Source organism: Dipteris shenzhenensis, chromosome 27, assembly GCF_047967505.1.
Source record: "Dipteris shenzhenensis isolate YYH24624 ecotype China chromosome 27, Dip_SZ_1.0, whole genome shotgun sequence".
Taxonomy (NCBI): domain Eukaryota; kingdom Viridiplantae; phylum Streptophyta; class Polypodiopsida; order Gleicheniales; family Dipteridaceae; genus Dipteris; species Dipteris shenzhenensis.
The window spans coordinates 30,686,778-30,758,866 of NC_141622.1; the positions used below are offsets into that span (position 1 = coordinate 30,686,778).

Genomic DNA, 72,089 nt, shown 5'->3' on the forward strand with positions numbered 1-72,089 from the left:
TGAGAGGAAGAAGTACTTTGTTATTTTGAAGAGCAAGTGACTTAGAACCTTTACTATTCATGAGAGGAAGGAGTACTTTGCTATTTGAAGAGCAACTGACATTAGCCCCTTGAGGTTCTTATACACATGAGCTTGGAAACTTGGAGGCAAAGCATGCAAATCCATCTTGAGAAGGACAAGGAGAGTTATTTGTGCACATAAAAATACCATCTGATCAAAGATTGAAAGGAGCTTGTCCGAAAGCTCCTCAGCAATGTCCATAAGGGCACACACTTAAGGGTGAGCACCTCCTATTTCTCAACGATTATCACCTTACCTAAACTCGAGCAAAGTTTCTCTAACTCACTACAAAATACTAGGGGGAGATTGGGCAACTCTACCCAAATTGGAGCCTTGGAAGCTCTGGGGGCTTCAGCATTGTAAGAAGCATAATATCAATTAAGATACGAGGGCTTATTTCTCACAAACCAAAGGGAATGCATCCTGGCTATGTTAATGCCATGTTTGGCTTTTCAAAAAGAAAAGCAAGGTATCCTTTTTAGAGATCCTTGATAGTTTTGACTACCCAACAATCTTTTAAACCGATCCTCTTTGATCTAGTTATCTAGAAAATAAGACTATGGGCATGGACCATGTAAAAATCCAATAATAGCATGAGATTCTAGTCATAGCAAAGAATCACATAAAGTTTCCTCATCACCAAAAACAATTGATGTCTTACTTCATTATTTCCCCCTTTGTTGGAAGATAGGTAGTGATCAAGGCCCTTGTATCTTAGTGCTTGGAAGCCACTATAGCACTAGCTCCAACAACTAAGAACCCTTGTTTTCTGAGAAGTGATGGGCTCTTGAAAATAAATTGGGCAACAAGGAGAAGCAACAAGTGAAGGACTAAAAAAGCCCTTGCATGATTGGATCATGCCTAGGTAAGAAATTTGTCTATTAATGTCCACCAAAGTAGCATTTTGCAACTAGGGAAAGGAGAAGGTATGTAAAGTAGGTTTAGAAGGAAGGGTTGGACCCTGAACAAAAAATCCAATGAAAAAAGGGGAGCGGGAGGGCGGGCGAAGGAGGAAAGAGCTACGTTTGAAGGCATCGGCCTAGGGGAAGGGGGCAAAGAGGAAAAGGAAAAAGAAGGAGAGTTAAGGTACTAGCCCTGGTAAATTTTCCATTTTCTCCATGTGAAGGGGTAGTTGTAACCTATCTTCTTAATATCTAGCAATATTTGTTGATTGTCTCCTCTAAGTCGTCATGTTACTTGCTAACTCTTACTCGATTTCTTGCACTTTTGATGAGTGATGAGGCTCATTGTGCCAAAGGCTTACAACTATTGCACATTTTTGAGTGGTTGGTTGATGCTTGTTTTGGCTTGAACATTTGTTTACGCAATCGCTTTTGGCGTTTGGCACCTCTATTCTTTTTTGTTGGGTTGATTTATCTTTTATGCCTTGCCCTATCTTGCACCTTATCTACTTATTGTATATGGTCAAAGAAGTGGTCACTTCCATTGTCTTGGTCTATTGAGAGTTTTCTTGGCCTTTGCCTTGCTAATAATATGTGCCATCTAGTTGCTATGAGCCTACAATAAGCCATTGCTACATGAATTGAGCTTTCACTATTTACTTGTCTGTTGCTTTGTGATTTTGCCGACCTTAGTTACTTTTTCCCACCTTAGTTGGGTTGGGAAATCTCTTGGTCCCCTTGAATATAAGCACTTGCATCTGCTTTGATTTGCCATGAACATTTCCAAATCCCTCTAGCACATATTTATTTTGGGTGAATGGTCCCCTTGAACACAAGCAGTTGCATTTTTTTTAACTCTCCATTAACATTTGCAAGCCACTTTGGGCTATGCCTATAGTACTGCTATTTTCCTATCTGTGGGACTCCTTTGGTTTCCTACTCTAATGTTGACTTTGTGACCTTGTTACCATGCTCTATAGGACTCATCAATTGCGGTATAGAAGAAAGTGTTTCTAGTGACAATACTTGCTATAGTAGTTCTCCGCTATTATATTTTGTTTTAAAGTGGATGCGCTTTCCTCCTCTTACTTATCTTAATATTGTTGGCTCAACATTGGAACCTTTGTAAGGGATTTGGACTACATATTCACCATTAGTTGAGAGTTTATTGGATTATTTGCATTCTATAAGAAGCATGATACCCTCTTGGATTTCTTCTCCAATATGAGATTTAGCGTCAAGGATTTATAAGCCACATTCCTTTCTCTATGCCTCTCAAACTTGCTTTTACATTAAGGGTTTCTTGCCAAGGCTAAAACCCTTACCACTTCATAGTCAAAGCGATGAGGGAAGATATTGACATAAGTTTGAGAAAACTCACCAAGTATGTTGGACTCTTACAAAGTTAGGAGATAAGGGGCAAGAGAATGGTTTGACATCAGTTTGAAAGAATGGACAATCTATAACTAGAGTCTTTTACTTTACACTCAAATTGATGAGAGAAGGGATTGACGGATGAAAAAGCAAGCAAAATACAATTGGATATGACAAAGTGATGAGTGAAGAGATTGGCATAAGTTTGAAAAAATGGACAAAGTATAATTGGAGTCTTTCGCTTTACACTCAAAATGACAGGTGAAGGGATGAATATAAGTTTGAGAAAATAGACAAAGTATAATTGGAGTCTTTTGCTTTACACTCAAAATGACGAGAGAAGGGATTGACATAAGTATGAAAAATACTAACAAAGTATCTCGTGATATGCCATGTAGTAGGCTAGAGTCTAGGCTCATGGTCCAAACCAAACCTTGCAATGGTGTCAACACACTGAATGCCAACCTAATAGCCTTGGCCACTCTTAAATATAGCAAATTGTCTCTATACTATTATTCTAAGTCCTCTATCCTAGATTAGTCTACTAATTCGAGGATTAGCATCTAGATACATAACATCCTTCCCCTCCTTTAAGCATTTACTCTTAAACAAAATTGGGAAAGTCCATTTGCAAACTAACAATAGATTCTCAAGTCGTGTCTTCCTGAAACCTATCCTTCCACTTAACTTTGAACTAGTCACCTTTCCCTAAAATCAATACCTCTTTTAGGTTCATGTGGAACATAGGTAAAATCCTCTACTTTGATAAGTACTTGGGTTGAGACAAGGCATTCTGCAATCCCCAACACCTCTTTAGTCCATTGACATCAAAGACTAAGTGAACTTCTACATGGGGAGGAAATTTTTGTATGCAGCCTCATTAATATATTTCAAGATTAAGAAGGGTCCACAATTCCTAGGGGATAAATTATATATCAACCCCATCCATAAACGTATGTAAATCCTTTTGTATTTGCAATTATGTATGCATTCCCTTAGAAAAATCTACAGGCAAATGTAATTTATGAGCATCAAATCATGCTCTATCCTGAGCTCTATTCATAGATTCCCATGCAGTCACTAACATCATTTGCATATTTTGCAATAAATCTTTACCTACATGAAATATCCTTTAATCCAACCATCACAAGAGGCTTGGTTTGATATCCATACATAAGCGTAAATGGGCTAAAACCAATGGCCTTATGCTTAACGCTATTTTAGGCAAATTCAACCCTCAAATGTACTTCTCTTAATTAGATGGCCTCTTGGAGACTATGCTCAAAGCATACCTTCCAACACCTAAATCACCCTTTCTGTTTACCCATTGGACTCAAGATGATCCAAGAAACTCATACGTAAAGTGGTTGTTAACTTTATAAGCACTTCCTACTAAAAGTACACAAAGGACTTTGGATCTTTGTGACTATATCACAAGGCAACTTATAGCTTGAACAACTACTAAAAAAAATAATGAACCAATTATGTAGCCCTTACAATTGTATTTGTGGGTAAATTATAGCGATCTTCATCATTCTATCCATCACAACCCAAATAGCATCATGCCCTAACTGGGTTCTTGGTAGTCCCATAATGTAGTCCTAGGAAGTATGCTCTCATTTACCTCTAGAGATTTTTACATCCTAACCTTTCTAGTAGCCATTCTGAATGTAGAATTGACCACCCACCAAACAAACGATATGACCCCTAAGTCTTGGTCTATTTGCATGCCATCAATACTGATCAAAATGATTGTTGGTCCTACATATCCCCCTCAAGGAATCATAAAGGCCAAATACTATCTCCGTAAAGCTTAAAGAGTTTACCTCACCAATGTGACTCAAGACACTAGCAATCTTATTCAAACTACCCTTTTGATATCGAGTTTTGATATCAAACTCATGCATAAGTTTAGCCCAATGTGCCTTCTTCCCCTTGACTCAAACCTATTACACATGTATCTGAGGGGATGGGCAAGAAGCGAGTTTTTTGAGCAAGTTGAGAAGCGAGTTTTTGTTTGCAACCACCATTTTTTGGTCCACCTATTCCACTTGTGACCTCTCTCTCTCTCTCTCTCTCTCTCTCTCTCTCTCTACATCTCTTACCAATGCATTATCATTCTCCCTCTCCATGACCTCTCTCTCTCTCTCTCTCTCTCTCTCTCTGAGCATAATTCCTCTCCTCATGACATTTCTTGCTCTCTTTCTTTCTCTACATCTCTTACCAACGAATTATCATTCTCCCTCTCCATGACCTCTCTCTCTCTATATAATATATATATATATATATATATATACGTTTATTTTAATAATCCCCTACACGATGTGTATGTACTACTTTTTCCAACACATTTCATTCTCACGAATGCAGACGAAAAAATCATGTGCATGCCCATTTTGAAGCAACTAGCAAGCACTAGACAAAAGTCCATGCTACTTGCTTTTAAACAATATTGTAGTACTTGGAGGTGCATACAAAAAAAATTTTAGTCATGGTTCCAAACAACATTGCAATTTCGGGTTCTTCTTCCATGGGTTTGCACATGGAAGGGATTTTTGGATACAAAATCCTAGACTGTTCCAACATAGGTTGCTAAGTCTCGTAGATAGGGCAATAGGCTTGATTGGGGAACTGTATCCATGGGGTCCCCCATAAAAGTGGGGGGACTATGTACATGTTTGTGGCATTTTGATCCATCTTCTCCACACTGTCATCCACAAACAATGTTGCTGAAGAGTCGATTATTCGAGCTCCTGCTCACGTCCAAATGTAGAGAGTGCAGTCTTCTCTCGTGCCTTTGGGTATGGGATTGTCCAAGTGTATTAGATCGCCCTCACCCCCCAACTATGATTTCTGCCCCATCATGTTGCTAGTTGCTTTCTCACCCACTCTAGTAGATGCATGTGCCCCCATCGTGCTCGCTTCACTTTCCTGTAGCGTAGTTCAGTACATGAAATTCCTTGGGAGATGCAACATGATGGGGGAGAATGTACACGTACTGTCATTGCAGGCTTTTATGGTTTCGTGGGCCCCTGCAGTGTATTGTAAGTCGTGAATTTGTTTCTCCTTGCATGGGTGCTCCCCTTCAGGGTAGTTCAAGAATAACGGGCATTTCTTGTAGACTTCCTCCGACCACTTTTGCAACAACTAGAAGTCTTCGTGCATTGAAGTGCCCAGATCATGTATCATGGACCACTCCTCACACACACCCTACAACTCGCTCAAAGCCCCCTTTGCCACTTGTGCGAACATGAAGTTGTTGCATTCAAAAGGACAAGTGCGCTAGGTTAGACTCTCCACTATGAAATGCAGACAATTCATCTCTCTAAAAGTGTGCGCCATCAAAGCAAAAAAATACACATGTCTCCAGCATGTGAGTTTGGCATTCCTCTAGCCTATCAAGGCAGTATCGACCTTGGATTTTTTGTGCAGGTGCATGAAGAGGCACCCTCTATGTTTGTGCTTGGTTTCATGCATGTGTATGTAGAACTTATTCTCATCGAGTTCGATCGAGTAGAATGAACTCCAACAACACAATAAGTCAAGTCCTACTTCATGTAGACCACAGTGTCTCCTGCTTCAGCCAGCCCCTAAAACCTGCATTCCCATCTGTAGACGAGCGATAAACACATGTGCAAAAGCAAAAGAGTTCATCAAGGGAGAAATGATCACATCATTCAGAAGCAAAGGAGACTATACATCTTGGGATGTTAGGGTGCTAAAGCCTGGGCTCAGGAATGCCCAACATGGCACGTATCCTCTTTGTCGTTGCTCGCCAAAGCTTCCATAGACTGCATTTTATCATCCTCACTAAACCTTATTGATGCGAGGCTATACAACCTCTCCTCATTGATCATGCCCAGGGGCTTTATCCCCCACTCTAGAGTGGTGATAGCCCTATGTCCAAAAAACACTTACAATAAGCAATCACTTCGTACGATTGCATTTTATCATATCATTTCCATACCAAGCATTATCCACACACTTCACTTACTTGTACCATCTTGGCCCTAGGGCAGGGTTGTACAACTTCAGGAGTCAACGTGTTTGCTTCACGAACTTGTCGTTAACACTGTAATATGCTTTGCTCCACTTTCTTCGAAAGTCAGAGTCCGAGAACTCATTGCGCTTTTGCATGATTGTGTCATGCACATGCATTCAAAGCCATGTGATCAAACTTAATATGAAAAAAGAAAAGGCAATGGAAAAGGGTCCCCTTCTCGCTCCTTACCTTCCACATCACTTGTGCGATGACTAGAAAAAGGGACTTCTACCAATGCGGGAATGTAGACACCTTCTTCTTATGGACGTCCAACCACTCTTTTTGCTCGGGTGACAATCTTTGGTAGATTGACACCTCAGGTGCGTTGCTTAGCACTTTGGCCTCACAAATAAGGTATGCATAAGTGGTGATGGCCACTCCTTCCTGCGCATGCTCCTTCAGCAAGGGCGAGTGCTTCTAAAGAAATAGTGTGTTGGACCGTTAATCATCAAATTCACCTATTTTTCCTTGATAATGCAAACAAAAACTCTCCATCTTTTGAGGGCACTTCTACTGAATGACATTGGACATGAATATGTTGTCTCTCGTCCATGAGAAAAAGCTGCCAGGCAATAGTCAAGACAGAATGCATGAGTTGCAAAAAAATGTAATGTGGCTACTAATTTAGAGTCACCCAAATCAATAGACTATTATACTTACTGTTTTTTATCTCAGTAATCCACCTTGCATGGCGATGGTTCCCATCCCAGATGTAGAATATGGAATTCAACAAGAACGGCCACTTTGTGTTCTTGATGTCCTCCTCGAATTCTTCATGCTTCCTGAGCCATTGCAAGTTCCACTCCTTTTTCACATCCTCATCCACTAGCCTGGAAACTTTAGCATGCTTCTACTGCAAAAGGTCTCCCATTCTACATAAACAATGCAATTGTTTAGCATACTATGTGATGTCAGTCTTGAAATGACGAGGATCTTTATCCACGTGGGCATGCACAAGCACGATGTGCAGCTCAGGGGCACGGTGGAAGAGATGGTGAAGGACTTTAGTGCAGCAGGTCCACGGCACCTCCACAATTGCCCCAAGAAACTAGTAACGAGTGCCCTCATGCGCGACCAAGGCATCTCTCTCACATGCATCGAGTTGTCGACAATGCTTGAGGAGCTAGAGCCTCTCATCCACAAGAGCAAGTAATACATTGAGGGCAAAAAAGTGGCAGATACAAGTGTGTTTTATATCCCATCTCACAAGCATTGTGACACATGCTAAAATGCATTTTCTCCCACAAGTTCAAGCATATGGTTTGAGGTGCTCGTGCTGAAAGTAAGCAGGGCATGAAGTCCAAACTCCTAAAATTGAAGCAAAGATGCGCTTACCATTTTTTCATGGGAGCCTCTTCCCCGACCAAGCTGTTGATGATGAAAGTAGGTGTTTCATCTTCAAGATGTCAACGACAGGGCCTATTTTAGGAATTGATGTAGTGAACCGCATGCAATGCGATTGAGGCGGAGATCTACACAGTAGTTGGATCTATTTTGACCACGTGCAATGTGTATGTGGGTGGATAACCATGGCTGCACACGTATATGATCTAAGATAAGGAAATGATGGTTTTTATCTAGCACTTTTGGCAACGAAAGGAGGATGGTTATGCCTCACTTTACTTGTATGTATGATGCAGTGTCCCAGAGCTGATGATGGCGGTAGCCATATGCGAGATGAAGGAAGAAGAAACTAAGGCTCAAATCCTATTTTGTTTGAAGCTAAATGACATCATGGTGAATTTCGGGCACCCCCTTGCAAATTTCAAAGGCTTCATGGTAGATGAGGTTGGCGCAAATTAGAGGGTGAATCATACGGTGTTCAATGGTGGACCAGAGAATGTGATGCAAGGTAGAGAATGGTCTTGCCTTTTTCAGTGGGAGCAATGCCTGCAGGTACACGCAACTCAGTACATGCATAGAAACTTCCAAGAGGAGCACAAATGCTTGTGCCAGTTGTGGACGTGTGCATCAACAGACGAGGACACAACTACACAGCACAGGTTCATTTGAGCGTGGTGGGCCACAGGTTGCTGATTCAAATATCCCTGCTGTAATGGATTACTGGCTCAGTTGATGGCATGTTCAATATCCACGATGGCAAATGCACTTTGTTGGTGTGAGCTACGATGCATTCGTATAAAATATTTTATTTCTGTACACAATTGTGGATTGGCAACTTGCTTTGCTTGCTTCTTGATAGGACATGGATGTATCGCACTTGCCTATAACAAACGTGGCAGAGCTTGCACATGTAAGTTGGTTGGCAGCATAAGGCTTCAAGGGGGGTGCTAAATCTATATGATGCATGTGCCAATGACTTGGCAAATGCCCTGCTGCAAAGCACTAAGAGACACGCATTCATTGGAGGAAAGTACCATGGTGGAGGGCCTAATGCAGAGACTCTTGCAAGGTGAGCTAACCAAGGGAACAAGCCAACCCCTATGGCAACATCCAGGATGGTGGAGGAGGTCATAAGTGGCACCCCATTGCATCAAGAGCCTGAAAGGGGTGACAACATAACAATGGCTTGCAAGTGGAAGAGCAATAGGTAGGTGAATGCCACTCACATGCCTAAATTTGTGGCAATGAACCAGCCCCGGAGAAAAGTAAGGCATCTAAATTTCGAGGGTGCAACACATCAAGTAGAAACGGAGCCCACGTCAACTGAGATGCCACTTGAGAAGGTGGTAGAGAGTGATGTTCATAGTACCGTGTGGGTGATCAGAAGGATATTGCCACGCACATTAGAGTACATTGCAAGAGATGGCTAGGGGCATGATAGGGGAAGTGCAAAAAGTGATTAAAAACACAACACTAGGAGTGCTAGCTCCATCATTTTGGGGGGCGATGGAGTGGTCCACCTCACAAGGGGAATCTGGCAACCCAGCTGGCACATGAGGCAATACATGTGGTTTTGCAATGACAATGTGGCTCACACAACTCTGTCCTTAAATCTTTTGCATATAGGTTCTCACATCTTAGTGTTGTTGGCTATATACCATTATCCATAGTATCGTTTAGGAATACCACTACAAATTTTCCTATATATTCACAAAAGATATTGGTCATCATGTACTCCTATGGAAGGTCGCATGAGCATCATGAGTCCTAAAGGAAGTAGTGAAAATTGATAATGGCCATATCTAGAGCTTGTAGACGTCTTTTCAAGCTAAATGTCCAGTGGCATCCACTAAAATGAAGATCAGTCTTCATAAAGTAGATAGCTCCCAGAGAGTTTATAGGAGGGTGGAGTTGGACAACAAAATCACCTTGTAATACATATGGTACTCCTCGCTTTCACAAAATTTAGTATTGATATTAAACTTGTACAACCATCCTTTCCCTATAACTACATCCATTTATCTAAATACGTAAGCATGAAACCTATATCTTCATAGTAATTTTGGATAGTGAGGAAAATCTACGTCACATGTCAATCCCATATTTTCTTTCTCGCTGCCATGTTCACCTCGTAGACATTGTCACTCAGCACAACCATGGTTGTAAGGACCTTGACTTAAGACTGTGGTATGAACCGAATACTTAGTGTTACCTTTCACTTCAGTCAAAGTAGCCTTGTGTGCCTTGCCCTTCAAGTTCGGACAATGCCCTTGTATATGCCCCTTTTGTCTGCAAAGGAAGCAATGGCCTTCTTTACATATTAAGGTGGTTTTTTGGACTTTTTATTGAGTTTTGTGGTCTCCTCAACTAAGTCTGTGAAGGTCTCATGGCTTGAGTTTGCTTTGCACTAGGAGGTTGAAAGTTATAAGCCTTTGGCTTCAAACACATGGTAGCTTGTGGTTCTCTATAAAGAACTCCCCTTCACCATAATATCATCATAGATCTTGGCATATTTAATCACATCCTTGAGGCTCTTAATTTGGTTGTTTGTCACCTAGTGTTTGTGTTTTTTGCCAATCCATTTATGAAAAGTCCACACAAGGTGGTAAAATCCATGTATGAGGTTTTGGACAATAGTTCTCTCAATTTCTACATATAGATGTAGAATGGTATCTTGTCCTTCTTAAAAATTGTGAGCTTCACGAGGAGATCAAATTCATACTTAAGTTGAAGGAACTCCTCTCTAAACACTTGTTTAAATTTAGCCCGTGTCTTTGGCTTCTCTTTCAATTCCCTCCACCAGGCCAACGTCTTCCCTTTGGAAAATGCTTGTGCGATTTGGATTTTCAAAGCATCAAAAAAGGGATGGAAAGAAAAAGGGTACCTGGCCTTGGTTGAATCATGCATCTATGCACTCAGGAATTCGCTCCTCCTTTAGACTTGCAAATGCCTTAGGTGTGAAGGAAGGTGTTGCAAGAATAGTCCCACCAGTCCCCAATCCAAAGCCCTTAACTGTGGCTTGTAGCATCGCCATTGTCTGCATTTAGGTTGTCGTCATGTCATTTAAGTCCTTACGGCTTGTTAAAATGGTCCTTTAGTTCTATGTGCTCCCCCTTAGTTGTGATGTTTTCTGCTCCATAATCCAGCTCTTCACCTTCCTCTCCTCGAGGCTTTTCAAGAGGAGGTACATTGCTTCTAGCCTCCTCACGTGCTTGAGTTTCTTCAACCATTATTGGGGAGTAAGAGAGGGATATGAAGATTGAAAGAGGGGTTGACTTCAACAAGTGGATGAGGGAAACAAAGAAAGAGAGAGCAGGCTGGCTTGTTGTGCCGAGGTAGATGTTGTGAAAAGAGAGGGAGAGAAAGCTTCATAGAGGCTATTTTGTGGCAAAATAGGTTAGGTTTGTTGATATTTCGAAATAGAATGAAGTAGAATAGAGGCTATTTCATGGCAAAATAATTGCTTTAGGTTTCTTGATACTCGAAGTATAATGGGTGATTCGTTACTATTCTCCGTTAGAATTTATTTGTGCTTAGCCCAAGATTTAGAGTGAACTAATACATCGTCCAGGTGGACTAAAACTTTTCCTTGTACTATTAAATCATGTAACACAAAATTCATCAAATGTTGAAAAGTTCCAGGTGCATTATTAAGGCCAAACGACATCACATTGAATTGATGTAAATCGAACGGTGTTCTAAATGCAATCTTAGCCTTATCTTCAGGTTAATAAATTAGCCAATCTCGAGCTTTGAGATATAGAGTTGTGAAGAATCGTGAGTGTGCCAATAAGTCAATAATGTCATCCAAACGAGGTAATGGGCATTCATTCACAAGGTGTCACTTTGTTGAGTGGTCTATGATCTACATAGAATCAGGAATTCCCATACCATTTTGATCACGGTCAGGGAGCTTATTGAATCTAGGTCGTGACACGTTCTTTTGAAAATTGTGTGTTTTGAACATGAACTATTTCCATAGGTGTGCTATGTGCATTATGTGTAGGAACTGGCAATAAAGTAGGAAGAGCAGGAAGTATAGCACCAGTTTTGTTGATCGTGAATTCAATTCGCTATGCGATGAGCAGAGCTTATTCAAGCCATTTCAGTCCTTGATGTTGCGTCCACTGAGAATCGTAGCATTAAGCCAAGGCCACAGGAAGAACAGTCTGAGATCTTCGATCATGTTGGGATTGACTCGAAGCAGTAGATGGTTTAGCTTGACTCTAAATTGGGGGATAATATCATTCGGCAGATGATGTAGTTCTTGCAGTTGAGTGAGGGCATTCTTTACCTTGTCGGAGTTTCGAATTGTCGGTGTCACTGAATTGTAAAGATGTGGCCAAGATCTCGATGTTCCCATCAAGTTGATGATACCAAGCAGTGGCCACGCCATGAAAGGAGGGTTTTATTTCCTCAATTGACCTCTTTGTTCGTCGAAGTGATGCTGATGTTTCGTCATGTTTGCAATATGTAGTCATCCGATTTAAGATGTTTACCCAAGGTTAATCATGTAACCCTCCATGTGAGGGAAAGAAGTGAGATCTTCCGATTGAGACTGATGAGACTATTGATCCAATTGAGCTAAAATTTTCCTCGGTAACTTAAATCCGTTCTGGATTCGTAGTTTCCGACGATTTTTGCCGGATTTCAACGACTCAACCCCCGCCGTTCGCGCCAGGTTTCCGTCCAAATTCGGGCTCCTTGCAATTTCGCTCGCCTCCAAGATGTCCAAATCCGGTCTCTAGCTCCAAAATTTCCGTCCTATTTTGATGTCCTCGCCGGATGTCACCCCGTTCCTCCGAATCTTTGCTCCAGGACGATGAAAACAACAGTCGCATACTCGCTTGTTTGCCTCGGTTTCCTGGCCCTCGTCCTCTTCTCCAACCAGCCTCACCGTCAGAAGACAAAGCTGCACCGCAGCTTGCTGCCTGGACGTCGACTCGTTGTGCGCAGATTGCACATTTCCTCGGCTGCCAAGCATGAGAATGTGGCTTTCGATCCGGTCGTCGCAGCATTTGAGCGTAACCGGGAGGACCGCACCTGGGAGAAGGAGCACTTTGAGCAGCGTTACAAGCAGTGGGCGCAATCGTCCGACGGAGACTCGCCTGTCCAGGTGAATCCAGCTCTTCGAGCTATGTTCGGGCAACCGCATTCGGAAGCTGCACCGCACCCCGAATCACAACCTGAACCAGAAGAATTGGATTATACGGATCCCGAGGAGTACTTAAACAACGAGGATCAGTTTAACATTTCTTCCCGCATTATTACCCTCTTTCCCTTGATCGACAACCACCCACCAGATGGAACTATTAGTGCGTCGGAGCTGCAGGATTGGCATCTCCAGGCGGCGTTGAAGGAAGCTGAACATCGAACGGACCGTCAGATGGATATGTATGACAAAAATCATGATGGCATGATATCTTTCTCCGAGTATTTGCCACAAGCTTCTTCCGATATCTCAGGTATTCTAACACTCGGGATTCTTGTCATGCATGGCAATTTGGGTTGCAATGTGTCCCTTATGAACACACTCGGGATTCTTGTCTGGCTGGGGTAGTTTAGTGAAGGAAGTTTCAATGTCTAAAGCCTTGCACCAAATGTGTGTGTGTGTGAGAGAGAGAGAGAGAATTAATTTGATGTTTCTTCTGAGTTCTTGTATTTGCGTTTCTCTTCTTTTGCTTTTGTGTGTTAGCACTGGTATTTCTTTATACATATGCATTCTTCTTCTTTCTTCTTTATTATCCTCCTTTGTGGCTTTTTTGTTGTTTGGGTTGGGCTTACTAAGCATTGAGTTAACCCGAGAGATTCTGGAATCTTCCAAAACCCACGATGGCAGCTATGCTGGTACTGATGAAAAACACAAGTATAGCTTTGCTCACTAAGTCTTTTTATTTCTAAATTTCTATTTTGCTCTTTGTTTTTGTTTGATGACTCTTACAAGCCCCCTTCTTCCATGTCTCGTTCTCTCCTTTTTTTTCTTCCTACCAAAAAATTAATATATAAGATGGGATATATTCTAGTCTTATGAAGATATATTATTAATAGACGCCCATACAAATATATAAATGGACAAGCAGAGCATTCTCAATTGCATGCGTGCGCGCTCTTGTGACCCTGTACACTCACTCACACGTAAGGGGCTATATTTTAAATGACAGAGGGCATTGTTTTGTCAAACTTGTGGCATGTTTGCCTTTTGATTTTTTTAATGTTTTTGATTAATGATACAGTTTTTGAGGCCAGGGTGAAACCTGGGAAATTTTTGGTCAAATATAGTTCTATTTGATTCTATGTGTACTTCATTGATGCTGTTACTTGGCTATGTGATGTCGCCAGCAAACGATACTATGGAACATGGGGGAGTGGGCTGGTGGAAAGGGCAGTTTGATGCAGCAGATGAGGATGGAGATGAGCTTCTCAATCGCACAGAGTTCAACAAGTAGGATTGCACACACTAAAAGCTGACACAAGTAGTTATTTTGGTTATCCAATGAAGTCGACCCTTTGCCCTTTGGGGGATAACGCTTTCTGCTGATCATTTTGCAGCTTTTTGCACCCACAGGACAGTCAAAATGAGAAGCTGCATCAATGGTTACGGAAGCAGGAAATCAAGTAAGTTTAAATGGGGATTCTGAAGTTGCACTTCAGATTTAAAGACAGTTTTATTGTGTTTAGTTGTTTTTAGACAGTAGAGGTGCCTTTGAGTAAGAACTTTAAAAAACATTTTTCTGGTGTTCATGGACCTGGTAAGTTATTATGCCAGTTTCATTTTGTTTTGTTTATTTTCTCCATTAGATCCACCTTCACCTTTGTATCTTTAAGGCTGACTTTCATGGGTGACCTTGGCTGATATCCACACATCAATTTAATGGAGAGACCTTTCCCACTCGGACTGTCTTGGGGTAACATATGTACAAAACATATCTTCCATAGTTATTGAATCGTTCTGTTTAACCGTCCTGTTCAAGATGATCTGCTGAGGTTATACTTAAGGTAGTTTCAAAGTTTGAAACACAAATTGTGCGTTGAGTTTAGAATCATGATCACAAAAATATTTCTGGGCAATTTCTCTTCCCCACAAATACTTGTGCAAGCTTAGAACTGTGTATCGTATTAGCACAAACCATGCCATCTTGGTTAGTCTATCTGGGACTACCCAAATAGCATTAGATATCTTCTTGGTCTCGTGGTATTCTCATAACAAAATCTAAGGAGATACTCTCCCACTTCCCGTATATCTAGTGGAAGTAACATGTCATCACTTTTGGTAATCAATCTTATTAAGCTGGCATTGCTTTCACGTAACAATGTAGTCTTCCATGTAAGCAATAAAAGTACCTTTTGACCAAATCCAAGATGCGCTGTATCCGTGCTTGTACGGCAGTCGAGACATAACTACATTTATATAATATATATGGTGTCGAACATCCACAATCTCGGGCACACATAAGTCCATTCGGAAGTGAATATTTCTGCGTTATCTTACTCTCTTTGCCACCAGTTTGGATTTCTTGCACTCCCAAACTCTTAGGTGGATAACTGGCCAAGACCACCTCACCGATTTTAGTGGAATAATGAATTTGTTTGGTGGAGAGGCCCGTTTTCAACGAGCTCTGATAGGACAATTGACCCTGGCTATTGCTTTTGACCATCTTGGCATTTTTGGTGCCACCACAAGGTACCTTCAGTTAGTTTGGATGCGTCATCACTGCAAAGAGAACTTGAAGAATCTATCTCCGAGTTGTCCTTCTTCCTAGGTCCTCTTTCTTGGTTTTCCCGTTATCCTTATAGTCTTGCCCTTGCCCGCTTGCATCGGCACTGAATGTCCTCTCTTCTGCGCCAATCCATGTTGGCATTATAAACTTGATCCTCAACTCTTCTTTGAAGCAACACGCCAATGATCTCCTGAAAATGTTTGTCCTTTTTTGGGTTGTGATTGAAGTCATAAAACTATAAAGCACGCTGCTGCTAGTTGGCACGAGTTACGATTCATGTCCCACTAATCCTCAAAGGTGGACTTTCCTTGGTCCATTTGAACTGAGTACAATTGATTCTAAAGGTGAACTGTCCACGGCCCATGTGAAGCAAGTACAATCGATTCTAAAGGTGTAGGATCTATGTCGAGTTTGTCATCTTGTATTCCATTGAGGCCTTCTCTAATGTCTCAACGTTGTGGATGTGAGGTATGCCTGCCACCATGATGATGCTGGCCACAGCGTGACAGAGACCCCGACCTGACGACCACAACACGACACACCAGACATTGAGGGGACACACAGATCACTCTGGGGGACCTCTTGTCATTGTTTAGACTCGGGATACATCCCACGGGAGTCACGGTGGCTCTAGTCTTGCGTTGAGCCTCCTCCAAGAGACCGAGACGCACGGGATCCCTTGACGGACGCCAGCGTCCCATCACCGACTATGCACCAACCAGGGCGACATGACATACGGAGGATTCCGTTCCGCTCCAGTCTTTTTTCTTTTCATTGTCATACCTAGATGTATTTGATTATGTATGATCAGACTTACGATTCAGCACGGGTGATGATGCTCGTTTTAGTACCTCCACCCTTACTGTGATTTGTATCAGGTTTTCTTTTAGTCTCATAGACCCATCGGTCTTCCAAAGACTCTAATAAAATTTCTTTCTTTCTTTCTTTCTACACAAACCTCCTTCTCATTTAGGGCTCCTGTGTTTGGATGCTTCATTTCAGTAATGCTCCATGAACTCCCACCAACTGGCTTCACCTTTTCATCTTTGACCATGAGTTGGTTATCTCAGTTGAACTTCCCATCCTCTCCAAGCTTAGGAAGGGGCAAACTATATGTGAAGCTAGAACCCATGGTAATGTGTGAGATGGTCCAGAAAAGTGATTTGGACTGATATGGGCTCTCAAACACGTGGAAAAACAGCTACCTCTCTGTGGTCTGGTTTGCATGGACCTCTTTCACAGCCCTCCAGATGATCTGACAGCAAAGAGACAGCAACTAAGTCTGTACTGATGCGGATGTCGAATTACTGATGTGGATTTCAAAGTAGAACCAAACAACGATCAAACTGCAGCAAACTAGAATTTCAAACAGCACACCAAACGTATGATGCTGATTAAGAGTGGTCAGTCGAAGTGCTCCCCAAACTCAGCAAAGAAAGCAGCACCGATTGTGGTGTTGAAGTAACTGGGCCACACTAGTCGGACTGCTTCATACAAGTGTGCCCTTGCTTGGTCCATTGTGGGGATGAACCCTCTTTGTGTGTGTTGTGAAACTGGTGCCTACCTCAGGATTTTTCGAAGAGCTGTAGATCAACTTCATAGACATATTGTGCACAAGAGAGACTAAGTTCCAGAAAGCCCCAAAAGATGGTGACTAGTTGCCCTGTCTGCAAGTGGCTAACTGGGTATGATTGTCACTACCAATGAGGCTCAACTTGAGTGTGAAGCTTTCAGAATAGGTCGAGATAGTTTGATCGTATGCATACTTAGGATTCTGGAATCTTTCAAAACCAAGATGACAGCTTATGCTTGGGTACTGATGAGAACAGAAGCATAGCTTTGCTTCCTGAGTATAAAGTTGCTTACAAACTCCCTTTCCTTTGGATATATTCTTATATATCTCAAGCTCACCATGAAACTGGCAGATAGGAAAACTTGATTAGAGGGCATGCATCATTATCGAGACTCGAGAGAATGCTTCTAGGCACATGTCCACACGTCAATACGAAGCCCTCCTTTTTTGACTCCTTAGTTCAACTAGTTACCCTATTTGCAGGTGCCTTTGGGGCAATATACTTCAGAGAGGATAAGGGCTAGCTTTGAGAGATAATAGCTCATGCAATTGCATACACGTATGCATATGTGTATGTGTGTGGTAGTCCAAGAGCTTGTGGTAATTCATGAGTCTATAAAATTCCAAGGATCCAAGGGTGGTAATCCAAGAGGTGGTGATAGTCCAAGAGTCCAAGGGTTGCACGTGGCATAGTCCAATACCCCGTGGTAGTCCAAGAGTTGTGGTAGTTTAAGGGTGGTAGTCCAGTCTAAGAGACTAAGGGTTTGTAATCCAAGAGCTGTGGTAGTTCATGAGTCCGTGAAATTCTAAGAGTCCGAGGGTGGTAATCCAAGAGGTAGTGAGAGTCCAACAATCCAAGGGTGGCAAGTGGCAACATTTTCTAAGCTCTTCTCCTCCAAGCTGCCATGTGTCAAAAACTCATCCTTTTTGTGTGTGTGGGTAATAGGTAAAATAAATGATGCCTTCTTGCATTATTCGGGGAAGAGATGCTATCCACATGACTGCCTTGGCCAAGTTTGCAGCAAGACACATCCACACGGATGCCTCGTTCTAGATCATCACATACCTGGACTGCGTCGAACAATACATATGACCGACATGGATGGTTCTAGTCGCAAGGCATCCACCTCATATTAGTATTCACTAAATGCCCCTTCTTTGCGTCTAAAACAATGAAGGTCTATTAGGTAATCCAGGATGACCTATGGCAGGTTCACCTCCTTAGTTGGATATTTCCCCCATATCCCCATGCCACCGCTAACTGTTCTACCTACCTTAATTGGTCTAATTGTCCTAGTTCGCCTATTTGACCTAACTTTCCTACTTGTCTTACTTGCCCTAAGTGACCCAATGTCCCACTTGCTTGTTTCACCTGAATTGTGAATTTGTAAGAGACCAATGACAACATAGTCGTGCCACGTTGACCATTGTGACAACAGCTTCAAGCCACTCCATCATCGCTTTGTTTCCTTGGGAGCATTGACATTTGGTGTTTTTTGCATGCATTCAAAGTACCTCACTAATGTTAAGTAGCATCAATAACTCTTCGAGATTACCACTGTGCGTCCATTTCATCAATTCATATGTACATCACACGAGATTGAGGGCTCACTAGTAACATGCAATTGTTGATAGGATGATTTTGGTGCTTTATCATGTGATCTCCATCTTTCTCTTTTTGCCCTGTCTATTAATTTGGGACGTGTTCTACATATGCTTGCCAAAGTTAGCATTTTTTTGCTTCAATAAGACACTGTCTCTCCAGAAAGGAGGGTAGAGATAGGTAGATGAACTTATGCCTATTAGATGGAGGCAGCTTAGCTTGGGCCATTGCTTGCCATTACAGAGCACCTGCCTGCTAAGTGGCACGAGTATGGACTCACCGTGGGAGATTGGATGAGAATTTGGGACGGTTCCACGACTCCTCCACCACTTGGCATGAGCCGGTAAGGGTTTGTTGACCATATGCTATATCAAACTTGGTATGTGAGTTTCTAGTCAATGGTCTTTCATCTTGTGCCTTGCAGATATGTGAATGTGGACTTTCACATATGTTAATCATGACACGTGAGCCGTTGCTCTGAAGACCTTTACCTTGGATCTTAATCTAGATACGTGAAGGCAAACCCTCACATGTGTTAACCATGACACGTGAGCCATTAGTCACTTTCACCCTATATCTTTTCATGCAATTTGAATGCAGGATGATTCTAGCCTGACCGGTCCTGCAAAATTGCGGATCTTCAAAGTTAAATATATGGTGGGGGTAACTGTGTGGACCATGCCCCCATTGTCCAAGATAAAATTATCACGACCTATCCCGATATGCATTTAGCACTCCTTGTTTGGGGGCCTTATAGGTGAGCAACGAAGGATTGACCTAGGGTTAGAAGGTGGAGCTTGAGACTTCATCATAATTTTTAGCTAGTTTTGAATGTCGTGGAATCATTGTCAAACTGGCACTGCCATGTGTCTGTTGAGGAGGCTGTTACTCTCAGAAAAATTGTTGCAGGCACTGGCCATACTTTGCCGTGTGTGTGCTTCACTTTTCCAACAAAAAGGGCTAAGTTCAGGCAGCTCATTGTGGCTCCATATTCTTGTGGTTGTGTTTGGTCACGTCAAATTAGCTACATAAATTACATGCGAGTATTAGCAGCCGCGATGTTTTAAGTAGTGGAAATGAAATGTAATTAAGCCAAGTCACACTTTGGTAAAGCTATGTTTTACAGGCGGCTCACATTTTACTGGCAGCGTTGCAGCTTTTAAGCTATCTTGTTTCGGATTTGCTTGCCTCACATAGAAATGGCTGCATTTTTCTGTATAAAGAGGTTGATTACATCTGGGCAAGTCCAAACATTACAAACAAAACTTCTTACTTCCGTTTGCATATAAAAGACCTTTATTGATAGGTTTAAGTTAACATTGGCATCTGAAGGCTTTACGGCATCTAAAGGATTTACACCACGCTTTACTGCGAGACTTTAGAAACCCAGTATAGCTGCTTATGCTTGGGCACTGATGAAGACATAAGTGTTGCTTTGCTTGCTAAGTATGTCTTCCTTTTGTTTTTCATAAAAGTTTTTGTTTACCTCTTTTTTCTTCTCTTTCATTTTCTCTTTTATTTTTTGTGTAGATTTTTGGTCTTTAGAACAACAAAAAATCTAAATTTGTATGATTGGACTTATTCTAGTCTTACAAAGGTATATATATATATATATTTCTGTGAAATCATCAGAACTCCTAGTTATCACTTTTAACTTCGTAATGTATTTACTGAATAGGTATATTTAAAATTTTGTCCTGCAGGGATCGTGACCATGATAATGATGGAAAGATAAACTTTTCCGAGTTTGTTCAGGGTCTGTTTGATTTGATAAGAAATTATGATGAAGAAGAATCCTCATTACCAGAAGAAAGCCATGATTATGCTACAAGAAGAGAAGCGCGTGCCAAACTGAAGTTTGCAGAACTTGACAAAAATGAGGATGGGCAAGTTGTCAGATCCTGGGAACCTTCTTTGGAAAGAATCTATTTTATTTTCAAATATGGGATATCAGGTTAGCCTTAATGTTCAGTGCACAATTATTTTTGTCCTGTTTTTGGAGCATGCAGGTTTTTAAGTGAGGATGAGCTTGTCCCTGTTATGAATAGACTACATCCGGGAGAGGTCTACTATGCCAATCAACAAGCAGAGTACTTAATGTCTCAGGTGAGTGATTTGCGAGGAGTTCTGGGTTCCCTGTCTAGGTACTGTTTAGGCTGCAACCTTTTTTTTAGATCATGCATGACTTTAATTTGAAGTATGCAGTGAAGCTATGAGGGTAACTGTCTGTGTGCTTTTTTTGGGTTGCTGAGGTGTGTATTTTAAAACTGATTTAGGCTACTTTTGAGCATTCTAGGCAGATCAAAATAAGGATGGACATTTGACGTTAGAGGAGATGCTGGAGAATGCTTATATATTCTACAGCACGGCATATGCTAATGAGGATGACTATGAAGAATATTTTCATGATGAATTTTAATAGGGATCTGAAGTTTGGTTGCATATCGGAAAGTTATTTCTTAACTACCAATTGCTTCCCTCCCTCTCTCTCTCTCTCGCTACACACACACACACACACACACACACACACACACACACACAAACACACACACACACACACACACACACATTGTAGTATATGTATGTAAATGTGTCTGTATATGTACAATGTCTATGCTCATGTTTCTGCACACACATCTATGTGTGATTCCACGCACGCGCATGCACAAACACGCACACACACATTGAGCTGTGCGTGCATACACGTGCATTGTAGTGTCTATGTACATGTACAATAGGTGTTTGTACATAAATAATGCACATGCACGGGCGCTCATGTACATAGATATTTGGTATGGATAGGCACACACATGTGCACTCATATCTATGCACACATGCATCCCCATTGGCACTAGTCATTCTGTGTTGTTACCAAAATTCTATCTTTTCACTTTTATTTTTTGAGTTTATGATCCTTTTTGTGACACTAATCATTCTGCAGTTATTTAGTCAATTTACACGGTTGACAGATGATTTGCTCATCTGAAATGTCCAAATGAAAAGATAATGTGTACGAAGATTCAAACTCATTGGGTGTAGGAGTTATGCTCCTGAATTTTGTGAACTTAATTGCACTGTAAGCGGAAGGTGTAGCTGTTTCTTAGATCTTAGTGTCACTCAATATTCTTTAAGCTTAGAGGTTGATATCGATGATGATTGGAATAAACTTGTATCTCTTGTAATAAATAGCTCAACACAATGTGTGTGTGTTGCTCTCTCTCTCTCTCTCTCTCTCTCTCTCCCCCCTTTTCCCAAGACTTTGAGGATTTGTGTTGTTTTGATATGGAAAGACTTGAGGTACGATATGGCGTTGGTGTGCAGTGGTGATGGTAGGGCTAAAGATACAAGGATGAAATGCATGTCCCTTGGCTTCCATCTCTCCCACCTTGTGCATAAGTTTTACATCTAAGATCAATGTGCCAATGTGCTTTCGGAGAGATTTGTTCATCTAAGTGAGATGACCAAGAATGCCCCCCCGCGTCTTCCCCTCCCCTTGCCTTCTCTCTCTCTCTCTCTCTCTCTCTCTCTCTCTCTCTCTCTCGGTTGTTTTCTTTTTGGAATATGAAATACACAATTCCAAGGAAGCTCAATGACAATGTCTCAAGCATGATGTAGTCCAAAAATAAGGGTTCCTTGCACCTATTCGAGAACTCTTTACATGCATTCCAATATGTGATTGTCAGGTAGTGCATAAATTGATGAAGCAACCTTATGGCATAGCGAATGTGGACCCTCGTAGAACATAAAGAGTGGCTATTTGTTTGTCGCCCTTGCCTCACTTCTAAGTCACTAATTGTGATGTGGTAAGAGCTCAATTTGATTTTTTTTTTGTAGGAGTGTTATGTATATTTAGTAGTGAAATCATTTTACTTTTTCCAAAGGGCTATAATTCAAAAAATTGCTACAATTGATGTCATGAGAGTGGCAACATAGATGCCGCTTCTTATAATCCACACACCCTAACCTTGCCATTCTTCTTAGGCACTATGATGATGTAGAACAACCATTTGCTTAGTCCAATATATATATGAATCTTGCCCTAAGTACTTAAACAATGTTCGTCTTGACCAACTTTACTTAGTTGATGTTCATTTCGTACCTTTGTTGTCTTATGATTTGTATCAAAGTGGATAGTACACACCCTTCAGGTTTGTGTACTCTCACGTGATAACATGAGAAGACTTTGTAGGTTGCTTGATGAACTCTTCAAGTATCAACTTTGGCTTTCTTTTGAAACCTACATTGTTTTCTTTGATGGCTTGCTTCTTAGTTATTCAACCATTGCCAATAATTTTGTTGATGTAATAAGTAGGCTCTTGAATTTTCATCTACCCTTCGTCCCCAATGAACCCTTTAGAAATGCCATTTTTGGCTCCTCTTTGTCCAGGTGAATGAATAGACTTTAAATACCATTTTCCATTGTCCTTTTACAATATTCTAAATAAAGTAGCAGGACATGAGATGTTGGAGAGGTAAAGTAGGTAAATCGAGATCACCTTGGCTAAAGAAGATAGGCGAAAGATCAATTTCATGATTGAATGGGGGGCATTCTTAATTAAAGTGATGCCCTTTTATTAAGAAATGAGATAGCAATTGTTCAGAGGTTCATGGTGGAGACATTATTGTGATACATCAACAAATTCTCCATAATCTTTCTGCACGACTTATCAATGCATACATTATGAATCCAATGCACTCAGAGCATCTTGAGAAGGTATTCCATAAGTATAGGCAGACTTAAACCTTCCTGCATCTATACAAATGGGTGTCTTGTGTCTTTTGTATTGTTGGAGAAAACAAAGATTGATGCTTTTCAAAAGATGAAGTATTTGAGCAATGTCAGGCAAGTTTGCCTATTTGTAGGATTCCCAAGTTTCTATAAATGATTCATCAAGAAGTTCGTTGGAGTGGTACTACCATCGCATCAACTTACAAGTTAGAAAATGAAGTTTGAATGCAATGATGAATAAACCAAAGTCATTTCAAATTTTGCAAAAGATGGCAGTGAAGTCACCAATACTAAAAAATCCCAATGGAACAAGATCTTTCATGTGCATGTTGATGCATCGAGGCTAGCAATCGGATTGATATTAATAGTTTAAAGAAAACATGGATTTTCCAATCTTCTATGCTAAGCGAATGTTTTCAATAGCAGAGAAGAATTAATTCATGACTTACAGGAAACAATGTTTAGAAGTTTCGACCATTTAGTGTTCTTCATGGATCATCAAGCATTGTTTTATTTGATCAGCAAAAGTCATGAAATTGAGTTTGATAAGGTAGATGCTTTTGTTGTAGAATTCAATTTCAAGATAATTCATAAGCCGTGTTAGTTGCATTGCGTTGTTTCACATTGAACATCAAAGATCCAAAGAAGAGAGAGATGATGAGGTTGTTTGGTGTGTTGATGTACAAAGTTAAGCATGAAAAAGATCTCTCCATATCAACTTTCTAAGATGTATAGAAGGCGTATAGAAGGAGAGGCATCAACATCAGCCTCTAAGATGTAGAGAACACCTTTTACATGTTCGCAAAGGGTTGGTCTTTCCAAAGAGCAAATGGAGGGCTACATACAATGCATGGGTAGGGGTTCATAGTGTGGACACTAAGAAGGGGTGTTAGAATTAGTCAATGCTATTGATGAGCGCTCATATGGAGGACATTGAGGTGTACATAGATGAAAGGCCTACAATGATAGAAGACTACACATGCCGTATCATATGGAGGACATTGAGGTGTACATAGATGAAAGGCCTACAATGGTCGAAGACTACACATGCCTAGACATAGTTGTGTAGACATGTGCATAGTGGGTGATTTCAAAAGGGTTGGAGGAGGACTAGAATTGCAAGCACAATGTTTGATATGTATAGGCAATAGATTGGTTGCCATGAGGGTAGGTCTACCTTGACCGAGGATTGGCTCATAGTGCAACTTGATGTTAATTGATAACGCAACTTGGATCAAGATTTGGTCTTGTGCTAATCTCTATCGTTCCCAACATAAAGCTAGCCAACCTGGCTAGACTATCCTATGTAAAATAGATATTTACCATTCTTCCAAGCATCTCACTGGAGCCTTTATGTTAAGGTAAGCATGCAATAAATATTAAGGCATCTTTGCCACAAGTTTTCTCTAATCCTATGGTAAATGTGATATACAAGATTTTGGTTGTTATGCACTTTAGCAATGTTTTGTATTGTTTGCTTGTTTGGTGGAGGTGTATTGAGGTTCTTTTCATTGTTCTATTTGTTATACTTTCTCATTCTTTTCGTGGACAAGTTATGCATGATTGAGATAATTGAGGCCCTTTACATCCATATCACTGTGAGGTTTGGCGTTTTCTTGTTGCCCTTATTTTTTACATGCGTTGGTCATCCTTCCACTGCATGGAAATCATGATAGTTTGATTATACCCCTTTGATACGCACTTTTCCGTGATTATACCCCTTTGGTACGCACTTTTCCTTCCTTACTATCTCAATAAAGGTTGGATTGTGAGGCTATAAAGCAAGTGGAGGCTATTTGTTGATTCCTCAAATGAGTCCATGCCCCAAAGCCAAGGATAAAGCACAAAACAATGAGGAATTAAAAGAGGCCAAAATTTTGAGTCGTATGGATGGAGTTGTAGTAAGAGTTGATATTGATGGATTGAGCCACAGAGGTGCACCGAGATGAAGGGTGACCAAAACTCATAGAGTGATTTTGCCATCAATCTCTTAACAAGGTTTCAAGATGCAGTCTTGATGGGATCTACACTAACCGTTCCAACTACATGAGCGGCAAGATACCCACAGCATGGGGAATACACCAATCTTTGGGGGGGGGGGGGAGTACTTAAGGAATCACTAGTCAGTTGTATAGGAGTGGTTGTTTCAGAGTTAATAGAGTACATGGTTGGTTGTGGTGGGAGTAGTCATTACGTAGTAGACTATAGAAAGTCAAGTGTGCAATTGTTGCACTGTGGTGTGGGAGAGATGTAAGGGAATGTTTGTAGTTGCAACATTCGAATAGGATTGCAAAGAGTCTGCATGAGCGAATATGGAGATAGGATAGACAGGTGAGTGTGGAGAAGACAAATGAATGAATGTGTTAAGTGCAAAAAATGCAATTTGTACTACATCTTGCATATGAATGAGCAGTTAAAGTCTTTTACAAATTTACTCAAAGCCATTGGCAATCTATGCATTGTGCACTTGTGTAGAGATTTGCATTCATCCATGGTTGCGTCTTTCATAAGAACAAGAAATGGGATTTATGCATAATGAATGCATCATATCGTGAGCAATTGCTTCCATTAGGCCATCGGAAATAGTTATAATACCTTCATAGAGCCTAGAGTGTGGGCAACTTGTATGCATGTCAAATCAAAATGAATCAGAGTGATCCAATAATTAAAAAACTGGGAGATGAAAATGGGGATGGATACGAGAGAAAAGGATCCTCCTCGAAATCTAGCTTCAACTTCCACTGGACGTACACTCGACGTGACTTCATCCCTCATGCATGGATTCGATGCTGACAATCTTGACAGTGACGTCTGGAGTCCTGACGTTGATATAGCTCGAGGTGTTGCTGCTCACTTCCCACTGTTGAGTACTCTCCCTCTAAAGAGCATGAACTAAGAGGAGCTGGAACTTTACTATCCCAGTCTCCAGCCTCTGGCAGTAGACCTCCCAAGCCGACAGCAAGGCCCTTGTACGCGGGCATTGTCCAAGAATTTCGTGGAGGTCTCTTTACCCCCCCGGTTCACGCATCGTTCTTCTGGCTCTGCCAGCAACGGTGAGCAAGATGGATCAAACAAGAGACACAACTCCATTAATCAACAAACCTCCTCCAATGGAGAGAACTGGGGAGCAGCAGGAGAACCTGAAGGGAACACAAACAAGAGTCGAAGGCCAAGCGCTACTGATGCAAACTCCTCGAGGGAGAGGAGGATTTCGAGCCAGGAAGAAGAGAACTTACAGCCGTCCTCCAAGAGTCCCTATGCACATGCCATAGACGGGCGTAGAGCAGGCAGCTATGCAGGAAGAAGTACGTCCTCCCCCACTATCAACACCAATGACTGCTCAAACAGAGAGACCAAGTTAGCAAGAGCCGGTGCAAGTGGAGGGACCAATCCAGCAATCTATAGAGGACAAGCTAAAGGAAATGCACCAGAAGACTCATGACAACATCAGTAAGAGAATCAACAGCTTGAAGATGAGGAGAAGCCACCTGTTAAAGGTAAAGTGGCTGCCTTTCTTGATGACGATAGATTAGAGAAATCTATTGATTGGTTGAAATCTCATGCTCTAATAGGATATCTCCCAGGACCTAGACCTCCAAGTGCCTTTCTTGAGGGGTGGCTGAGGAATAATTGGATAAGAAAAGGCTAAGTGGTCACCAGCGTTAGATTCTTGAGAAGAGGTTTCTTCTTCTTTTTATTTGAAATTGAGGATATGGCCTAGAAGGCTATTCACCATCATGCCCTCTGGACTATCAGACATCAACCTCTATATTTAGAGTTTTGGTCTCAGGATTTCAATCCTGACAAGCCTAGATCTACTTTTGTTCCTGTTTGGGTAGAGCTCCCTGACCTTCCTTTCTCTTTGGTAAACCAAGCTCCTAACCTCTGCAGAAGCTTAGGTCAAGTCATTGATGTAGAGAAGGAACAATTTATTAATCCTAGAGGTCACCCCCAAGTTTGTGTCAGGTTAGACGTTGCTGAGGAACTCCCAGACACAGTGGTAATTGTAAACAGGAATGGGAGTGTCTTTATCGAACAGCCTCTGGTTTGTAAGCACCTTCCCCAAGAGGATTAGACCTAAGCAAACTCTGGAACCAACTCAACAATAGGCCAGCCATCCCCCCAAGCCCAAGTGGATTGCCAAAGGCAGATAGAAAAATCAAGCTCTTGAGAAAAGTGCAGAGGCAGGGACAAATAAGGGGTTAGTGAAGGAGTCGGAGGAACAGAGGATGCCTGAGGTTCAATAAGAGAAATATAGAGTCAATTTTCCACTGGTCACAAACAATGCATTTGAGGCACTCATAGACCTAAAAACTGAGCAATGGATACAGGATGCCAAAATGGAAGAGGTTGAAATTAAGCCTGGCTGATCCAAGGAGTTTGAAGAGGAGGTCAACCAACTGGATGCTAGTATGAGGGAATCTGAGGTTGGGGTGACAAAGTGCGGATCGTACTAGCCTAGTGCACACAAGATCAGTGGAAGAACTAAGGAGGCTCAAAGCACACTAAATAAGACATGAGAGGGAGATAGCAAATCTGTATCTCTTGCAATAGGTTTTCAACAATACGTGATAGGCCTCTTATATAGAGAGTGCCCTTTGAATAGTCAACCATGTGGGATCCTCTCATCCACATTTCTCCTTGTGGATATCCTCAATCCACATCTCCACATCTTGTAGTCCACATCCTAGGGTGGCTACTTTAATTCTTTCCTATACCATACCTTAGCCCTTTAATCTATGTGCTCACGGCACCATATCTCTCAACATGGGGAATCAGAGGAAGAACTTCTTTTCTTGTGTTACAAGAAGTTAAAGTTATCAATGACACCTTAGAAAGCAGACTAAAAAATGTTGACAACAGGAGGATATGGTACTTTACAAATCATGATGAAGGCAGAGAAGGCACTACAATTGGAATACTTTCTCACTACAAGGATTGTATCATGAACTGTTAGTAGGATCTAAATCAGAGATGGCTGGCTCTAGAATGCAAGATGAAAAGATTCTCTTTTACAGTAGTGTCAGTATACACCCCAACAGGATCAATGGACAGAGGAGCCACATGGGACTCAATGATGAACTTGGGCAGTGACTGTGTCATCTTGGGGGATTTTAATATGGTAGAGAGCTCTAAAGACAGATGGTTACAAAAGGGCTGTGTAATTAGAGGTCCTGAACTTCAACTTTGGGAAGATCTCAAGGAAAACTTGCAAGTGATTGACATTGGAACACCCTGCATCTACATGTGGTGTAATAGACAGATAGGCATTCTAAGGAGAGAAGCCAGACTAGACAGAGTCTACATTGCTCAATCTCTGGTTGATCAGGCTTTAGAAGTCAAACAAAGAACTTTTTTCTCTCTCACTTTGTCAGATCACAAGCCAGTTTTAGCTTGGATTGATTCGGGAAATGGGAAAAAAGGAAACCCTGGTTTAAGGCTGATCCATCTTTGTTCAAGCTGAAGACTATACAAAAACAGATTATAGAAAACTAGAATTTGGACTTCTTTGCAACAGAATCATATTCTTAGGGTTGGCAAGATGCTATAGAAAGTTTCCAGTCAACGTTAAAGGAGGCCAGAGAAAACAGAGCTACTATCAGAGCAAGGAGAATCGACAAGCTGAAGATGGAGTTGAAAATACTGGAACAAAGATTAAGGATGAATGACATTAATGCCCAGCAACAACTACTAGATAAAAGAAAGGAAATAAGGATACAAGAGCAGATTAAGATCCATAATGCCAAGATTTATTTTAGGGAATGGTGAGCAGGAAAGGTAGACAAACCAACTAAGGAAAATTTCATGAGGATCAAGAAAAAGAGACACCAAGAGGAAATTCCTCTGCTGTAGAAGGAAGATGGAGAGGTGGCGAGAACAGAAGAAGAAAATGTGGACATCATTGTTAGTCATTTCAAGAACTTGTTAACTACAGTGGACACAATAGATGATAAAGTCTTGGAGGCTAGAGACAGATGTCAAAACAGTCAGACAAAGCAAAGTTTCCAATTTAGATAGAAATCAACTGGAAAATGACCTCTCTCTATAGGAACTTAAAGAGGCCGCCTTCTCTATGGCTGATGGCAAAACACTTGGAGAGGATGGGCTTCCTGTGGAGTTCTACAAGTTTTTATGGGACACAGTGGGACCTTCTTTATTGGCAGTTTGGAGAGAGAGTGCTAAACATGGCTCTCTACCTAGCCACTTAAATGGAGGTGTGATAAAGCTCATCCCAAAAGAGGGAGAAGATCAGTCCTAAAAAACTGGAGACCCCTCACCATGTTAAATTGTTCCTATAAGATATTTGCTAAGGCTATTGCATTGAGATTGAGGTGTAAAATGGATAATTGGATTCTGTAGGAACAGAAAGGATTTATTAAAAACAGACATCTTTTGGAGGTAATTATCAATCTATGGGAAGGCTGACACATACTGAAGAGAGAAATCAAGAGGTGTGTTAAATAAAAATTGACTTTGACAAAGCATATGACAGGCTAAATTGGGATTTTCTGTTGCAATCCCTTAACAGTTTGGGGCTTGGAACCAAGTTCACTTCCTTTGTGGCCCTACTACTCTCCAATGCCTCAGCAAAGGTGTGTGTGAATGGAGAGATGTCTTAGAGCTTCATGCTAAAAAGATCCATGAGACAAGGGTGCCCTTTGGCCCCTCTCTTATTTGCCATAGCTGATGATGCCTTGGGATGGATGATAAAAGATCAAGTGTCAAAGGGTGAAATTAAAGGTATTGAGCTCCCTTCAGGAAAGTAGTTAGTGAACCAGCAATTTGTAGATGACACCACTCTCACCATTAGAAACATAGGTGCAGATATACAAAGAGCTATGGAATGTATGGACATCTTCTGTATGGCATCTGGATCTGAAATAAATCACTCAAGAACTAAATACGCCCTGTTAAAAGGTGACCCCCAAAACCTTTTGGATCAGATGGGCTGCAAAAGAATTCCACATGGGTAGATTTTCAGACTATTGGGTATCCCTATGGGTTTCAAAGTTAAGATGAAAGACAGATGGGAATGGTTTCTAGATAATTTAAAAAAAAAAAAGACAAGCTTAGAGGTTTGCAAGCAACTTTAGCAGGGAGGAGGGTTGTGCTAAACCATTGCATATACCCAATAGCTACCTTTTATCTCTCCTGCCGGTGTCCATCCAAAAGAGGATTAGAAAAGTTTATAAGAATCTGCAGATCCTTCTTGTGGGGGGGGTGTGACACAAGAAGAAGAATAGCCAAGGTCAAATGGGCCTTCTGTACCAGGCCCAGAAAGGAAGGAGGGCTGGGAGCTATTAATATATAGTTGGTAGCATATAAATTGGCAGCCACATGGATAATAAAAGCCATCACTTCTCTTGAAAGTGACTGGACTAAACTCCTCAAAAATTTCAAACATGCCAGACCTTACAGGGCCCTTAGGTGGAAGGACTTTCCTCTTCTCTCAGCTATAGGCAACCCAGAACCCTGCATAACCAAGGGGAGTCAGTTTTGGAAAACACTTTGGTGGGCATTTAAACAGATCAAGAGTCACATTATCCTCTCTGGAAAAGGGAGCTTCATGACTCTAGATTCAATTTGGGTGTTTATCTTCTTCATCAAACAATAGTTAAGTGATGAGGACTTCCTAAAAGCATGGCATCTCTTAAAGAAGAGGTTAGTAATGTAGACCAAGAGCTGGTTATGAGCAGGATACAGATGTGGGAGGGGGACATCACTTGGAAAGGGGACAAGGGGAAAGGGGATAGGGTCCTAAACTTCAATAGAGAGTTCAGCTGGGTAGGCTGTTCATCCCTCTTACCTATCCCCACTTTTACTGAAGGCATTGAAGAGGTTGTGTCCAAACTCAATGCCAAATGGAACAGTGCTGATGTTGAAAGGAAATGGGGTAATAGATTTGCACTGATCTGGGATAGAAGAATCCCAAAGAAAATGTCCACTTTGTTATGGCTAATTCTGCACAAGGCTATCTGGACTAATTGCAGAAGCCTTAGGATTGGTAAGGGAGATGGTACATCCAAATACTATTTTGGTATCAAAGAGTACATCTTCCATTTGTTAATAGCTTGCCCCAAAGTAAGAAAAGTCTAGAAAGTTATTCAGTTAAGGATAGGGGAACCAATCAAAATTGGAGGTCAATTCTCTTGGGAGATGCACTCAAACCTTCTTATGCCACATGAGTATACATCAAGGCACATGCTTTATGGTCTATTTGGATTGCTAGAAATGCTTATCAATTCAATGATAAGGTCATGCATGCTGATCATGTTTTTTTAAATTGGTATGAAAGATATTTTCTTACTAACTGAACACTACCTGTTGTGGTCTAGGCCGAATTCTTATTGGATCGAGAGTTCCATAACTATAATGATCAGGTTTCACAACTACAATCTAAACTTGAGGACCACATCAGGGATGCAAGGTGGTGTACCAACTCCAGCGTTGACCTTCAAGCATAGCTCTTACTCTCTCTGTTCCCAAGAAGAACCCACAGCCTAAAGGGGCACCTTGTTCCTCTATCACAATGCTAAGTGAAGGTTACCAGGTCAACAACAATAGATTTTGTTGGTCTGACAAGGAGAAATCATGATCTCAGGATGTTTACTGCTCTTTTGAGAGGGCCTTTTGTATTTCGAAGACCTTATGTGTACAAAGTATATGATGATCGTAATATTTTAGAAAACTTTTTTTTTCTACCCAAAAAAAAAAATCAAAATGAATCATAGTATTGGCACAAATTCATAGCCAACATATTTGGGGATCTTGCTAGGGAAGTCTCTATTCTAGATGTGTTAATGAAGGAATGTGATAGGGTGGAGTCTACATGAATGGCAAAGAAATCCCCATCTTGATGAAGAAGCAAGATGGGACAAAGTAAGGTAGAGATACTAGCAACTCCCAGAAACATGCTAGTGCAAATCAATGTTAAGATGCAAGATGTGGCAAAGCTAATGTGGTAGTATCATAAGAAAACGGCCATCTACAAAGTGGGTGTAGCCCAAGTGTCTCTTTAACCAGAGAAGTTGTCATTACTACTATTCCACTACACTTTGTAACCTAGGAAGATCAAGTTCATGGCATACATTGAATTGTGGAAGGAAAGTCAATTGCATGCTAATGAATTCATATTGCCAAACGATGATCTATGGGCCAAGTACTTGTAGCAAACACCTCACTACTGATGTGTGAGATGAAGATCAAAGAAGGTTAGCAAGTATGCAGTGAAAATCAACGTCATGAAATGTCAAGGTGGCAACAAAGTATGTGACCAAATGGGCTTAAACAAAGTCTTTAAAGAACAACATGACACAAGGTTTTGGTATAAGAATATATAAGTAAGCGCTAGGCGGCGAGTCGGGCAATGCTACATGACCAAGAGAGTCGACTAAGGACCCGACTATCAAAGGGTCAAGGCAAGTTGAAAACAGCCATGGAGAGAGGACCCGATAATGATTTAACCCGCTAGATTAAGGATGTTGTAGAGGGTTGTGCAAAGGATTCGTCCAGGAAAAGTTTGTTAGCCCAGACATATACAAAGTAAAGGCACCTTCCCTTTTGACAAGGGAGGTGCAAAATTGTTGGAAATGTGATGGGTAGTATCTACCACGAATAAAGTCTTGTATATAAGGTGTTACAATCCTAGAAGTTATGGTCCTTCTTGTAATGTACATAGCTCATGTGTGTGGAGTGTAGCGAAGGGAGGTTTGTTTTTGAGATGTTTTGGCCGTAATAAAAAGAAACTTTCTGTCCATCATTATAGTTCTCTCTTCTGCTCACTTTGCATCGGCTCGATGAGGGCAATGCTCTTCTGGCCAACTAGAATAGGGAATCACCCTCCACTGGTTAGACAAATGAAGGGACAAATTGGCTAATCACACCATCACCACAAAGATCATGAACAAAACCAGAATGACTAGGATCATCAGCTACAAACCATGCTATGGGCTTATCACTCAGTGTTCAAGGTCACATGAAGCACATGCCTCTTAGCATTCGATCAGGAGGAAATAGTGCTAATAGAATTTCTCATACCAAGCTTATTGCAACATATGTTAAGAAAAGCATATAATGGTTAGGAATCAACAAAGAAGAGGGATGAGAAGGAGAAGGCACCAACGTCAGCCTCCAAGAAGTTGAAGACTAATGACGTAAAGTATCCAACTAAGATGGTGATTTACCAACTAATGGAAAGGACTAAAGTGAAGAAGCAAATGAATTGGCTCATGTGGACATAGCTAAACGAGTTTTGAGACACTTCATGGATGCACGTTTGCAACAAGGAGGTGCGGCAAAAAGAAGCTATACGGAGCATACAACTCAAAGGAACATTCCTTCATAGGGAAGGGCAAGAAGAAAATCTTGGACTAGTAAAAAGGAGACGAGGTATCCAAGCTACCACTAGTAAAGGAGAATAAGTCACTGTACACATTTGCCTAGACACCTAATGGTGAAAACAATTAAGGCATCTAAAAATGAAGGCATAAATTAAGCCGAGTTGATGGCAGGCAACATTAAAGAGCAAATCATCGAGATGAAGGCATGTAAGCAAAGGGCTTACCGCATGAGTGTAAATCTATGTACACTGGCAGTAGTAGTGAAACAAATACCAAAGATAGTCGTGATTGCAAAATTTCTACTTAGTATTTGTTTGAAATATCACCACAAAGACCATGCAAGCCATCTTTAATACAAGAGACAAAAACACAACCAATACCCAAAATAGAACCAGAGTGACTGAATAGCCACAAGCAATGAATGGGAAGGGGAAGCCATACATCCAAGAAGGAAAACATGGAGAACCAAGCAAGAGTCCACATGACGGTTACCTACTATTAGACAGGTGGATCCCTATGGCAAATATGGGCTACCACACATTCCACGGATCAACCTAAGCGTCAGCACGACGAATGGTGTATTGTGAATGCCATTGCCCATGTGGTGGAGAACTTCCAGGCTAGGGGTGTAATGGACTCTAGTTTAGGATCGATGAGGAAGGGATGCAAAAACTAAAGGCCAATCGCAATTCTCTAGGGTCGAGAAAGAACAAGGGAAAAGGAGTTAGGAAGAAGCAAAGGAGGAAGCTTCACAAGCACAACAAACGAGATGAGGAGGCAAATTGAGAAATTGATTAGTTGAAACAAAGATCCAAATATGCCATCATGAGGAGAAAGCACCGAGTGGAGGAAACATCGATAAAGTTGGATGAAGCAAGAAATGGGAAAGAGGTTGAGACAATGGAAAATGAGTCGCGAAGAAGCAAAGGAGGTAGATTCAAGAGAAAAATAAAGGGAAGAGGAGACAAATCAAAAAATTGATTCATTTTGAAACAACATTGCAAAATCCAAACAAGTCAACAAGGGGAAAAAATGTCAAGTAGAGGAAAGAACGACAAAGTTGGATGAAGTAAGCAAAGGAAACATATAGATGAAGGTGAGAGTCCAAGTACTAGAGGTTGAAGTGAATCTAGTTGTTTACTACTTGTCTCTAAGGCCAAACTCAAGGAGGTGCAAGCAAATTCACAAGCAAAGCCTCAAAAATCTTTGACAGAATTTGACACTAGAGGGATGAGTTATAAACGATTATAGAATATCTACTAATGCAACTCACGAAGCCACATGAGCTAACAAAAATATCCCCCCCGGAATATGATTAATCCCATGACGGATATGGAGATGATTATTTTCTAGACTCTATGTAAAGACAAACTCATGTAAATACCAATATAACAAGATGTACAAGGTCATAGATTTGGAGGCAAATCAAGTAAACTATGCTATGCCTCCCATTTCAAAATGGGCGGATGAAACTTGATAGAGACAAATGGAGAAAGTAAGAACCATTAATGCCATGAGGACATGGATTCAACTAGAGTTGGTGGTAATGTTGAACCCTGAAGTGAAGGCGTCCAACAATGAACGAAAGCCCAAGTGAAGCACAAAACATGAATCAAGCCATAGCCAGAAGTCTTAAGCTATAATAAGCCTAGAGATTGACGGAGTCGACAAACAAAGGGACTTCGAGCAATAAAAAGAACGGTCCAAAGTCATGGAGATATTCTACCAACAATTCTTAGTTATATAATTTATATGATGGTTTTGGCTACATCAATGGCAAGACACTCGACATGGAGAATATTCCAAAGTCAATGGAGGGAGAATACTTAAGGACTCAATTGTCAATTGAAAGTCCAACAGTGCCACTTGTACTGCATCTCATAGATTGATGAGCATTTATAGTAGAACATTACTTCTACGAATTCCATCTAAGCTGATTGGTACTTCTAAGCCAATTGACAATGCATTATCACTTTAGTTAGGCCGTCTAGAAATAGGTACACTTCCTTCATGAAGCCCATAATATGGGCAATGTGAGAAAAAGAAAGCACAATGTTGGACAAGTTCCTACTCAACAAGCTAGGATGACCATGATTCATATGGTAATCACTTTGGCAATGCATCACCAATGGGGTATCTTGCACATGGACAAATTTAGGGTGCAACATACACTTTTGCAATGACTAATTTAGGATGGGCAATTTATGTTATCCTAAATTTAGGGTAATCCTAAATTAGCGATTATATGTTGCACATCCTAAATTAGTCATTGTATGTTGCCCATCCTAAATTAGTCATTGTATGTTGCCCATCCTAAATTAGTCATCTTAAATTAGCCATTTAGGTTGCCTAGTTAAACAAATATATGCTATAAGTGTTGGTACATATTTAGACAAGTTTTGTGTTGTGCTTCCATATCTATATATGAGATTTGTTGGTTATACATCTCAATGTTCTCTCTCCTAAGTCTTGAAGTGTCTTCTATCCACTTTGTGCACATGCTGGAGAGATAAATTGGTTATAAAATCCTAGCAATATCCTCTGCAGTAGGATGACTTGTATCGTGGTGGTTCATGCAAGTTCATTGGTCTTCTACATGTTGTCTAATTTAAAGACTCCCGTTTAAAGTCTTATTTTTAACATAAATTCCCTACTCTCCAACAATCAAGCCCCCATGGACCCAAAAACAAAAAAGGCAAAGCAACTTTGAACCCACCACACAAGCATTAAAGACAATATACTCGGTCGTGCTCAAGTTCCAAGTCTTTCAACCTCCAAAGTACCCTCAAGCTCCAAAATTTCCAACCTTCACCTTTGGGTTGATTATGCACCACTACTTAGAAATGGAAAAGGAACTTTGAACCTAGAAAAACAAAAAAGGCAAAGCAATTTTGAACCCACCACACAAGCATTAAAGATGACATGATTGACCGCGCTCCAAGTTCCAAGTCTTTTAACTCCAAGTATGCTCAATCTCCAAGATTTTGCATCACTACCTAGGAAAGGAAAAGGAACTTGCAATCTTGTCATAGAGATTAAATTCTAGAGTCTATGTCACAATTGTCCCTCAAGGTTTCTAAATCTCCACATCATAGTTGACCAAGTCTCAATTCACAAAAGTTGGAAGAGGAAGTCTCAACCCCAATGCATAGAAAAGGCAAAAGAATTCAACCCCCTAAATCAAATAAGTTAACACTATCCACACACGAAAAACCTTAGATGAGATGAAATGAAGAGAGTTAAATAGTCCTCAAGGGGCAAACTCCTTGCTCATTTACCAAAAATATAAAGTGATGTATAGGACACATGGCAAAGAGTGGACACTAAGCATGGGCCATATGAGAGGCTAGTATAAATGTCTCTCTCCTACCATCCTTCCCTGTTCACACTCCTCTCGTGAGTCAATAACATATTTTTGAGCTATTGCAAGTGAATCCCAAATAGATTCATCCATCTCCCATGCGCACATGTTCATTATGAACCTATTGTAACATAATCATCTAGCTCGCTACATTCCCAAGGCACTTGGCCGTTATAAATCACTTGAAGCATATTGAGATTTGGACCTATTTTTACATGTGGTGACTAATTTTCTTATGAGCATCCTTACAATCAAGTACCTTGGCATGCAAGAGAATCCATGCGCCAAGTCTGTTGAGGAGATATCTTGACCAATTGTAAGGTGCCAATTGACTAGTCCAACTTCTGAGGTAAACAAGTAGAACATGCCTTGAGTTCTCTTAGATTGTACATCTAAGGTGCCTCTTCATTGTCAACAGTAACATTCATGTGTTGGAACTTTAGATGAAATGACCACATCCAATAACATACTAACTACTGAATAATGCAAAATATATTGCATATTTAAGCATGTGCCTGTTTGCATTCAATAATATTCTTCAAGCCTCTTAGATATTGAATGTGTGAATGAAATTATTAGAACAACTTTTTATCTATGAGAGCTTCATGCGCATTGCAAGCACGTGTGGGGGTTGTGCTAGCAATGTTGCTTTAAGTACTACCTGATACATTGACCAAAACGCTTATGCAAGAGTACAACTGAACCAGTGGTCTGCAATACACGGGCAAGTTCTAAATTGAACAAACTTAATCCATGTGTATAAAGCTTGCATAAAGTCACCTTATGCAGTCTAGTGAATGGTAGGTTTGTGTAGCACTTCCCAAGACTTCCATGATGGAGGTAATTCACATTTGCAAATTTGATGAAGCAAAACATTTATTTATTTATCATCTAGATAAAAAGGTTTGCTATCAGCTGTGGGCTTAAGAATAGTCACTTTTGGTTACAATAGACACATATGCAACAACTTTTGGAGCCTTAGCACGACGTGCATCAGCATTCCCAAATAATGAGATTCATTAGGTAAAATCAATGTGCAGATTTCAACTCATGCTTTGCAGAAGAAGTCAAGGGTTTCGTTGAGTGCCTTGGGGTCATAGTCTGCTGTGAAGAGACAGTTTCCAAGAGGACCTTTCAATAAGATCATTCGCAAGTGCCCATCTGCTACCTTTTTGTCCAACTGCACATTAACATACCATAAGTTTTCTAGAAAAACCACGTGTATAATTATTCCACTAAAACAAAGATTTTGGGGACAAGGCTGAAAAAGAGGGAAATTTTTAAGCTACACATACATAGAGAAGATATGATCACAAACTTCAAATCATAGCACAAAAATACTCGTGTTCTTAACTTCACATATGTTGAGTCCTCAAGCTTCAAACCAAGCATTTGAGCATTGTGTGGAGTGCATCAAGCATCACAGGTCACACGTACAAGTATTCCATAAAAGGTCACATCATAATATGAACTTCCTTACATTATACTTGACACCTTGAGCCAGTTTCTGAAAGTTTTCCATAGCAGATAACTAGCAATGGTGATCAAAATAGGCAATACCCACCATGGTGCATAAACTAATATATCACATGCCCGTATTGAACACATACACATAAGTTATTGTTGGTGGGTCACTCACCCCGTGTGCGCCAAAACTCGACAATCACGTCTAGAACAATACGAAACGTGTGTGCTGGTGCAGGTGCCAGTAATAAGGTAAGTGAGCTTGGCAGTGCCCATGAGCCTATGCATGTCCTTTGTCTCTGTCTAAACATCAGTCGACTGTTTGAATCCTTACTCTACAAGGTAGATTTGAAGGGAACTTACAGCCATATATTTTTTAAACGTATCCACTGTTAGACTTTTGGGTGGAGCAATTGGCACTTTTGCTCTTTCCAGCAACCTCGTGGTGCGATTTTGTAGAGTATCATCTATCCAACCCAACCTGCGTGACATGTATGCTGCCATGACCTGCATAAGAAATAAAGAGGCAGACCTGCAGTTAGCAACATGTTAATTCGCTACCAAGTCAAAGCAACCTATACTATTGAGCATACCGTTCCAGCAGCCACTGCTTCTCCATGGAGCCATTCTCCATAGCCAAGGCCTGTTTCTATAGCCTGCACATAAAACAGAAGTGCATGTAAGCCCAGGCCCCCCATTATTACATGCAAGCTAAAGCGAATATGAACCAAGAGACTTACTTGACAATCACATAGGCAAAAGCTAGCTTTAAGCATTAGCATATCTATGCCAGCAGTAGTAAGAAATACCATTAGAACACAGGAGCCTCATGGTCACCACTATCTATTTTCTCATCGGCTACTAGACGATAGGAAAGTGACTGTTTAAAGTAAGTCTATCAAGAGCATGCTGCAATACAGATATGGTCACATTTTCCAGAAAATACTATGACACTTTCCCTGACGATCATTTCTGTGTACAGTTCCTGTGTGCGAATCAAAGGATCAGTCTTCTCTGGTTTAACATATGGTTGCACAATACAGCAGGCAGAAACACTACATATGAATGTTCACATATGCAGCTTTGATCGTAAAAACTGCCTTCCTGGCTAAGGAGATGGCACATGGACTCAGGGACACTGCATCTTTTTATGAGAAAACGTGTCTTGATCTTCAACGATGATTTTTCAAGACGGTCTTAGATTGACTCACTGTCTCTCCTGCTCAATACTAACTGAACTGAAAGAATGATGCACTCAGAACACAAGTGATGCTGTGGAGTGAATCAGAGGGAGAGAATATAGCGGGCCTCTGAAGAGGGAAATGAATAATAAACAATGTCTGGACTCTGGCCCAAAGGGCTGAATACAACTGTAAACTAGACAAGTACTGAATGGAGGGGAATCCCTCACTACAAGGAGATAACTGGAGAACTACTGCTGCAGTCTTCTCTGGCCCTGATCTGGAACTGGCTGTGTGCTAGAGCTGCCTGAGGAGATGGGGAATGAGGGCCAAAGACTGCTTTTTTATAGGCCCTTTGGACCCCTGCAATAGCTGACCATCTTCCTGCTGCTCCACCAACTGGACAGTCTGCTGCCCCACCTGTACTATCCACCGAAGCTGCCACATGGCTGCTGACGTCATTGCTGATGTGGCACCTCCCTGCTGACATCATTGCTGACCTGGCCTGTCTGCTGCTGCCTGCGTGACAGTCCCTGCTTGTGTGGCAGCCCTGGCTGCATGTCTGCCTGCGTGGCAGTCCAGCATGTCCACGGGCTGCAGATGCCCGTGACATCCCCTTCTGCTGAAACTCGAACTAGGGTATGGAAAAGGCCTCCTTGTATGCTGCAAAAACGTCATCTTCCACCCATGGTGCTTCGCGGGAGCCCTTGTGCTTGAACTTGACTGCATACAAGCATTGTTGATTGCTTGTCTCTCTTTGCGACCAATGAAGTAAGATTTGCTCACGTTTAACGACCTCGGCCTCATCAACAATTTCTAGCTGCTCCACATCCGGTACTGCTGTAAGTGCCGGACCCACATAAGGCTTGAGGCATGACACATGAGAAACGGGATGCATTGTCCATGTCAAAGGTAACGGCAACTTCAAGGCCACATCATTCACTACTTTGACTATTGGAAAGGGGCCAAAGCTCCCTGCCCATGGATCCCACCATGCTGCCGTACTGCAGTCGTACCTGCTCGCCTCTGTCTGGAGCTGCAAACAGCCCCGAACTAGCACCTAGTGCTACTCTAACCAGACGCCTCTGATCTCGCCCTTTGCTGCACCTGTTCCTATCTCTCCAAGGCCCTACAGACCTTCCAAAAGAGCTGTACACGCTGCTGCTCATGACCGATCTGTTCCGTACTGTTCCAGGTTCCCAGAAGGCTCTTTTCTTTCTCTGACCAACAAAGATCAGAGGCGCCTGGTTAGGGCAGCATCATGGTTGCCATGTGATGCACTCAGAACACAAGTGATGCTGTGGAGTGTGTGAGAATTAGAGGGAGAGAATAAGCGGGCTTCTGAAGAGGGAAAGGCATAATAAACAATGTCTAGCCTAGAGGGCTGAATACAACTGTAGACTAGACAAGTACTGAATGGAGGTCACCTGACACACCTACCATGGTGCTCACTAGCACTTACACCATGTCCTACACTAGCACAAGCACACTGGCACACACACACCACATGACCATGTCCATAGGTGTGTCCCCTAAACATCAATTTACCCAACATGGCCTTCATGCAATAATGACGCAACTTGTTTTGTCAGACTGATAGGTTTTCTAATGCTCGAGTTCTTCATCTCTTTCGCCCAATGCACTCTCATCAGCTCTTGGTTCCTTTCAAACTGACAAGCTCCGACATCAAAGTTTTTATCCAAGATAACTTACGCTGTTTGAAACATCAATATGATGAGTGTGGAGTCATGTCATGCCTTGTCCAATTAATGCTCTTTCATTCTTAGTGTCTCCAGGTTAGTTTTTGGTGAAATTGGGGATGTATTGGTTATTTGTTCGCTGTATCTTGACAAAATTTTGCATCGTTAGTACTGACCAAAGAACAAAGACCTAGCTCCAAAAAGCACAATACCAACAATTAGTCTGATGCACCAACTCAAACCAATACAATCATGGGTGGCATGTCATACATTTACTAGGATCCCAATGCACCAACGCACCAACTTAAACCATCTTAGAAGTTTTAGTCCATCTTGGAGTCGTGGTAGCTTCTTTGAGTATGAAAAGGTTTTAAAAAGGTCAATGAGCATATGCATGATGTGGCGATGTATTGGTTATTTGTTGGCTGTATCTTGGCAAAATTTGGCATCGTTAGTAGTTACGGTTACTTAGTCTAGGGGGTGTGGCCTCCATTGCTTATTACATTTGAGTTTTGAATCAGTGGTGCATGTTTTCATCACACTCCTTGAAGGGTTGCGTCTTGTAGGGCAGTGTCTCGCCTTGGTTTCCTTTGTCGCTCAAATAGCATGTCTCCTTGTTTTGGGTGACAAAGCAGAGTTCGATAGAGGGATCATCAGGTGATCTTCTACAGCCACAAATCTATTCTCAATGGAGTTTTCTTGAAGTTCAACAATCCTGAAGTTTGTTGGCACAGATTTCCATACTTTGCAATTGTAGGGGGTTTTATAGTTGTGCAAGAGTCTATCATACAATTGTTTCAAACTTCTTCTAAAGAATACCTTGCCCAAACTGTACATGAAAACATTGTGAAAATCAATTCTATGTAGAACGTTCCAGGTTATTACACAATTTGAGGCTAATTTAAGCTCACATCACCAAAATGTCGAATAGCCCCACTATAAATAGCCTTGGTTTTCAAGAACACAACCAAATAGAAAAAAGTAAAAAAATTGTCAAGTTGCATCACACCTGAAAGGACCTCCTCATGATAACATTCACATTCATGCAACTTACAAACTGAAAAGAAAATCTAGGTGGCAAAACTCACATGCCCAAAAGTGTGACCAAGGTTCAAGGTGGCTCTCAAACCTCCTTCTTTTTCGTCTAAAGATACAACCTCTGCCTTGTTTTCACAAGATCTCTTGATTGCATAAGCTAGAGCATCTGGGTCCCTACAAAAAGCAATCAAACTATTAGACAGCCAAAATTTTCCCTCATATTTGAACAGGCAACAAAGCTAAACTAGCATTCAAACATCCCAAGAATGGCCACAAGGCTAACAAGAACAAACTCCTAGCTACTATGACACCCCCACTGTAGCCTAAGCATAGGCACTCACATTGTCACACATATTCACAAACAACATACTTATGAGCATCCAATTACACAAAGGCGTTCATACTCAGTTTTTGTCATAACTCCTAATGAAGGGCAACGGATAACATGAAAGGAGAAGGCCCTTTTAATTCACAACTATTTCTTTTTCTTTCAATTTATTGTAGTAATACGAATATGACCAACCTTACAAATTGAAAAATATCTCCACAACCCAAGGTGATAAAGGAAAAAAACATAATAAGCAAAGCTCCACTGATGGACATTAGCACACAACATACCAGCTTTCCATTGAAACAAGGCATATTCAAATCACATCCTTCAACCATCATCCCTCTTATAACCAAGGACCTTTAAAAAATTCAGACTCCTCCTGTTCAAGAAAGAGTCCCTTACCTAAGAACAAGAAATCCCCTAGTAACCTCACCTTCTCCTACAAAGAGTGGCATATTCCATGGAGTCTGCTTGTATAACACATTGCACTATCTAATTTAATTTGCCGTATGTAGGTGTCTAAGGCAAAAAAACACACCTTGTCAAATTTTCACGTTTCATGCATACTTTGTGTAGTCTCCTATGAGTGTAGCTAAATTTTCCTCATCTTTTCTATTTCCTCCCTTTCTCTTTTCCCACATTTTTATATCTCCACAAGGAGATATTACACAGGCTAGTGAAAGATATATGGCCGTTGGTTCAGACCCTATCAGTCTTATTGTGTCTAAAGTGTAAAATGCAATTTTATCGTCCTTCAGTCATAATAGTAGAGATTAGACAATGCCCTGTTTGTGAGTCCACATATGAGGCAGTTGTCTTTCACCTTCACCAAGGGATTTGGATCCTTTTACCATTGCTCAATGTCCGACATCAGCAAAGGGACACCCTAGTTAATAAATCCAAACTCAGGGCTATTGGGTGTAATCACCAAGAGCAACTTTTCTTTCACTAGGTTAGCTCTCTCTGGTTCTGAGTCTTCCTTCTTGCACGACTCCTTTTTCTCATATGTGTTTGTTTTGTTTTGAGAGCCAGTTCTTCTGTGTGAGGCACTCAATGTGTTTTTGGATGACTCCTTTTTCTCATATGGTGTTCTTCTTCTTGCAATCATGCACCATACATCCAAGCTGATCACAGTTAAAAGCATTTGTTTTTCTTCTTCTTGCTCTCACAGTCTAAAGGACATTTTCAACATCTACAACTTTTTAGCACCCTTTCTGCTTTAAATCAAGGCCTTGCTTTTTAGATTTCATCCAAGTAAAACAAAATGCAAGGCTGATTTTCAACTCTTAAAAGTTTGCATTTATCTTTTTCATATTTGTAATTGAAAACTTGTGAAACAAGCTGTCCTATTCGTGACTTCAAATCTTCCAATCTCCTTAGTGTAAAGTGTAGTGAAGTCAAATGTTTCAAGCGAAGTACACTTCTCTTCTACACTCCAAGGAGTTTTAAAAAATTGACTGGTATAACTCCCACCGAATCATTCAAAATTCAACTTAAATATACTGGAACATCAGCCTCTCTCAATAGGTTTCTCCAAAGTTCATGGACAGTGTGGAATATGGACCTTGAAGAAATAACTCAACCGCTTTGAGACATCAGTTAGAGAAGTATTACAAGCCACTGAATATAGGTTTCTTAGGGTTTTCATAAAACTTCCAAGCTGCACAAAGATAAGGAAGACAAGTGATACCAGGTATTGTGATTCGTTTCTGCAAGCTCAGCTCCTTTGCAGAGAAGTGCCTGAGATCAGGCTCACATTGCAATGATTGTCTCCTCTCAGTTAAAACCAGCACTAGTCAAGGGCTTGGCTATCCCAATGCAAGTCTTACATATTGAGCTAGGGCAACAATATGCCTCTTAAGCATTCGCTCTTCCTAATTCATACCTAGCCTTATATCTTGATAATTGACTAATCTTGCTTAATGCTCTTCCTAAAATTGTGTATCGATTAGGCAGTACATCAATTAACCTATATTAATTGCTCAAGGGCCTCTTATCCTCCTAAGGGGGCAGATTATTTTGCCCGCAAGTGGCAACTTCATGCAACGGGAGCCCCCAGCATCTCCAACCGTGCCCATAAATTCAAATCACCAAGCCAGGCCAATTTGCTTTGGCCTAAAGGGGGGCATGACATAAAAGCCTACCAGAACCCACGTAATCTGTTGAAGCCTGAAGGGGAAAGCCAATGCGAAGTCACTGCCTTGGCATCTGCAGCACAGGGCCATTGGAGGTGGTCTGCCTCCCCCTACTTATGTTATCATGCCCGCACCCTCCTTTTTCACCTCTCCTTTCCTCTCAACTACTTGCTGGCTGCACCTATTGGACTATACTTTTTTTCCATAGGAAACTATTCCCTCCTACATAAACTGCGCTGGCCCTTGGACTATATCAAAGCCTTTTTGACTCTCCTACTAACATACCTCCAATCTTTAGCTAGCTCTAGAATTCCGTCTTGGAGAAGAAGGATAGAAACTAATGATGAGTCCACCTGTAAAATGACTCTTATAGAATAAAACATATGGAGAGAGAAGGAAGATCAAAGATCAAGATCCTAGTGGTTCAAACATGAGCCTTCATATAAGCAAGAAGATTGAGCAAAAGATATGGGCAATCTGTACACCATGTGAAGATGCACACTACCAATGTGTAACCTGCAGAGATACGTGCATCATCAACAAATCAAGCGCTGCATCATGTGCATATTACAAGCTGACTGATCTGACTTTCTATACAAATTCAACAGAACTCCAGGCACATAGTTTTCGTACCTTGCTATCAAGGCTTCCATGTTCTTCTCTTGCCACTCAAAGAATGCAGCATCTCTAATCAGTCCATATTTAATAACTTCAGCAACCCCCGAAGCAAGTTCCCTGTCTGGTAAAGTGTTGAGGGTATCTGTATCCACAAGGACGGATTGAGGCTGATAAAAGGCACCAATCATATTCTTGCCAAGGGGATGGTTCACTCCGGTTTTCCCCCCAACTGACGAGTCGACCTACATTGTATACCACCAATTAGTGCTGTTACTACAATATGAAATAAGATACCATGAAATTAGCCACCAAAGTGATTCCAGCAGACCTGAGCCATCAGTGTTGTAGGGATCTGTATAAAATTTACACCCCGCAGGTAAGACGCAGCAGCAAATCCACACATATCACCAATCACACCCCCTCCGAGAGCAACAAAGGTACATTTTCTGTCCATTCTTGTCTCCATAGCCTTGTCAAACACTTTCATGAGTGTTTGCTGCACAGCAAGGATCACATGCCACTTTCAGAAACTTTTCAGCATTTTTTCAATTGTTTAAGTGCAGACAGAGGAATTTTATAGTAGCCAAATTACAACCAGTCAATCTGTACCATATCTTTGTACTTTTCTCCATCGGGTAAAATAACGCTCTCCACATTGACATCGGCACCTCCGTGCTTGATAGCTGCAACAACTCTGTCCAAATATAAAGGAGCCACTGTCGTATTTGTGACCACCAAAACCCGTTTACCCTTGATGTGCCTACAGAAATAGTAAGGTCAGATCCCACTTGCATCTACATTGAGCTTCCCACATTCACGAAATCTGTTTCTGAACGATATCAATCCAAAACAACTGCAGACCAACAGTCATTAACGTAGATTCATCCGACAATCCAAAATACGAAGACAAACAAAGGACTTAAAAGATACAGGAATGTTTTTTGCCGTTGCTTGAAATCAAAATCCCAATGTGACCTTATAACTGAGCTTTCAGGGTGCAGAACTTGAAAAGGACGTGAATTCGTTCCTATTGGGTCTTCCCAAATTGTCCACTGCGGAATCAGAAAAGATTAAGACCAAACAAACACCTATATTTATAGCACAGCGGCACAGAATTTACAGTACATGGTAATGAATCAAGCTGTAGAAGCTCAACAAAGATAAAATGCAGCCCATTTCCACAGCCGGAACTCCGCTAATGCTTACTCTGGTCCAAAGGACTGTAGAAAACCTGTTCTACCTTGGACACGGTACTTCGACTCGGAAAGCAGATTCACGATGATGTCAGAAATATGTAGACAATTAAGTTAGCCACAAGGAACCGCACCTCGTGCGGATTTAATCGAGTGAGTGGAGGACTATGTTGCGCCGCGCATATGGTACAACAAAGTGTTGGGATGCAGCCAAAACGTTTCCACATAATTGAACTGATGAAGTACTGAAACCAACCTTTTTTTGGGAAGCAGGAATGAATATTAGATTTTGACATACCTCTGAAGAAGCTCAGGCCTGTGGAGCAATCCAGACCCTATGTAGATCGGGTAGCTGCGGTTACCGAGGTCAACATCCACTACGGTCATATCTTTCTGAGCTGTTGAGCGCGTCCCGTCCAAAACTGCTGAGCTCGCACTAATTTGTAAGTTGTGAAATCCTCTAACAACTCTAGATTCCCGAGACTCCACCGCTTTTTTCACTAACTGGCACCCGGTGAACGAGCTTCGATGGAAAATCTTCGAAGGAGATATGATAAGTTCCGAACGCAATGCGTTTCGAGAGGCGACGCAGCTTTTCAACGCGAGTGGTTTGCTCGTTTCCACATTGGTAAAGGTCAAAGTGGCGCTGAAGCTTGAAGCAGCAGCCATAGCGGCCACAGTTTATGTTAAATCTATCTTGGCAAAATGCCTTCCGGTAGGCAACAAAATGAAGAGTTTGCAGCAGCAACCAGGGTCGAATCGGCACTGAACGCGTCCGGAATCTTCACAAAATCCAAAATGCGCCAAGGAGATAGTTAGAGGAGTGAAAGGGGAGCTTGGGATGCGTGTCAAAGCGAGAGGGTACGAACCAGAGGAAGGAACGAAATGGAATGCGAAGGGAGTGGGATGGAGAAACGAAATTCTGTGCAGATCGAGCAAGAACTGCGATTGAAGCGATGGGAGAGGATCGAGGAAGGAGAAGCTGAGAGCAAAAACTGCGATTGATGCATCAAAAAACAGGCCACAAAGAAGAAGAGAAGAAGATGAAAGATGGTAAGTGGCCATCACATGATTTGAACCAGTCTTCGGACATCAAAAATTTTCCCAACTCACTTTTTATTATTCCCTTTCCACACGTGCGCCTTTTGCTTCTCACATGGTCCCGTGTTCACACAAAACATTTTTCTTAACAGATCACAAAACTTGGGTTTTCCAATTTTGAAGGTTTTTCCCGAGAATTAAATGAAAATGCTACAGGTTCATTGTATATAGTTTGCAGGTTTTCTGTGAACACTCGGACATGGAATGCAACCAGATTTGCAGAATAGGTTCACCGAAGACATAGAGCGACTCCAGGTGGTGGCACTAGTGCCCATAGACACCCCTCCCTCGCCCAATTTTGCCCTCTTCACGCTTAAGTCAGTTGCTTGTTCATGCTCATGTTGCTGCTGTTGCAGGTTCAGGGCGGTTGACAACCATGACTCTCCCCAATTCGTGTTGTTGCTGCTTTGCTGAACAATTTCCTCCCAACCATGGGGCCTCCATCCTTGAATTTCATCGTCTAGCCGCGGTCCCTTGTTCTATCGGTGCATGGGAAACGGCTCGAATGCTCCTCGACCATGGAGGAGGGCCACGGTAGATCAGACCAGTGGGGCACTAATTGCAAGAATTTGGCCATCAAAGCCACTTTAAAAACACTTTCCTTCATATATATATATATATTTATTTATTTTTGCCAGAGGCCGAAACTTTGTTAGTTGCTTGTTTCTAGAAGCTGTATTTTTCAATTTTCTTGTATTTTTATTATCTTCATTAATATAGCTCCTTCCCCGTTGCAAACACCCAAAGCTTTGCATCTCAAAGTCTCTGATCTCCTTGTTTTAACTAGAAAATCTGACGGTATTACCTCTTGCAAGGATAATGCTCCATTCGACCAGCTCAACACTCCAGCTTCCCGAATCTCCCATCTTGAAGACTGTCGAGCCCTCCTTCGCCCCTCGTTGTAATTGCATACCCCCAAGGAAAACTTGGCCACCACTGATCTCTCCAGATCGCATCTCTGCATAGATGCTGTAGTTCCCTATATTTATTAGCAGCAAATGGTACAATGGTGGATCTGAATACCATTAGTGAGGAGAGTATATGCTTTACTACGGTAGACTTGCCTAGTAGAGAGAGCGGCTTGTTTCTCCATTTATGGAATTTATGTCCAAGTTTGGCAACAAACCATTCCAACCTTTGTTTGGACAAGCAAAGGGAAGCCCAAGTACCGAAACATTTCCCCTACTTTGATGATTTTGAACCCGTACTGCGAAATCCATCCCGGAGGCTCATCCAGAGTCCAATACAACTGCAAATTCGGCATATAGCTGCAAAAGATTATCCAAATTCCTTTTCTCTATGCAAAGGATATTTGAATTATCATCAGCAAAAAACTGTGAGGAGAAGGTGGAGCCATCTGGGATAGGAAGACCCATAATGTTGATCAAGTAGTCAATCTTCCTGAGGAGGGGGTCAGTGATGATGATGGCAAAAAGCAATGGAGTGAGCGGGCAATCTTGGCGCATTGGACACCTCTGTGTACCCATTCAGAGATAATGTGGCCGACGCATTAGTGAACGTTGTACAGGTGATGTGACAAAGCCCAGTGCCGAATCTCGGGTGTATTATAATGTGCAATATGAAGCTCCAGCTTATCCGATCAAAAGCCTTCTCCAGCAAATCGAGGTTTACCAACATGAATCTTTCATTGGAAGAGACCGCTTGCTCGATGGCCAACAACATATTTAAGATGGCATCTTGAATGTTTCTACCATAGAGGAGCCCATAATGGCGTGCATGAATAATTAAAGGCAGGATGAACTTGACCTGAAGAGTCATGGCTTTGGCCATAATTTTGTACGGTGCATTGAGCACAGTAAGAGGGCGCCAATCAAGGATGTGGCTGAAAGATTTCGGGATTAGCTTGATGACACCTCGGTTCATAGGTGGTGGGAGATAACCTTTGAGAGCACAATGGTTAAGCAGTGCCATGAGATCATGCCCACAAACTCTCCAATATTGCTGGTAGAACTCGACTGATATCCCATTGGGGCCAGGGGCTTTTTCCTTTGCCATTGTTTTGACAACATATCTAAGCTCGGCTTCTAAGAAAGGTCGTTGCAACATAATTGCCTCTTGTGGGGTGACTACAGAGGGAGTGTTCACTAGGAAGTTCTACACCCGTTGGTCATAATCTGGCGAATGATTTGGTCGAGTGCCCACAGTGCCAACCAAATGCTTTTGAAACACTCCTGCTATCTCATCTTCATCAATCACCACCCTCCCCTGCATATTGGTAATGGCTGCTATATTCTCCCACTGGTGCTTCTCCTTGACGTGGCAGAAAAAAATCAGAGGGGCGGTCTCCTTGATCAAGCCATCTCAATCCCAATTGAATCCTAGCTGCATCTAATGCTGAGAGGAGCGGAGGAAGATAAGGATCGAAAAGTGATTCTGAAGAGCTTAAAAGAGGGAATCACACATTAGAGAAGATAACAAGTCCATTTGACGCCTATAAGCAGCTTTCCTTTATGGGGTTTAAAGGCCACTGTACCTTAACCCCAATTATGTACAATACTCAAACACATATATATATGGATGACATAGATTAGGGTGTTCTGCACCCACCAAAACTTGTGTGGCTCTCTCTTCTGGCTCCCCCTCTCTCTCACTCTCTTCCATTTCGCTTTCGTTGTTGAGATCTCTCAATTGGTATCCAAGCGTGGGTGTTCTAGCTAAGCCCGAGTGTGTGCCTGGAGCCCGAAGTCTGCTGCTGTACTCTATGGGAGGAAGGAGAAGCTCCATTGGGTGACTTCACCTGCATCCTGGTGTACAGAGACCTTGCAAAAACCTTTGGAAAGCTCTTTGAGTGGTTTTAGAGCAGAAAAATACATTTTTTGATGATTCCCCTGTTCCTTTTGATGTGACTGAGAGTTAGAAATGACCTATAGAGGCAAACATTGTCTGCTTTTGGTGTCCATTGCACTTTGGGAGTTCGAAAACACCTTTATTCTTGAATTTTGCATCATTTTGTTGGAATTCTTGACTCAATGCCTCTGCTTCAACGTTTTTCTTTAAATGTGTTGGAACTCGAGTATGAAGTAACCATTCACAAATCTGTCAGTCCCGGTGGACTCAAGAGGTCCTAAAACTTCTATGTTGTGCATCATTTGCACTCTGATGGTGTTTACAAATAGATTTGTTTGCAAAAACGTTTTTTGGTCCATGTGTTGGACCCGGTGATTGGGACCACGGTATGTTCCATTGCATTTCGAAGGCCTAAAAACCCCTACTTGTCAGCTCTTGCATGATTTCGTAGAGATTTTGAAAAGTTCCGTCTCGCTGAGGTGTCGAATCATCTGTTTCTCTGTCAAAAACCCATTCAAAGGTTTAAACCTTTGATTTTTGGATTTACAAGTTAATTGCAAGGGTTGACTCCCTATTTCCCATTCATTGGTTGGGATTTTGGAGTTCCAACATAAGAGAGATATTTGCAAATCTTGGTGAGTCCGATTATGCAGTGACACCCATGTTTTGAGGTATCCCACGTTCTATTTTCACTAGCGATCATTGCCATGTGGTCGTGATTTCTTGGATATACCTTATGCAGATCACTTTGGTTGCAGTCTGAGCTATGTGCTCTTAGTCGTGGTTTGCATTGGGTTGCTTTACAAGCCATTTGGATGCACAGATGCTCTTTTATGCTGAGGGAAAGGTTCGACGCATTGTAGTTGACGCAACTATGTTGAGACATTATTGATGCTTATGCTCATGGATGGTGTTTATGCTTGAGGCATTTGGCTCTTATTGGCATTGGCTTTGCCATTGTTTTGTCACTGCAGGTTGGCATTTTCTATTGAGCTAGATTTGCTCATATGGGTGCATAGTATATGCACATGAGTTAGATGCATTTTGATGCTTTGAGACTTGAGTTTTGGTGACACTATCCTTCATTAAGATAGACATATGGAGATTAGATAGAAGTCTATGGATGGCAACAAGTAGGATGTAGCCTTAAATGTGCAAAGGGGTAGATCATAGTTCAGGGAGAAGTCCCAAGAAAGAGGGAAGTCTTGTAGCAAATATATGGCACAGAACATTGAGTGTTACCATTGTGGTAAGAACAGTCACATGAAAAGGGATTACTACAAGCTGAAAAGAGAGCAAAAGGATAAGAAAAAGAATGCAAATTGGGGTGCAAATAAGACGGAAGAGAGTCCAAGGGAGGACAAAGGAAAAATGAAGCTCGAGGAGATTACTGCAATCATTGATAATAGTGACAATGATTCTCTCTTCATGACTAGTCTACCTGTAGACTTGCTTACCACTTCAGATGATGCATATTCCCAGGATTGGATTTTGGATTCTAGTGCTTCATTCCATGTTACTCCCCATCAGGAATGGTTCTCCACTTATGACAATGGAAAGATAGGTTGTGTGCATCTTGGAAATAACTATGCATGTGACATAGTGGGAGGAGGTGACATAAAGTTTTCTTTTGCAAATGGGTCTGCATTTGTTTTGAAAAATGTGAGACATGTGCCTAAGCTGACCAAGAGTCTCATTTCAGTGCGTTCTGGTTTTTCAGACCACTTTTGGCTTTCAGAGTTGGAAAATTCAGAAGGGCTCTATGATTTTGTCCAGGGGTGGCAAGTGTGGGACTTTGTATCCCTTACATGTATGAGGGGTGTCTGATCATGTTGTTGCAATAATCCAGCAACCAAGTACTTCTTTGTGGCATTGGAGTTTGAGGCACATGAACCAGAATGGAATGAAACTCTAATGCCGTTTAGGTTATGTACCGCATTTGAGTTTTTCTAACTTTGAATTTTGTGAGCATTGTCTCTATGGGGCAGCCAAGTACTTCTTTGTGGCATTGCAGTTTGGGGCACATGAGCCAGAATTGAATGAAACTCTTATGCCATTTAGGTTATGTACCGCATTTGAGTTTTTCTAACTTTGAATTTTGTGAGCATTGTCTCTATGGGAAGCAGACTAAATCAGCCCATAAACGAAGGGGAAAGAAAGAGCTTGAAATGCTTGATTTGGTGTATTCAGACGTATGTGGTCCCATGCCTACACTATCATTGGGCGGGCCTGAATACTATGTGACATTCATTGATGATGCAACTAGGAAAGTGTGGGCTTATGCTATATCTCAAAAGAGTGATGTGTTCCAGGTATTTAAAAAATGGTTGGCTTTGGCTGAAAATCAATCAGGTAGAACGCTTAAATGTCGACGGATTGATACTGGTGGAGAGTATATCTCTCATGGCTTTCAACATTTCTGTGATACACGTGGGATCAAGAGGGAGCTCATGTCTCCTCATACTCGTGAGTAGAATCTAGTTGCAAAACATATGAACCAAACCATTCAAGAAAGGTTGCAATGTATGCTTTCCAATGCATCTTTCTGGTAGTTTTTTGAACCAAGGCAATGAGGACTGCAGTGCATGTGATCAATAAATCACTTAGTAAGAGTTTGGATGGTGGTATTCTTGAAGAGGCATGGAGTAGCAAGAAGCCCTCTTACTCTCATTTGTGTATATTTGGGTGTGAGGCATATGCACATGTGCCAAAAGAGCTTCGGAAGAAGCTAGATCTTAAGTCTAGGAAATGCATCTTTCTAGGTTATGGTGAGAAAGTGGAGAGAGGGGCTATCGTCTCTGGTATCCAGAAGCAAAGAAGATCATTTGAAGCCATGATGTGGTCTTCAATGAGAAGAAGATGCATAAGACACCCATGAGGGATGTGAAAATGAGGAGAATCACTGTCCAAGATGTGAATCCACCCGCATATGCAGATAGACAACAAGTTGTCCATGCACCATGAGTGTGCAAAAAATGGTGCCACCAGGTACTCCCACAGGTACACAATCAAGGGTAGATGCTAGATCATCTGTTGGTAGAAATGATGAGTCAAATGTGGCTAATATGCAAGCGAGACATCCAGCTGAAATGCCCTTGAGAAGAACATCTAGAGTGTCTAGACCCCTAAGAGATTTGTTCCAGGGGTAGACTATGTGATGCTTATTGATTGCAGGGAGCCTTCTTCTTACAAAGAGGCTATGATGCATGAGGATCAGTGCAAGTGGGAGTGTGCTATGCAATCAGAGATGAATTCACTCATGAAAAATAAGGCTTGGGACTTGGTTTCTTTGCGACATGGAAAGGGCATGTCTACAAGATGAAGGTAACAGGTGATGATGTGCCTTAGTACAAGGCCCGTTTGGTTGCTAAAGGGTTCAAGCAAGAGAAGGGTGTGAACTTTGATGAGATCTTATCTTCGGTTGCGAAGATGACCACACTTAGATGTGTACTTGGACTTGTGGCAACATAGGATATGGAGCTTATGCAGATGGATGTCAAGACAACTTTCTTGCATAAGGCTTAAAGGGCAAAGAGAATTTGGTTTGCAAGTTGAAAAAGAGTCTCTATGGCCTTAAGCAAGTGCCTAGAGAATGGTATCAGAATTTTGATGCTTTCATTCCGTCCTAGGGTTTTAGAAGAAGTGAGATTGATCACTGCCTCTACACTAAAAGGGCTAAGGATAATAGCCTGATACTCCTAGCACTTTATGTGGATGATATGCTATTGGCTAGCAAGAACACTTATGAGCTCGATGCATTGAAGGCCAAGTTGCATGAGGCCTTTGACATGAAGGATTTAGGACTTGCAGGTCATATTCTTGGTATGCGCACCACGCGTGACTGGAGTAGGAAGCTCCTTTAGCTTTCACAAAAGGAGAATGTTACAAAAGTGTTGCAATGTTTCAATATGGAGGGGGGAAAGTTGTAAGTACTCCGTTGCCTCCATATGTGAAACTGAGTCAGGCAGATAGTCCCAAATCAGATGAGGAGAGGGCCATGATGGCCAAGGTTTCTTATGCATCAGCAGTTGGGAGTCTTATGTATGCTATGATAGCTACTAGACTAAACATTGCATTTGCAGTGGGAATTGTTAGTCGGTATATGGCTAATTCAAGAAAGAGGTATTGGGAGGTAGTTGAGTGCATCATGAGGTACATGAAGGGTATCGAGGAGATGTGTATCTGCCGGTACACAGATTCAGACTATGCAAGGCATGTGGATAGCAAGAGATCCACTTCTAGGGTTATGTGTTCACCTTTGCAGGTGGTGCAATGTCATGGATATCTCGTGCATAGAAGTGCATTGCTTTGTCTACCACAAAGGTTGAGTATGTTGCAGCCACAGAAGGTTGCAAGGAGGCTATATGGCTTGATCAGCTAGTGGGAGATTTGGGGATTCATACAGGTGTACCGACATTGCATAGCGATTCCATGAGTGCTATTCAGCTAGCACGGAATCCGATCTTTCATGTAAAGACCAAACACATTGAGGTCAGGTACTATTTCATCAGGGAGGTACTTAAGGATAGCAGTCGTGTATTGATGGGCATTGGATAGTATGTCCACTCGATTGTTCTCCCTTAAATGCACATTGGCCTTTTAAGTGGGAGGTTGTGGGGTTTAAAGGCCAATGTGCCTTAACCCCAGTTATGTATAATACTCAAACACATATATATATGGATGACATAGAAGCATATAGGGCACTCATGGAGGAGGATTTCATCAACAAAGAATGTCGCACTCCAAGGAATTGAGTGAAAAAGATTTCCACAGTACCCAATAGAGCATGACAATAGCCAGTCCCTCTCTACGTTAGATGCAACCAAAACTTGAAAAAAGCCTTTGCCAATGAAGTGGAAGTCTTGTAAATTGCATCGCCCTTGGAAAGCATGCGAGACGACTTCGCAAACTCGTCCTTAGTGGGGACCTTTCCCATAAACAAAAGAAAGAAGCCATAGTCGTGTAGGTGATTATATTCCTTGCAGACGAATATCAACTTTAACTTTGAGCACAATAGGTGCAATGCTCTATTAGTAGCCTGAGTTCTTTGATATTGGTCAATGGTGTAGATGTCACGTTCCAAACATGCCAGAGTTGCTGCGTCCATATTAGCTCCTCAATCACCATTGCGAATGGCTTCAATGTAGGTGTCAGGCACTTGAGAAATTTCCATGCTGTCCTTGGTGTAAGGGTGAGCTTCACTCTAGCATGCTATTTTCACTTGGGGAGTGTCATGGCAGTTGAGCTCTATAGGGATGTGTAAAGGATAGCATTCGAGGGGCATCAGCAACACCCCGCCTCAAAAATGTGTACTCAAAGTCATGGGCAATCTTGAATGAGTGCACCCCATTACAAACCGTCGGATGGGCTAGTGGCTAGAACTTTGAGCTAAGACGGAGAAGGTTACAGGTTTGATACCTGCTTGCTAGTGGTTGGGAGATCAAATACTTAAAAATTTTAAGAGTTGCCCCTTGTGGACTTTGCCATCATAATCTACAGCCAAATTGGTCATCATTAGTGGGCCATTGATTAGCATAAACAACGTTGTGTGACTTTACTTTGTATTTCACTACCTATGCATGATTAAAGCCAAGCTCAACAATCAGCTTCAAACTTGGGGTGATTGAGGCACATGCTAATAGAGAATAGAAGAGGGAGGTGCAAGGTTCAAATACTGCCAAACCCCCCTTGCCACCCCCCCCACTCTCCCCCATGCCCCCTCCCCACTAGGGGAAATTGAGGTGCCTAGCACCCTCAATCAAGGTTCCCTACCATGCTATCAAACACTCACAAGGCAACTTTAGTGAGAGAACATTTTCGTATCAATTTAGATAATCCCACCTAATGAAGCAGCTCTTTAGTCCCCATAAAATACCGAGGCTAGAGACTTTGGATTTGGTATCATCGGTGGGACATTATCAAATTTCCCATAATGCTATCAAATGGCCATAAGGCATGTCTAGTGAGAGCATTCTTGCACTTACACAAAAGGCCCATCTAACATTGTAGCTATTCAATCTCATAAATGCCACTCCTACCTACCTAGAAAACCAATGGGCATATAATTACAGTGGCATCAGGAAAATGGGCAATGTCACCCTTCATCAAAAGTTTGAAGATAGATGAGTAGATAGTACTCATTAAAGAAGTCTTGTGAGAGACACAAGAGCATTTAACTCTGATGCCCGAAAGGTGTTGCTTTGCAAAAGATAGTAGAAGTAAGAGGAAGAGCCAAACCGACGTAGGTGTTGTAGCCCAAAAATGTGGTGGTGGATAAGGAAATCTGAGATGCAAAACACAGGAAAAGACCTCATGAAGGAAAACTTCCATCAAATAAGCCTTCTTGTGTTTCGGATGGAAGGCAAGACCTAGCTTCTATGCATGCGATGCCAAAGCGCATTAAGGATGAGGCCAAAAGTTTCAATGAGGGTACAAAGAACAGGTTCCATTTCCTTCAAGATGCCTACAAGGTCATTATGTAACAAGGTAGGAGTCGGGGGGAGTGGCAGGTGGGCGAGTCTAGTACTCCAATTTTGTTGATTGTGACTTGTTGTCCTAGAACATGAGGAGTTGCTCTGATAAGCCATAGGGGTGTCTAAAAGTTATTAGGTGTTGAGGATGGTGTAAATTGCACTATCTACATAGAGCATAGGGGCAAACCCTAGCTCTAACCCGAAGGGGTTCACATGTATATCTTCATGTTCATGTTCAATACAACTTAGTGTACAGGTAGCTTTATATGTACAGTATCATAAGTTGTACTCATTGTACATGCTTCCCCTATGTAGTCACTATGCTCACATATGCACATACTACTCTAATTTCTTTTAGCTTTCTTTTTAGTTTTCGATGCTATCATATGCACCAAACGAAACACAAAAAGGTCTTGTATATGCACCCTCTACTTACATAGTGCAATTTAAGAGGGGGTGTTGAGGATGATGTAAATTGCACCATCTACATAGGGCATAGGGGCAAACCCTAGCCCTAACCCTAGGGGGTTCACATGTATATCTTCATGTTCATGTTCAATTCAACTTAGTGTATAGGAAGCTATATCATGTGCACTCCTCTCTCTCTCTCTCTCTCCCTCTATCAATTCCGCTATCATTAGGGAGGTTAAAGCAAATGTTGTATTGTTGCAAGCATTCAAGTGTAGGGAAGATGATTCGCTTTGGCGGTGTTGGGGTATCTCATTTTTTGAGGGGGTTCAAGGAGGTTCCTTCCTTTTTGTACCAACCTTATTCCTTAATGTCTTTTTTTGAGATTTTTAAGAATAAGTCATATCCTTCCAAAATGTCCAAAATTTATCAAGGTTATCTCATGTATCCTATTCGTCCACTTACAAAACATACTTCTGCATGCCAATCCAACCATCATAAGTTCTAGAACTTAGTTTTTTTGGAAAACCTCAGAGTTTCTACTTCTACTTCATTAGAAAATTCATATAAGCTATAAGTGCAGCAAAAGCCCTAGTCAAGCTTCAAAAAAGAAGCTATGTAGTGCTGCATTGTCATAGATGATATGCCCCCATTCTATCCTTATGCATCAAGATGCTAGGAAAGGTGTCCAAACTCACCTGCATCCATCCAAAAGCACATTATGTTAGAACATGAATACAATGCAATGCGGGACTACAGGCTTCATGGCCTAGGCACGGTTGTTATCTTTGTCAAACCCAACATTTTTTATTATGGATGAAACACTTAAGATCACTTTGAGGGCACCAAGGGTCTTTTTTTAGATATCCTTATGTTTGTAAGAGGGCTTAATACCCTCTTTCTTTCCAAAAAACTTCAAGGACCATAAGGTATGTCAATTTTTCCTAATTTGGGAGAGTGTAACCAGAAATGATGATGTCACAAAATGAATATTAACCAAAAAAATTGTTGTATGCCCTCAACAATGTTGATCCTAAAAAATCCTTCCAAAAAAATTAAAATAAAGCTGTGACAAAATGCACATGCCCAGAAAAATTACATGAATCTTATAGCAATAATAATCCTTATAGCACATGGGCATTAAAAATGCAAGTGTTACACATTGCTAATGTAAAAAAGCAAGTGGCATTCATTTAACTAAGGAACGTTTACAAAATATTACAGGAAGTCCTATCTCTCCTCTTATTCTTCTAAAATCCTAGGATAAATATATAGGAGTCTTTTCAAAAGGCTTACACTAAGAAGACAGATTACTAGTGATGAGTAACTCTTATGTGAATATGGTAGGATGAGTAGTTTTTGGCCTGCCCTCTAGGTAGCCTTAGCAATGGTTCGAGTTTTGCAAAGCTCAAATTCCTGATTATTTCTATTTGTTGGGGTGAGAATTTCCTATTGGTTGCTAGCAATTGTGGCAGGCTAGTATTCATGTGTGCGTGGGTGTGTGTGTGTGTAAAGAAATAAGTGTTTTTGTGAGATACATTTACTAATCAAAATTTGTGTGTGTGTGTGTGTGTGGCCCACCCCCAACCCAGAGGGTAAGACCACATGGTGGGGAATAAGCCCACCATGTGGAACTTACTCCCCACCTACTGATAATAAGTGAATAAAAGTGGATTTGTATGATAAGTGTCAAAATAAAAAAATGATTCCAATAGTAAATGCGTAAACCACTTCTGCAAAATAGATATAAAGGTTAGTAAAAACTAAGGCGGATTATAAAATGGCTACATATTTTCCATGCTTAAGAATTATCCAATGGATGTGAATTAATTGTATGGCACTAGCCCAACCAAAGGCTACTAGCTAGGAAATCAAAATGTGTGTTTAGATTAAAAAGTCCCATCAATAATTGAGCCATACAATGAATTCCATTAATTGGATAAAAAGTTTTTAAAAAGGGAAACATATAAGAAAAAAATGTTTAAGACATCTAAGTTGAAAAATGCAATAACTAAAGTTTGCCAAAAAATCACCAAAATTAAGAATTTTTAATAATATTGAGTTTGACAAACACGATATTGAAAAAGATGTCACATCCTCAAGCAATCCACATTCCAAAGTTAGGGTCCACTTACCTGCCACCATCCAAACAAACTAGATGTTAGAACATCCTAGTTACGATTGGGTAGATAGGTAATGCTTGTTTTCCCCAGCTTGTTATCGCTTTACTTAGGAATATAGACAGCCGTATGGATTCTTAGATTTTATATATATATATAAAGTTTAAGTCACAAGTGGACTAAGGAGCGAATGAGTGCATAGGTTGAGAAGGGATTAGTGAAGGTATGGTAGGATTAGTGTGCTTGGTACATGGGCTGATTAAAAAGATAGTGTAAAGGAGAGATTTCACGAGGGGTTACTTAAAAGAATAATTCATAGTTAGCGAAGTATACATGTGTGTGTGTGTGTAAAGAAATAAGTGTTTTTGTGAGATACATTTACTAATTAAAAAAATTGTGTGTGTGTGTTGCAGTAGAAGATCCACCCGTTGTGCTCATAGGGTTGCCATCTAATACGCAAGGATGAATTAGTATTGGCATTACTACAAACCGAGACTACCAATGATATAGTAGTACCACATAGCCAGCGAGCATGTAAACAAGTAAGAAAAACTACAACCTCATCGTAAAAAACACCTGTAGCATGAAGTTTCAATGACTAGCGAAAACAAGCATTATCATGTAGATGAGTAAATTTATGTAATAGTAGAGTGTTCAAAGAGTAGTACTCAAGTGACAAGCCACCCAGTAGGACCTGAGGGAATGTATTTCAGACGTCAGATCAATATAGACGTACAACAGCCATTCGTGAAGGTAGGATCAAAAAGCAACATCAAGCAAAGCACTATGTAGTTGCAATCATGGATGTTCTGGAGAAAAAGGACCTCTAGGAGGGTAGCTACCTAGGAGGTAGCCATGAGAGAATGCAAGCGAGGGTACAAGCATTCAGGAGAGAATGCGAGCAAGGAACAAGCACTTGGGGATAGAGTAGAAGCTCTGTAGCAACACAGGGTGGGGGGAGTGCATCAAGAAGACTAGTTGCTGCCCATAATATACATGAAGGCACCTACTACCACCATTACGACCATCACTTGCCAGCTTGGCACTCAACATTAGTCCCATGTTATCTAAGCACTCATTATCACTTAGCCTTATCCATTATCCCTTAAAAAAACCAACCTGCTCGTGTTATTTTATTAGGTTAGACAAGGTTAGTCCAAAGTACTGTCTTTCCAACATTTACACTGCTTAGAAGGCCTTGGCATAGACAAAAATATAGGGGTTTTAGAGAAGAAAAATTAATCCATTGCTCAAGTTTCTTTCAAATTACCCATACATCTAGCCACATGCTTAAAACCACGTTGTTTTTATAAGATTTCACACACCACAACCAAAAAAATTGAATAATTGTCCATCAAATTATGAATGCATAGGGATCCTCCATAATATCATCCAACAAAGTAGCTATATAGCTTGCATCTAATATAAATCATCCCTCAAGGTAATGGTACCCTACAAATAGAAATACCATTAAAAATCATGTAAGTTTGAAAAAATCAAAGCTACACATAGATGGGTATCAATATGCTCAATGTGTTTGTGAGAAGTGCACGAAAAAATTCATATGTATGTGTGTGTGTGAGTGATTATAGCATGCAGTTGATGAAATGATCTAGGATCTTTACAGGTTGTACAACTACTATGATGGTGAATTAGAAGTGTGTAGCAAGTCTTATATATAGTCACTAGTATACACGGGCTAACTATGTCAGACCCTTATATAGTCACTAGTATATATAGTTAGTAGTCTTATATATAGCCACTAGTATACATGACAGCGAGTGACTAAGTCAGACCCTTAGTTTTTGATAAGGTTTGTTAACTTAGTTTTGGATATATGTCCATTCCTTTAAAAAATGAATTCATAATAGATTTTGTTGGACTTTCATCAATGGTGATAATAGCATGTATTGCCTGTAATCACAAGTACATGTCCTCAATAGTTACCACTAACTCCATTAGAATTTGATCACCACATGCCATTTTATTAACGTTTCTAAAAATTCACTAAACATCCATATCCACACTAAGATCATATACCATTCTTAGGAACACTTTTAGCACATGTGATTGTGCTTGTACCAACAATGATCTTATAGACGATGCCACACTAGGTGTGTCTAATATCTAGCATGACAAAATGATCATATATGTATGTATGTGTACCATGTAATTCAGCAATTTCTCTTGATGACAGAGTTTCTATAGCCATTTTAGTCATAATTATGGAGAACTTATTGCCACAGAGATATTGTGTGTGTACCATATCCACACAAAGATCATATTACTTCTTAGGAAGATTTGTAGCACACGTGATTGTGCTTATACTATACACACATGTATGTGTGCACGCACACACATGCATGCATGTGTATGTGTGTGTGCGTGTGCATGCGTGCATGTGTGCGCGCGTGTGTGTGTGTGTGTGAGAGAGAGAGAGAGAGCGAGAGAGAGAGAGAGAGAGAGAGAGAGAGAGAGAGAGAGAGAGAGAGAGAGAGATGGTTGTGTGTGTGTGTGTGTGTGTGTGCGTGCATGCGTGCGTGTGTGTGTGTGTGTTCACCTTCTCCTCTTTGTCAAGGCAGTAAATCAAAAATCCATGTCATAAGAAATACCCATTAATTGGACCATAAATGGCATATAAATATGGAAAGCCCGTCTATCTAAAATTGAAGTTGATAGTCTATACACCACCTTTACTATCCCATAACCAAGATTGAGTATCTCTACTATTTCAAAAGGAAGAAGTGGCTTTGGGAGGAATTCTGGAGGTCCAGGGGAAATTTTCTGGAGCTTTGGGAGTTTTGGGAGCTTCTATGTCATTAGATCGTGATGAAAAGCTTCTGCGCCTTTAGATCTGGAGGTTTTGAATTAGTTGTGAGGGTGACATGTGGCAACCACATGGGGCACAAGTGGTGGTGGAGGAAAACTGAGCATGGTGCTGCAAAGCAGACGAGAGGAGCAAAGGACCAGGGGCAAAGGTATACTTGGTCATGTGGTGTAGGGATGACTTTGGAGGTCTGGGTGGAGGTTCATGGAAGTCCTTGAGCTTCGGGAAAAGAATTTTAGAGCTTTGGAAGGTGCTTCCCCACCATTATATCATGATGAATTGTTAGATATGAAGGTTCTAAAGCAATCGCAATGGTGACACGTGGTGACCACAGGTGGTAGAAGTGGTGTGGAGGCAAACTAAGCACAGTGCCCCAGAGAAGATGAGAGAAGCAAAGGACCAAGAGTAACAGAGGCAGGACTTGGGCAGGTGGCATGGTGCTATGGGGTGACATGAGCAAACTATGGGGAGAGCAAAACCGTGGGTAGAATGCATGTGGACATGTGGGCAATGCCAAGATGAAGGCTCATGTGGCTACAACAAGTGGCACGATTGATTGGATGTTTTTGGTTAGACAGACTGGCTACACTAGACGATGTGGCCACTGCATGGTGAAGGGCAGCATGTGGTGCACTAGATGATGTGGCCATTGCATGGTGAAGGGTAGCATGTGATGCACTTTGTGGAGCTCAAAAAGAGAGTCAGAGAGAGAGAGAGAGAGAGAGAGAGAGAGAGAGAGAGAGAGAGAGAGAGAGAGAGAGAGGCAACTGGGGCAAAGTCCCAGTGCAATCACTAGTAGGTAGAGGTGGCTGAGGAAGAGTCATGTGCTTGCAACAATGTCTTAGTGTGTGTGAGTCCCATTGCAACAATAAACAAAGATCCTAACAATTCTCTATCATAGAGGCCAGTCGCCATTGGCACAATTCTCCAGCCAGCCGTCGGCACAGTTTGCTAGCACAATAGCCAAGAGTCTTCCATTTGGGATTCCACGCAGAGGCAAATTGTGGTAGAGAAGGTGGTGTATGCATTACTAGGGACAGAGTCATCAGGATAGGGGTGAAACAGATGGCCATGTGCATGCTAGAGAGAGAGAGAGAGACAGAGAAGAGAGAGAGAGAGAGAGAGAGAGAGAGAGAGAGAGAGAGAGAGAGAGAGAGAGAGAGAGAGAGATGTTTATATGTATGTATGCACACACCCACACACATGTATGTATGTATATGTATATACATACATATAATAGAATAATTTACAACTTCATTATAGAGTAATGCAAAGTGATGATTCTTTGGATAGTTAACATATTAAGGGCACGATTTTGGTTTTAGAATATAGAACTGGACATTTTTACAGCCCCATTTCTTGATCATACAATGTGATGATTCTTCATATGCTTCTTCAACAACAAAGGAATAGAGAGCCCTAAATATATTTCATTTATAAATGTGGGCGCATGGCACGGTGCTATGGGGCGATGCGAGCAGACTGTGGGAAGTGGAAAACTCATGGACATAATGCATGCAGACATGTGGGTAGTGGTGGGATGATGGCTCATGTAGCACGACAGATTGACTGTTTGTGGTCAGACAGGCTAGCCGCATTGTGGCTAGATGATGTGGCCATTGCATGGCGAGGGGTATGAGTGGTGTGCTGAGTAGAGCTCGGACAAAGAGTCTGAGAGAGAGAGAGAGAGAGAGAGAGAGAGAGAGAGAGAGAGAGAGAGAGAGAGAGAGAGAGAGAGAGAGTGGCTAGTGTAGAGTCACAGTGTAATAGGTGGCTAGGGCAGAGTCACAGTGTAACAGGGGGCCAAGGAAGAGTCACATTGTGCTCACAATAGAGTCACAGTGCAATGTGAGTCGCACCACAAACAGAGTTCTAGCTAGTTCTTTGTCATAGAGGCGTCACCGACAGAGCTCTCCAGCCTACGTGTGCATGCACGTGTGTGCTCACGCATGCAAAAGAGAGAGAGAGAGAGAGAGAGAGAGAGAGAGAGAGAGAGAGAGAGAGGTGGTTGGTGCAGAGTCACAATGCAATCACCAGGAAAAGGTGGTTGGGGCAGAGTCACAGTGCAATGTGGGTCCCAACGTAGACATAGTTCTCAATAGTGCAATGCGAGTCCCACTGTAGATAGAGTTATCGACAATTCTCTGTCACAGAGGCTAGTTGTTGCCGCAGGTCTTTGGTTAGCCGTCAACACAATTCGCTAGCATAGAGACCAACAGTCAGCTAGAGGCAAAGTATTGCAGACAAAGTGGCCTACATGGCACTTGGAGTAGAGTCAACAGGACAAATGGCCACGTGAGAGAGAGAGAGAGAGAGAGAGAGAGAGAGAGAGAGAGAGAGAGAGAAAGAGAGAGAGAGGTTTATACATACATACATACATGCATGCATGTATGTATGTATGTATGTACATATATATATATATGTATGTATGTATGTATATATGTATGTATGTATGTATGCCGAGTCCCAGGTCCTCCCAGGTAGCACGATAGATGAGAACTATAAGTTGAAGTAGAAATTGAGGCAGTTAGAGGATTGGAACTATGAGTCTACACATGGCACGTGGCATGACGATACAATCACGATCGCGACACACAAGGCCAACACGTGGGGGTTCATTGGTCGTGCATTTGTGAAGTCATGCCACATGGCATTGATGTCTATAGGGGGGAGGGGGGGGGAGAGAGAGAGAGAGAGAGAGAGAGAGAGAGAGAGAGAGAGGGGGGGGGGGGCAATATATATATATATAGATAGGGTAATGCAAAGTGATGATTCTTTGGATAATCAAAATACTTAGGGCACACTTTTGGTTTTAGAATATAGAATTGGACATTTTATAGCTTCATTGCTTCATCATACAAGGTGATGATTCTTCATATGCTTCTTCAACAACACTGGAATAGAGAGCCCTAGAGGTACCCCAACAGATTAAAAAAAGAAAAACACATTAATTTTACTTAGTCCACCTCCCCAAAAGAATTATTATTCTAAGGTAAAACTATGCAATGGGAATTATAAGGTGCTCTGCGGGCGACCTTACGTGCCCCCCCAACTTTCATGATTTCATCGCTATGCCTCCCCTCTTGTTGTACCTTTGTGACCTTATGCCCCCCCTTCCATGATTTTTTCTCCCCCTCCCCTCCTATTTCACCTCCTCATGGTCAGCCTCCTCTTATGCTGCCTATCACGGTGGCTGGTAATCGTTGGCCATCACCGCTCTTGCACTGTCGACCTTCCCTGTGCTCGCTCCTCTCCTTCCACTCACCATCTTCCACTCGTCCTATCTCTTTTCCTGCTCTCTCTACCCTCCACCCCCTCCCCTCCTTGCTCCCCCTACCCTCCCATTGGTTCCTCCCTCCCTCCTTGGTTCGCCTCACCTCCCGCTGGCTCCTCCCTCCCTCCTAGCTTGCTAGTTGTTGTCTGTCTACTCCTTCTCCCTGTCTACTCCTACTTACTCCCTTACTGCTCCATCTACTCCCTCTCTACTCCTATCTACTCTTGCCTACTCGGTTGCTGCTCCGTCTACTCCATCACTAGTTGCATTCCTCTTATTTAGTTCTGTCAGTTAGATGCATCAATTCCCTTAGTTCCTTTAATTCCATTAATAATCAACTAAGCTTTTGTTTAACAGGTAGCTAGATTGAGTTAGAATATACTTCAAATGAATTACTTTCCATTCCCCAAAAATTTAGTATTAATATTTGCTATTGAGAAAACTTTGACACGTGGTTCAAGAAGAGCTCAAATTGTCATAAATGAATTAAGAAGGTAGGTTTGTGTAAAGTTTTTATATATAAAAAAGATGAGTAATTACTTCATTGAGAAATAGGATAGTATTGTGTAAAATTTGTTAATTTGAATTTTACAAATATGCAATTTGCATTTTATATATAGTCACACATTAGTGTGGAGGGAGAGTTCGGACCCTTCCTCTCCAAAATTTATAAGATCACATAGTATTTTGCATTTAGCACATAACCACACGTTTTTGTGGGGATAGTGTTTGCACATTTTCTTTCCACAAGTTATAAGACGAGGGAAGGTGCACTTTCTAAGGCTCATTCAAATCGCATCCCAGACATATACATTTAAATTTAATACATGGGAATTTAAATTTAGCACATAAGACTTTCCATGTGCCACATATAAATTTTCATTTCGCATACAACCATACGTTTGTGTGAGAGGAACTAGCACACTTCCTCTCATAAATTATAAGACCAAGAAACATCCCTTTCTTCGGTTTCATATAAGTTTGCATTTAGGACATATGATATAGCATGTAGCAAAATGAATTTAACACTTTATATTTCGCACATAGAATTTATAACACCTCTACTTTATGTTGATAGCAATTTGAATATAGCATATGGCAATTTGAATGTAGCATATAGTAGTCTGAATATAGCACATGGTAATTAGCTCTTTGCACTTTACACATAGCACTTTGCATTTTGCACATAACACTTTCATAACCACACATATGTGTGGGGAGAGAGTTGGCAAGCTTCCTCTCTAAAAATTATAAGACCAAGAAATGTGCCCTTTCTTGGGTTCATATTAGTTTGTGTTTAGCAGACATTATTTTGTATATACTTGGTAGCAATTTGAATTTGGGATATAGCACTTAGCAGTCCGAATATAGCACATGGTAATTAGATCTTTGCATTTTGCACATAGCACTTCACATTTTGCACATAACGCATTCATAACCACATATATGTGTGGGGAGAGAGTTGGCAAGCTTCCTCTCCAAAAATTATAAGACCAAGAAACATGCCCTTTCTTGGGTTCATATTAGTTTGTGTTTAGCATTATAGCATTTTGTACATACTTGGTAGCAATTTGAATTTGGGATATAGCACTTTTCATTTAGCACATAATACTTTCAACTTGCACTTAACACAAAGCAATTTCAATTTACCAATTAGCAATTTGAATTTTGCACATAGCACTTTGCATTTTGCACATAGTACTTTGCATTTATCACATAACCACACATATAGTGTGGGGGAGAGTTCTCCAAAAATTATAAGACCAAGGAACGTGCCCTTCCTTGCGTTCATATCATTTTGCATTTAGCACATAGTATTTTGGCATATAGGACTTTTCATTTAGCACATAGTACTTTCAACTTGCACTTAGTACAAAGCACTTTCAATTTAGTACTTAGCAATTTGAATTTTCACTTTGTATTTTGCACATGGTACTTCGCATTTAGCACATAACTACACATATAGTGTGGGGGAGAGTTGGCACACTTCCTCTCCATAAATTATAAGACCAAGGAATGTGCCCTTCCTTGGGTTCATATCATTTTGCATTTTGCATATAGCATGTAGTAATTTGAATTTGGCATATAGAACTTTGCATTTAGTACATAGCACTTTTCATTTAGGTGATAATGTTAAAATATATTTTATTATTAAAGACACAAAATAGGATCTTCATAATGAATTGAGAGATTTTCCATTGTTCAAGAAATTTAATGATTAATTACCATGAGGAATTTGTGTTATTTGAATGCTAATATAAGAAGTTGCTTTTTCTTTTCTATTAACTGATGTTTTCATGTTTGTGAAATTAGTTAAATGCTACTGTAGAAGTACCTATTGTATTTCTGTTATCCTAGATCATAGTCCAATGAACACCTTGCAAATTACCAATTGAATAGAGAGCTCTATAAAATACATTTGAAGACATTTTACAAAGATAAGAATTCAAAAATTCACTTTAAATTTTAGAAATAAGATAATGAATTATTGTATTACATAAGTAGATACATAAGTAGATAGTGTCAAAGTGTGGATCATACTAGCCTAGTGCACACAAGATTAGCGGAAGAATAAGGAGGCTCAAAGCACACTGAATAAGACATGAGGAGATAGCAAATCTATATCTCTTGCAATGTGTGTTCTCAACAATACATGATAGGCCTCTTATATAGAGAGTGCTCTTTGAATAGTCAACACTTGTGGGATCCTCTGATCCACATCTCTCCTTGTGGATATCCTTGATCCACATCTCCACATCTTGTAGTCCACATCCTAGGGTGGCTACTTTAATACATTCCTTATCACATACCTTAGCCTTTAATCTATGTGCTCATGGCACCATATCTCAACACCTCCCCTTGGTGCCCTAATCCATTGGCTACTACTACAAGGTGGTCAGATGTGAGTTACAAATCCATCACCTCCCCTTAGTGCATGCATTGCTACTTAAGGTGGTCAAGTGTACTTTTTTACATGTCAATACCTCCCCTGGGTGCTTTCATAGCTACTCTCACGTGGTCAGGCTTGTTTTACAAACATATGGGTTGAAGGTGGCAAGGTTTTTGCTTCTCAATACATGTTGTCGATGTCCTTGACTTCTTTTCTTGATGTAGCTAGTTGCAGGATGCTTTATTCCTCCATATTCATTGATGCTTTATGTGTGGATGCCATGTTCTATGCTATGGTCATCTCATACACTTGTGCTTTTGGCATGCTTATGACAATGATGTGTGCATTCATGCTTTGCTTTTCCATTTGTTGCAAAGGTCTTACCAATTGATTTCTTTCAATATTGGTAGTGTCTAATTGCATACGATGATTCTGATCGAACAACGCATAAAGATGAAAAAGGCAATCACTTTTCCTTTTTGGAGCGTGTCCAAATTCTTCCTGGATTGTAAGCTATGGCTTGTCGAAGTTTCTATGAAGAAGAGGGGGCCTTAATGATGTGGCATAGGGATTCACATGCAGAATTCAAACTGTGCTTGACAAGGGGCAATTTGCTTAGGTGGCATTGTTGACTGTGCATGCTGATGTGGCAGAACTAATCCTAACTCTAACAATGGTGGGTTAAGTTAACCAGACCAAGATTGAGCCTTATCTCTGCCAGGTGGCAAAACTTTAACCAAGGAACATTAAACTAAACCTAGGTTTAACCATGGTTTAGTACTACCACGTGGCTTTTTGAGAACCTTAGGAAGACTTTGTGGACAAGCTGAGCACATCGTCGTTGAGGCGAGTCCATTCTGCAGAGGCACGATGAGTCGTCGGGTGTCATGGTCTTTGAGGTTGTTCGTTGGAGATCAAGCTCCAAAATTTTGCATCTTTTGTGCTTCATCAAGCTCAAAATTTCAGCGTTTCAGTTCTGCTGAGGACGTAGCCACTCTTTGGAGCATTCAGCTCCTCCCATAGCTCGCAAGACTCTAGAGTTGACAATGCATGACTCTTTGGCGAGCTGCAGCTCTTCTCTGCGAATGCCAATTTGCACCACCTATCCATTGAAGGAGCCGGTGCTAACTTGGAGCTGTAGAGGCAGCTACTGGAGGACTTATGTGAGGGAGTCGGGCTTGTAGTAGCTAGGAGCTGTGAGCTATAAGAGCTCGGGGTTGTGTAGAGATGTTGGCATTGGGGCATGCTATAGCATGACTGTGTAGGGACGAGCTGCTCTCGTAGGAGTTGCTGTGTCAATAGGAGGCTGGAGTTGTAGACCGTGGTGGTTGAAGCTTTGATGGTCCGTTGGTCATCACGATTGTTGATGCCTTAGAGGCTCTAGTGTTGTGGCAGCTGAGTAGGAGACGTATGATGGAGCAGGTGCTAGAGAGGGGTGTGGGATCATAGGCTAGCATTAAGAGTCTTGATCATCTTGTGCTCTTGCTGCTCTCTTACCTTTCGGCCCCTTTCCATGCACTCCTTCAGAGCACCATTCGACTGCAAGACACGATTTGACTTTGCTTTTTTGCTGACATACTACCTCAAGTTGTTGTTGCAGTGTCAGAGTATCCGCATCAACTTTCTCTCATGATGTTGTTGCCTCTTTCAAGATTATGTCCTGCTATCCAAAGCTAAAAATAGCGCTATGTCCAAGTCTTTGCAAGAGCCCATGAAAAGCATAGTAGAGAGCTGCTGCATCTAAGCACTGCATTGAAGTCGCTTGAGCACATTTAAAGAGGTTGCTCGTGAGCTTCTATTACTTTGCAATCCTCAACTGCAATCAGTTGTGCTGGCAACGCAACAATGGAGGGAGTCTAGAAGCTGTCCGTGAAGCATAACTCCCCACGAAAAAGGAGAGATCTACTAAAACAGATCACGCCTCTGACTTAGGATTTGGCAAAAAGAGATTCAAATGGGTCGCTGGCCGTTGGCTCATGCCATGCTTCCAAGGTGTCTCTGGCCATTTGTAATTGCATTTGGAGATGTTCTCTGTTGTAGAGGCTGATGTAGATAGGAGTCTCTTTAGAGCAAGCCTATCAAAGTAACTGAATCTCTATGAAATAAAAACATAGAGACCTCTCTCTCTCTCTCTCTCTCTCTCTCTCAGCAACACTCAAGAAGTCTCACAAAGCATTCTCAACTACATCTAAAACTAATCTAGACTTAGCTAACCTGGGCTCTGATACCATGTCAAAGTGCGGATCATACTAGCCTAGTGCACACAAGATTAGCGGAAGAACTAAGGAGGCTCAAAGCACACTGAATAAGACATGAGAGGGAGATAGCAAATCTATATCTCTTGCAATGTGTGTTCTCAATAATACATGATAGGCCTCTTATATAGAGAGTGCCCTTTGAATAGTCAACACTTGTGGGATCCTCTAATCCACATCTCTCCTTGTGGATATCCTTGATCCACATCTCCACATCTTGTAGTCCACATCCTAGGGTGGCTACTTTAATACATTCCTTATCACATACCTTAGCCTTTAATCTATGTACTCATGGTACCATATCTCAACAGATAGCACTGTGCATAATATAAAAAGCAATATCCTAAAGTTGAAGACATTTTACAAACATTGGAATTGAAAAATATAATCTTGATTTTGAATTCTAGAAATGAGACAACTAATTATTGTATTATGTAATGAAATAGCACTTTGCATTTTTTAAATAACCACATGTTTTGTTTTCAAAAAGTAGACTTAACAGATTGCAAAAGAAAAATGCAATTACAACTAATGATGATAGCATAGATTAATGCAATGACATGAACAAACATGAGATAGAAGCGTCATAAATAGCCTTAAATAGACCTACATCATCATGACAACTACCCAAGACTAAGGCAAATTATCATCTCCTATTAACAATCAGACCTATATGACTATAAATAGTGATAATAGAGATGAAAGTCGTATTTTTTGGCTTGAAGATTTTTACCTCTTTTGATCAAATAGTTGCAAAGCTGTTTATAGTTGGGACAGTGAGTTAACTATCCAACATTGCTTATAGAAATCCGGTATGTAAGCTTCTCTCTGCATGGCTAGGTCACTATAAAAGCTATACAAATACTCCTATAAGTTGTAATGTGGGCACTGGAGTAATTGACACTACCCTATAGCCTAGAAAACAACCCTATACTACCATGTAATTAGAGTGGTTGGTTCACCACAAGAAGAGATCCTTCCTTGCAAAGAATGAAGTGAGATTGATTTAGCAATGTCACTAAAGAACTATGACAAGAATGACCATTTGTTGCATCAGCATGACGCCCTGTAGTGTTGAACATTCGTGATACCCAGTAGTATTGCATCTGCGTGACCCCTTCATTGTTGCATTATCATGATCTTCTATAACCTACCTCACATACGAAAATCAACTTCAATCCTTACATTTGATGCATTCAACTTTGTGATCTTGTGTTGCAGTTCTCC

At 41.2% G+C, this 72,089-nt stretch overlaps 2 protein-coding genes across 3 annotated transcripts; one reads left to right on the forward strand and one right to left on the reverse strand.

Annotated features, from left to right (window-relative positions):
- Positions 1-12,308: 12,308 nt before the first annotated feature.
- LOC147884151 (Calcium-binding EF hand family protein) lies at positions 12,309-21,071 on the forward strand. Of its 2 annotated transcripts, none has more exons than XM_087398505.1 (6): positions 12,309-13,187; positions 14,062-14,164; positions 14,272-14,337; positions 20,320-20,502; positions 20,626-20,722; positions 20,913-21,071. In XM_087398505.1, exons 1-6 carry the CDS (start codon positions 12,545-12,547, stop codon positions 21,033-21,035), a joined length of 1,215 nt encoding a protein of 404 aa, XP_087254631.1. In that variant the 5' UTR covers positions 12,309-12,544; the 3' UTR covers positions 21,036-21,071. The 2 variants fall into 2 exon arrangements, with proteins under 2 accessions (XP_087254631.1, XP_087254632.1); XM_087398506.1 differs by having other exon boundaries at positions 20,917-21,058.
- A 16,742-nt stretch (positions 21,072-37,813) lies between these two features.
- On the reverse strand, positions 37,814-47,755 carry LOC147884152 (3-dehydroquinate synthase). The gene is made up of 9 exons (XM_087398529.1): positions 47,576-47,755; positions 47,005-47,488; positions 46,123-46,273; positions 45,842-46,009; positions 45,529-45,755; positions 42,480-42,603; positions 39,104-39,166; positions 38,874-39,017; positions 37,814-38,226 (listed from the first exon to the last, which is right to left on the reverse strand). Exons 2-9 carry the CDS (start codon positions 47,373-47,375, stop codon positions 38,095-38,097), a joined length of 1,380 nt encoding a protein of 459 aa, XP_087254655.1. The 5' UTR covers positions 47,376-47,488; positions 47,576-47,755; the 3' UTR covers positions 37,814-38,094.
- Between the last annotated feature and the right edge of the window lie 24,334 nt (positions 47,756-72,089).

Excerpts from the sequence above, each read along its gene's own strand:
- LOC147884151 (XM_087398505.1), top strand. The coding sequence starts at position 12,545 with ATGAAAACAACAGTCGCATACTCGCTTGTTTGCCTCGGTTTCCTGGCC. Across the intron at positions 14,338-20,319 it reads TTACGGAAGCAGGAAATCAA|GGATCGTGACCATGATAATG; the intron begins GTAAGTTTAAAT and ends TTTGTCCTGCAG. Across the intron at positions 20,723-20,912 it reads CAGAGTACTTAATGTCTCAG|GCAGATCAAAATAAGGATGG; the intron begins GTGAGTGATTTG and ends TGAGCATTCTAG.
- LOC147884152 (XM_087398529.1), bottom strand. The coding sequence starts at position 47,375 with ATGGCTGCTGCTTCAAGCTTCAGCGCCACTTTGACCTTTACCAATGTG. Across the intron at positions 46,274-47,004 it reads AGGCCTGAGCTTCTTCAGAG|GCACATCAAGGGTAAACGGG; the intron begins GTATGTCAAAAT and ends CTATTTCTGTAG. Across the intron at positions 42,604-45,528 it reads ATGGAAGCCTTGATAGCAAG|GGACCCAGATGCTCTAGCTT; the intron begins GTACGAAAACTA and ends TGCTTTTTGTAG.